Below are 72,089 nucleotides of genomic sequence, written 5' to 3'. Positions count from 1 at the left end.
ACATCTATATGCAATTTGCAATTAGGTTTTATTGAATTTTCCTAAAGGTCACAGACAATTTGATAGAAATAGCTCAGCTTTGCACAAATTGTAGTTCTCTATTTAAGATGATTGAGATATGTTTATGGATGAAGGTGACAGAACTCCAAGAACCTCTGAATAAATTTGACAGTGCCTGGGGACAGTTGTGAATGACATTTTGGATTTGAAAATAATTCATCCTGTGACATGATTATTACAACGTGCTTACTTAGCTGTGAAGTCAGCCTTTGCTCTGCAGTAGCGATCTCACTTCTGAGTCAGCAGAATGTTGCTACCAATTTGGGGCCATAATGTAGACTGACAGATCAGTGCATTACCAAGGGAGTGATGCACTTTCAGACATGGTGGGCCAAATTGAGTTGCTGATGGTTGGTGAATCCGTAGGGAAGGGCTGACTGTCAACGCTCTTGACATAGTATTGTTCCAGAATTCAGCACGTGCCTGGCTAAACAGAAGTCTAACTTGACCTGAAGGACTGATGCAGACTATCTTTTGCACTGCTGTTGGATCTACCATTGAGCATGGTGGTGGAGCAATTACCTGCTGAGAAAAGGCTGGGTGCACATTGCAGCAGGCCCTTTGATCTTGCACCAGGGCAGGCTGGTGTACTGATGACAACCCATTCACTTGAAGGAGGTCGCCAACTATGGAGAAAAGGGTGAGTGCGTGAAATCTTTGAATTAAAGTAATTTGATGGTATTACAATGATTTTATTCTTTCAGTATTTTGTTCTTAACTTTTAAAAAAAAATCATTTTTTTTGTAAATGAAACTATCCATGATTATCAATGGCATTTTAAAGAGTTGAAAAGCCTTTGATGAGCAATGGGCTTTCAAGGACCAACAGGATGCCCTGGGACCAGGGTCACAGTGAAGCGCCGCTTGAAGCCGACTTGCTGTTGGATCTTGATCCATATCATGGGATGTTCCTGGGTGCAAAGGATTGAGTCTTGAGCCTCCACGTCTGGCAGAGATGAGAGTGAGGAGGTGGGTATTTTGGATAGTGAGTTCAGGCAGTCTGCCAGATCTGGCACAGCTCAACATGCTGGGATTATGTTTAGTTTATTATAGTTTAGTTTTGATTAGAGATACAGCATGGAGACAGGCCCTTTGGCACGCGATTCCCACACATTAACACTATCCTATACACACTAGGGACAATTTACAGTTTAACCACGCCCATTACCCTACAAACCTATACCTCTTGGAGTGTGGGAGGAAACCGGAGCTCCCGGAGAAATCCCGCGCACGTAACGAAGAGTACATACAAACTTCATACAGACAGCACTCATAGTCAGGATCGAACCCGCGTCTCTGGCGCTGTAAGGCAGCAACTTTACCGTTGCACCACGGTGCCGCCTAGTGTCCCTATGTCAAAGCAAGTCCCCATTTCCCTCGCAGCTGATATAATAGTCAGGTAGCATGGCTGGAAAAGAAATTCTTGTATTCATATTTCATTGACATGGGTCACTCCACGCATTGTACAACAATGAAGTACTTTTAAAGTAGTTATGGTTTTAATCAAGAAAATATGGAAACCAATTTTCCCATAGCATGCTCTCACAAACAGAAATGTAATAAGGGTAATATAATCTTGTTTTCAGTGATGTTATTTGAAGGAAAGATATTGAGCCATCTCCCAAGTGCTGCACCACTTCACTTACAGTATATTCAACATAATGGTCAACATCAATCATTGACTAATAACTTCTGTTAGTCTCCAATTCTACCCAACATTCCAATATCATAATACATTCTCACACAGATCACATTCTCCAGTGCTCAAACACACAGCTATTTATTCCTGGCAAACATATCACACAGATACTGTGCATTGCATGGCACTCACTAATTCTTTTCCACTTCAGATTGCTGCCAGGCAAGCTCACTCACTGTTGTCATAGCTCTGAATTATAGTGTGGAAAGAAGGTTCAGATGAAGGGTTTTCGATCTAAAAAGTTAACTGTTTCTCTTTCCACAGATTGTTTGTTGGCCCGGATTTCAGCATCTGCAGGGTCTGTGTCTCTATTTTAACAGTGCCGGACCATGAGAATAACAGAAGGTTATAATGGGAACTATTTAATGGAGAGTTGAAAGGCAGATGGGACTAGACGGTGAAGGCGTTTGATGATGTGGATCTGGAAGGGTGGGTATGGGATAGGGAACACGAAAGGTGGAAGGGGATCAGAGGGGAGGGGGAGGGGGAGGGGGAGGGAGAGGGGGAGGGGGAGGGGGAGGGGGAGAGGATGAGAGAAGAGGAGGGGATGGAGGGGGAGAGGTGTGAGGGGAGAGAGATAGGACAAGGTACCTTCGCCTGCAACCGTAGATGATGCAACACCATATATCCTCCCTCGACTGTGCAGGGACCCCGACAGTCCTTTCAGGTTAGGTAGAGGCTCACATGCACCTCCTCCAACCTCATCTACTGTATCCGTTGTTTAAGATGTGGATACATCGGCGAGACCAAACGCAGACTGGGCGATCATTTCGCGGAACACCTTCGCTCAGCCCGCTTGAACCAACCCGAGCTCCCAGTTGCTGGACACTTTAATTCTCCTTTCCATTCCTGCACAGACCTTTCTGTCTGTCCTCCATCTCCTCCATTGTCAGAGTGAGGCTAAACGCAAATTGGAGGAACAGTATCTCATATTTCACTTGGGCAGCATACAGCCCAGTGGTATGGATATTGATTTCTCTCACTTCAGGTAGCTCCACCATTCCCTCTCTCTCTATCCCTCCCCCACCCAAGTCGCACTAGCTTCTCTTTTTCAACCTACAAACAGCTAAAAATGGCCTGTTTCCTTTATCATCATTACTTTTTTGCATATCTTTAATTCATTGTTCTTTATCTCTCCACATCACTGTCTATATCTCTTGTTTCCCTTACCCCTAAACAGTCTGAAGAAGGGTCTCAACCCGAAACGTCACCCATTATTTCTCTCCAGAGATGCTGCCTGTCCCACTGCGTTTTTGTGTCTCAACTTGTGTAACCTGTACACTCTTGACATGCAAAGCATGTAATGTGGTGCATTCTGCAATGTTTTGACTGAATGCACCACAAATTCACAGCACAAATTCACAGCAAATTCACAACACAAATTCCACCCAAAAAGAGATGATGAAAAGATGTGATGGAATCAGATTTCTGGGTATAGTATATATTTTTTGAATGGCAAGATTTCCTTGAACATTTGTAGATTTAGGATTTCAAGGTAATTGAGGCTCAGTAATTAAAAACTAATTGAAGTGGAGTAGCGTTTACTAAAATTAGTCCTAGCAACAGGATGTCCGCGATGTATACTGCAAACTGGCCTTGTACTAATTACACATTGTTGTTAGTAACTGAGACATTCTAACAGATAATTAAGAAGGGCTAGGTAATTGATGAGCCCTTGTCTTAATACGTTAAGCTGAAACCTACCTTTACCATTAAGAGGCCTTTCTGCAACATAGAATAAGCGTGCAAAACGGATGGAGAATTAAGTAAAGACAATCAAATTATTTGCTATCAAGCATGCTTCCAAGCACTTTAGCTGGGAAACTAAATGGAAAAAGATGCACTTGTTTTTAAGTAGAGCTTATTTCTCGTTCAGCAAATTAAATTTATGAATTAATATTAATGGTGATACCTGGTGAATTTAAATTAATGTCCTAAAATGGTTTTGTTTACAACTATTAGTAATTTCTTAGCAATTGAATTGGCCTTGTCCGAATTCCTCAGGTGATGATATATTTTACTTCACTTATAGTCATAGAAAACATATGTATAATATGTTTGTTAGTTTCTATTATTTCGATCTACCAGGTCATAGGACGTTCCTGTACAATCTGGTAAATTTTTGGTGTATCTTATGCAACCCTTTGTTTTGCAGTCATTTCATTTTCTTGTAAATAGGATGAAGAAGCTGTGAAACTCCAGATTGGTGTCGTCACAATGATTTATAACAAACCTGCTTCCAAAGGTCCCACACTGAATTAAACACTGTTTCTGTCTTACTGTGTTCCCACTATCCCGACTAAGCAGATGTTGCAAATATTATAATATTTATGAAAATCTGGAAATTATTGCTTCTTAGGGCAGATGGAAACAAGAGTTAATCAGGGCTTTCATAAAGAAATTGGATAGCAACATGAGGAAAAGTGATTTGCAGGGTTGTGGCTATGGGTCTGATGGGCTTGCTAACTAATGTTTAGACTAAATGGCCCAAATATGCCATGATGTTTCTATGAATTCATGTTAACCGGTGAATACTTCCATGCAATGGTAATAAACTTATGTACAAATGTGGAATATAATGGAAATAAATACTTGCCATAACATTAGCCTTTCCCTATTACTTTTACTTTTACTTTCCTATTACATTATTGCTTTCCTATTACTTTTAAGCATTGACGATCATTAACATAGCAAAATTGTAACACTCAGTTCTGTTGTTATTTAAAATTGGATTTTGATGTAGAGAACATAAATTTAAGATTATGAAATCCAAAACCGCCTCAACTTGACTGAAACGTGTAGCCTAGATATCTGATATCTGTGCCTATTGAGTGTCTATTGGCAGCATCATGGGACGGGAGTACATAAAACAATACATATCAACCAACATGCAAATGCAAAAAGCATATATTATAGGATTTAGAAAGTAGCACGTAACTAAAAGTGCAGCAGTTTCTTCAGAAAAATGCATCATGACAGGTCCAGTAAAATGCATGTAATGGAGAATGATTAGGAATTGCACGTGAATTATGACTAACAAAATCCAGTGATACACCATGCATGGTTTATGTGCCAAGTCAGTATTGGACACATACAGCGGAGTGATCTTCAAATGTAATTAGTGGAGGACTTGGCCTGTCATTTCTATCCTGGCTGGGAATATGAGTGAACTTTCTGTGCAATGAGCTTTGCATTTTCCATCCAACACTTTATTTTACATGTTTCCGTTTGGAAAAAGACGTGTGAAAATCTGAACTCCTTACACAAGAATTACAAGTAATGTGCATCTTTCTAATGCCAGCTGAAAATACATTTCAGTAACTGTCTTCTGTTTTGAATTGGTTGTGTAGATGTGGACACCTGGCTGCATACATCCTATGATAGTATCAGCCATTCACTTCTTGTGCAATCAGCTGATAGTTGCTTGATATAAATTGTCCATAATGATAACGTTTTTATTGTACAGAATTTGTGAAATTGCTTACTGTGCTCAGGTACTGTCCAGTTATTTATCGATTAACACTGAAAGTGGAAATCAATATTTACCTTAACTGGTGCATACTATACGGTCTATGGATTATGGAACAACTTCTGTTGTCTCATAACCTATATATATTGTGCAGCATTTAAGATAACATCTCTCACACTGCTACAATCTAAGGTTCTACAATCTATTGTAGTAACCCAGATATAAAATCATAACATTTACAGTTGACTCTTATTACAGATTTGGAAATGATCAATTTACATGTTCCACAGTTTATCTTGTGTTGTAGAATCTCATGTGTAAAGAATGTAGATGAGGTATCCTCACTCTTCTTACCACAGCAAAAATATGTCTTTGGTACAAGCAGCAACAAATATTCTTTAACATTTTGAAGATAGACACAAAGTGCTGGAGTAACTCCATGAGTCAGGCAGTATCTCTGGAGAAAAAGGATGGGTGGTGACATTTGAGGTCAGGACCCTTCTTCAGACTCTTTAACATTTTGATTTCCTCTTACTAGTAAACCTATCCCCAGCCCTAGCTCAGCCCTAGCCCCAGCCCCAGCCCCAGCCCTAGCTCAGCCCTATCCCCAGCCCTAGCTCCAGCCCCAGCCCCAGCCCCAGACCTAGCCCCACCCCCAGCCCCAGCCCCAGCTCCAACCCCAGCTCCAACCCCAGCTCCAACCCCAGCCCCAGCCCGATCCCTAGCCCTAAAGATAGTTTTAGTCATCTCCATCATGTGACGCTCCCAAACTTGATCATCTCCACCCTGCTGAGTCATATCCGTATTTTATGCTCATAATGTGTAAAATAATACAACAATGACCATAAATATCAATTGTGATTGATAAATGAACAGTATGCTTTTGCCTATTCATTTGAAGTTAATATTGTTTTGGAGGAAGTTGGTGAAAAGTTATGTGAAGGTTACCATTCTTGTTGAAAATCACCACTTTTTTCGGCAGTAGACTGTTACGAAGGTTTAAAATCAATGCGTTAGACTGATAACGTTTTTTTTTGTGGTTTAATTGAGGAAGATACTATAATTTGAAAGAGTGCGAACAAAAAATTAACATATTCTTAAATCAGTTATATTTTGCAGTGCTGTTCATCATAAAAATGTGATGGATATGACTGAATGCAATGGGCAACCTGGAAAAAGAAGAGGAAAGAATAAATTAAATTCTCCAAAAGATTGCGCCAAACATATTTTTCCCATTGTACAGCTAGAAATATAGAAACATAGAAAATAGCTGCAGCAGGAGACCATTCAGCCCTTCGAGCCAAGCACCGCCATTTATTGTGATCATGGCTGATCATCCCCAAGCAATAACCCGTGCCTGCCTTCTCCCCATATCCATTGATTCCACTAGCCCCTAGAGCTCTATCTAACTCTCTCTTAAATCCATCCAGTGATTTGGCCTCCACTGCCCTCTGTGGCAGGGAATTCCACAAATTCACAACTCTCTGGGTGAAAACGTTTTTTCTCACCTCAGTCTTAAATGGCCTCCCCTTTATTCTTATGCCCCTGTCCCACTTAGGAAAACTGAACGGAAACCTCTGGAGACTTCGCGCCCCGCCCAAGGTTTCCGTGCGGTTCCCGGAGGTTGCAGGTGGTTGCTGGAGGTTGCAGGTAGTGGAAGCAGGTAGGGAGACTGACAAAAACCTCCGGGAACCGCACGGAAACCTTGGGTGAGGCACAAAGTCTCCAGAGGTTTCTGATCAGGTTTCCTAAGTGGGACAGGGGCATAAGACTGTGGCCCCTGGTTCTGGACTCGCCCAACATTGGGAACATTTTTCCTGCAGATGTTTATCTGTGTGAAACAACATTCAAAGTTGCAAAAATTTAAGTTTTATTTTCGGGTTTCCAGAAACTTAAAAATAGACACTTACTGAAGAATCACCCATTTACATTCTTCTCTGCAGTGCATTTGTATACTGCTACGAAATAGATTACATGGTTGGGATAGCTAATACCTTACATTCTGCCTAGTTCATTGGTTATCAATCAATAGTTTACGCCAACCCAAAATGGAAATATTAAGGCACACAGCAAAAAGCATGGTTAATGAAATAGTTTGATTGTTTTATTGTAAAGGAGGAAATGCGGAGGCGTGTAAAGGTTGAGGGAGGGCCTTAGCAACTGAAGTTATGGTGGGAGTGATGAAGTGAAGAAGATCAAGAAATGTACAGATCTCAAGCAGTTGTAACTCTGTGGGAACTTACAGAAAATGGAGGGAGGGGTAATTAAATATTTGAAAACATAGCTTAATATTTACAAAATGGAAACATTGCTGGTCCCAGGAACCGATGTAGGACAACAAATATCGGGGTGAATGTTGGTTGGGATTTTATAGGAAGTACAATTCAGGCAGGAATGATTTGGATGAAGGTTCAATTTGGAGGGCAAGTCTTTTAGCAGCCAAGACTGATATATAAAAAATGTTGGATATAATGGTCATTTAATTGCTCTGCAGATCAATACCAAGCTTTTCTTTGAGTAAAATATTATAAAATACAGTGTTCTGTTCATCTTTTTGCTTTTCTCATCAACATGTTAGCTAGAACTGGTTTGCATTATTCTCATTGTAAAGTCTGAATCTGAACAGCTTTGTTTCCTAATATCCCTGAGAAGGATTACCGCTTTTTCACACGGAGAGTTGTGAGTCTGTAGAATCATCTGCCTCAGAGGGCGGTGGAGGCCAGTTCTCTGGATACTTTCAAGGGAGAGCTAGATAGGGTTCTTAAAGATAGCGGAGTCAGGGGATATGGGGAGAAGGCAGGAACTGATTGGGGATGATCAGCCATGATCACATTGAATGGTGATGCTGTCTCAAAGGGCGGAATGGCCTACTCCTGCACCAATTGTCTATTATCTATTGTCTATTGTCTTTTACTTCTAGCTTTTATGAAGGTGATCTCAGTCAAAAATAACTGTCACGACGCGAATGAAAAAAATACACGTTGTGTTCAAAAGTACACATCTCTTAAATGTTAGTGGTGACCAGTGAAAGTATAATATTGATATTGAGTCACCAGCTAGACTTTAAATTGTAGGAAGCTGTTGTCCTTTAAATGCAGCATGAGTAAATACGAGTATCAATACTTAATACTTGTTGAGTAGCGTTTAAATAAGAAGTCACACTTGTCAATAATGTTAGGATCAATTAATTTAAATAATGTAATACCCAGCAACATGTGGCTTTGATCCATGAGTTGCAGTTGGAAAGGGTAAATTTGTCTAGGAAGGGTGAAGTCTGCATTAAATAGCTCAGTGTAGTTGCCAAGATGAGCAAGTTTTGGAAGACGAACTACAAAGGACTGGCGGGGATAAGAAAAGCTATTAAAATTTCCGAGACTAGTGTAGAAATATTTAACAAAGGAAATGGATATTAAGAATATCAGGAAAGAAGCCTGATATTGTCCATGTGGAAAGAAGTAGATGTGATTGTGAGTGTGATCTCTACATCCTCAAAGGCCAGAAGGATGTTTCAATGAACTCACAAAGTCTGCAAGGCATGAGTATCTTGCTCATGAGTAGATGAATAACAACAATCATACAATGTGGATATTTCCCAGAATAATAGTCAATTATTACTCTTTGATGTCTCACACCGTTTCATGTTCATCATTTTAGAGCTGAAATCATTTGGCAACATCCATGTTAAGTGCATCATACTCCAGGATACATGACATTAGAGAGACGTTTCACAACCTAAATCCTTGCTCGCCGTCACCTGTTATTTTTGCAATTCATTCCAAATTCTGGTTATGGTGACAGAGACAAAGGAAATTAAGGCAGTTAATTAATGCAATGCTTCTGTAGAAGATTACTATGCAGGGAGCACTGAGCCATTAAAGGCTGACAAGTTGATACAAAGCATGTGAAGAGAAAGCATTGATGATAATTGACACCTGAGTATGGAGATGTGAGAGTTCTGAGCGCTCGATGGATTCTGATATATTTCATTTTGTTTTACACATTTCAGTTTTTTTTATATAAGCTTTCACTTTTCCTTCAAAACTATTTAACTATATTAAAATAGAATGCTAACCAAACAAACCAGAGTTAACAATGTTGCTTTTATTACAAAGCCCTAATCTAGGAAGCAGTGGAAAGGTTTTTAATTTCAAGACCCTAACAGATAAAATCAAACAATTAAATAGAAAGTAAAGAGAAAATTGCAATCAGCTGAATTCAACCACAAAGCCCTTGGAGACTAACTGAATTTGAAGATTATTTCTCCATTTTGTATTCAGGGAAGCCAAGCTGGTAAGTATTTTTAGCAAACTCTAGACTATGATAGATCCACAAATAAAGGAGCTACCAAGTTCAGGTACAAAGATGCACGGTCTGCCAAGTTTAATATGTTCCTTTGGATGAGTGCTGTTGGACGCACAATCTGTGCCTTTGGTTCAAACATTAAAGTAGTATCTGTGATGGTCACAGAATGCCAGCAGAAGCTTTAAATTCCATCTCAACCAAACGACAGGTGCTCCGTTTAATCTGTGAAACATTTAATGCGTTAGAAGTGCAGTTTTATCCATGGCACAGTTGAATAAACTTAGCGAGATTAATACTTGGCATCATTTAATGATATTATAGGCCCACATATTGCTTTGGCAGATTTAGCTTCCATCTTTGCATTTTGTACATATTGTTAATGGCCAAGCATTAATGGTTATTGGCAGAGTTATTGAGAATTTTTTTTTTTAAATCATGAAGCAACACAATAATTAAAAAAAACAAAAGATTTTCTACTTTCCATAACAAATTCTTGGAAGATCACAGATCGAACCGGTCAAATTCTACTTGAGTTTCTTTTTATCCCTGCTGTGTAGATCTCAGAAATGCCATCTTCATTTTGCTGCTTTGGAAGCTCCTTTATAATTCAGTTAAAATGAACTTGGAACAAAGGAAGATGGGACACAAAATGCTGGACTAACTCAGCGGGTCGGGCAGCATCTCTGGAGAAAAGGAATAGGTGATATTTTGGGTCGAGACCATTCATCAGCATCACCTATTCCTTTTCTCCAGAGATGCTCCCTGACCCGTTGAGTTACTCCAGCATTTTGTGCCTATCTTCGGTGTAAACCAGCATTTGCAGTTCCTTCCTACACAAAGGAATATGGGACACATTTGTGCTGCCAGCAGAATATATTGACTAGGAACTGATTAGCTGGCTACGTCTGATAAGATTTAAGGTCAGCAGAGAAATTATGATTGACATGCAGGATTGGAGAATAGCTTACAAATGATTATGTTATCCCATGAGTATCTAGTAACTGTGAAGATCACCATAATTAAGGATGAGTGAGGACCTCAGTGAATCCAGAGCCAGAGGCCATAGTTTAAGAATAAGTGGAAAGTCATTTAGAACGGAGATGAGGAAAAACTTCTTCACACAGAGAGTTATGAGTGTGTGGAATTCTCTGCCTCAGAGGGCGGTGGAGGCCGGTTCTCTGGATGCTTTCAAGAGAGAGTTAGATAGGGCTCTTAGGGATAGCGGAGTTAAGGGATATGAAGAGAAGGCAGGAACGGGGTATTGATTGTGGATGATCAGCCATGATCGCATTGAATTGTTGGCTCGAAGGGCCGAATGGCCTACTCCTGCACTTATTGTCTATTGTCTATTGAATCTTACCGAATTGTGAAAGGCTTGGAGAGAGTGAATGTGGAGAGGATGTCTCCACTAGTGGGAGAGTCTAGGATTAGAGGTCATGGCCTCAGAATTAACGGATGTTCCTTTAGGAAGGAGATGAGGAGAAATTTCTTTAGACAGAGGGTGGTGATCCTGTGAAATTCTTTGCCACAGAAGGCTGTGGAGGCCATTAATGGATATTTTTAAGGCAGAGATAGAAACATTCTTGATTAGTATGGGTATCAGGGGTTATGGTGAGAAGGCAGGATAATGGGGTTAGGAGGGAGAGATAGATCAGGCATAATGGAATGGTGGAGTAGACTTGATGGGCTGAATGGCCTAATTCTGCTACTATCATTTATGAAGACTATTCTCAATAGCTGTTAGAGATTATACAAGGATCAGTCAACTGCACACGTTGAATTTTACATTGAGGATGAGTGATCCATTCCTCATTACATGCAGATCATACTTTCAACATTGAAAAATTCAATAAATAAAAGGCCCCAACAGTGCATCAGACAAATTGCAAGCAACTAACAATTATTTTGCCTAAACAGCAAATGATTAACTTTCATCTTTAAAAAAAATCTAAAACTTATATGGCAATTCTATTTGATCACAATTTACTGGCTTCAGTATTGATCTGTATATGTATCTAGATTTTGACTTGTGGTGTCAATGGAGTGTCACTCTCCATTCCTCTTGCCTACAGCTGCCGGCAAAGACACTGTATAGCTGTTTTTTGAGTGGAGACTTCATATCATTGGGGATTGAATAAGTTTGACACCCTCAGTGTTATTGCCCAGAACTAGGGACTGCAACCAGTCAGATTGAAGAATTATCATTGTGATGCACAGAATCTAAACCAAGAAACAATGTAGGGTCAGATCTGGTTTAAATGATGCACAAATGTAAAATAACAACTGAAGAAAGAGAGGATGGCATAGTGGCGCAGTGGTAGAGTTACTGCCTTACAGCGCCAGAGACTTTGGTTCGACCCAGACTACGGGTGCTGTCTGTACAGAGTTTGTTAATTCTCCCTGTGACCCCATGGATTTTCTCCGGGGTCACCGGTTTCATCCCACACTCCAAAGACGTACAGGTTTGTAGATTAATTGGCTTGGTATAATTGTAAATTTTCCCTAGTGTGAAGGATAGTGTTAGTGTGCGGGGATCGCAGGTTGACACGGATGCAGTGGGCCATAGGTCTTGTTTTTGTGCTGTATCTATAAACTAAACTAAAAAGTAGAAAATATAAATCTGATTTAATTGATGCAAAAACTGTCAAATGACAAGTGAAGAAAAAAACAAAAGAGACAGGTAAGAGAGATTAATGAAAGCATGTAACAATATAATTTTCTTTTGAACGCATAAGGCTACACACTATTAATGTTTTTTTATAGTCAGATAAATTGTTCCTTGATAACTATCACATGGTTAATATTCACTCCTGAATATACCAGGCCTAATCTTGTTTTAATGCACAATTAATGAGCAAGTACAACAAGTGAATTGCTGATGATAAAATGATGCCATGAGCACTTGGTGTGTAAGAGTGTTGTGGAGTCCACAGTATAAGCATTTGTGCAGGGGAGATCAGGTTACCTTAAACATCCACTACATGTGTTTTATGCTTTTTGGATCCAATAATATTATAACTGATCATTGATAACTCATCACATTTTACACAACAATTTTTAGTGAGCATAGGTGACTAGGTTGCTATTCCACAACTTTTTATAATCCCCCGTATAAGATTGAGATGATGAGCACGTATTCTAAAATACAGTAATTCATAAATATTTAGTGGTCTCACCTGGCACCTGTTGTTTCCCTGTATCAGCCTCCTGACATATTTCACATTATTCTACAGTGCATTGATGGGGTGTACGATTGCAACCTTCATGTGGTCGACCCTGTTTCGACTAATGCAATCAACCCGACATGCACAAACAAGATCAAATAGAACAAGTTGACCTACAACTGTAGGCAGTGCATGCCATATGCAAACAGAAGAAGGTGCATTGATGTCCTTAATCTTATAGTCCTTATTCTGGTCTCAGCGGTGTTTTGTGGCTTGGAGCTCTGATGAGTATCTCAAGGAATTTGTTTGCAATCCGATGAACACGGCGCTCTGTTTTACCTGTGGCCTGTTAACTTCCCTGCATATCTGGCCAAAGGAAACAGTCCATATCATTGACCATGTCACACATGCCCTGCCCTATCATTGAACAAATGTATCCAAGTAAATGTACACATTTCTGAACTAATTATCAACCTTATTTATACAGGCAATTTTCAGTGCATGTTCCCTGCAGTGTAACATATCAGCTGCTTTTCTAACAAGAGAGTGGTCATGGTTTACATCAATGTACCTTGTGATTTCAAAATCAATCATTATGCTTAATAGTTTTAAGGCTACTTCTTGCTCATAACAATGGTTCCTGTACTAAAGTAACTATACATCCTTGGACTGTGACTCTTGACTCCCACACAGGCACCAGACTCTCAAAATCAGGTGAAAGTCTTGCTTTTGCTGTACAATGGCCTGCAGCTGAAACAGATATCACATGAAAATTGAGATGACTGCTGGGTTTACTACTAGTATTACAGCAAATCCAGGCCAATATTCAATGTTAAAATCCTTATGGGGTTTGACCAGCATTTGATTGTGTCTGCAGCCTCATATTATCTATGCCCACACAATATTATCTGTCATCTGAAAGGTAGGATGGTTTGAAAATGACTACTAGTGGTTAATGTTGGTGCTGATAAAGAGAGACATTGAGTCATTTCCTCTCCCTGTTAAATACCAGCTCAGTAGTAGACGCAGACCCACAGGCCATGTGTCATAATGATAAATCACTCATTTCTGGATTTGAAGTCTATTTTATGCCTAACAGCCACCTTGGTGTGAATGCTGCACATTTGTTGTCCATCGGGGAAGAGGAACACATCATATCAGAACACAATATATTTTGTTTAGAAGTGGCAGAGGCACAGACATTAAAATTACCACTAGAATTATCTTACACATTGCAGCTGTAGGAATACTAATCCAACTGGGGCAGTAAATACAAACCCATCTGGATACATAATAAACAACGGCAACTGCACAAATGATATGTCTTTTACACAACAGCAATCTCACTGACTTCTCCAGAGCATAGACAATTGTAAATATTTGAAATCAGTATGATTCCAAAGAGCTTTGATTTATTAACAGCTATATTTGCAAATAATCAGCACAGACAGGGTGAGGCGCATAACATTAGAAATGGAGATGAGAGCAGGCCATTTAGCCTTCATGGCCGCTCCACCATTTAATAAGATTGTAGGGTGATCTATTGCCTTCTTAATACTTTCCTACACTACTTCCATATCCCGTGATTCCCTTAGTATTAAAAAAATCTATCAACCTTGCTCCAGAACTCCTGCCAGAGGAAACATCAATCCAGTCAAGTGCTATAAGAATTGTTTATGCTTTAATGAAATGCTGTTAAACCCAGAGAAATATTGGTCCAGCCTGCTCAATCGACCCCATTAGACAAACCCACTAATCCAAGAATCAATCTGGTGAACTTTTTCCGCATCCCTTTAATTGTATGTGCATCCTACCTTTGGCAAATGTTCGGCATGCAAACTCATCTGCACTCTATGCACTCGGAACTGGACTCTGCACTTGTATTCATATCTTTGTGCATTGTGTCATAAAGACCAATGTTCCCTTGAAATTTATAATTTCTTACGGTATCTATATGTTTATTTTCAGAAATCCACACGCATAAACACCCAAGTTTAACTTTTCAGCTTCTCACTACTTAAGAAAATACCCACCGGCCTACTTTTTCCACTGAATGGGATGATCTGAAATTTGTCCATATTATATCTCATCTACACTATGTCCTTGACTATTCATCGAGTTGGCCCACATTCCCCTGAAGCCTCTCTCCATGCTTCTCAAATTGCCACCCAAACTCTGCATCATTGAAAATTGTGGAGGTATTACATGATCCTCTCCCCCAAATCATCGACCTAACTCATGGCTTGCTTACGAATATCTAAAATGTTTTGCAAGCCAGTATGCAGGGTTATGGAAGACCTGGCTTATGGAAATCTGACTTTACACAATTTGTCCAATAATTTTTCAAAATAGTGAAGTGAGTTAGAGAAATTCAAATATCTTCAGGTGGAATGGAATATGGATAGGAACTAGATAATTAAAAACATAACCAGTCTTATAAATAAGTTGTTTACATGTAACCTGCACACAGTGATCAAACAGACAGCAGAACGCAGGTGGCTAGTTCACAGTGGGAGGCCACTTAGGAGATTTGCTTTGGAAACTGACTAGGCAATTTCTTCTATTGACTCTTGTAAATTACTTTATCAAATAACGTAACAACCATTCCTACTTTAAGGACATAAAATCTAGTCATTGGATGTGGGACATTCTGATTTTCTATCATTATAACTACACAGAAAGGACAATAAATAAATGTTAACATTAATTGAACCTGACTGGGATTGTTCATTTCTGACTTACAGAAAAATCAGTTTACAGACATTTTACAGAATATAAATCTTGCGTAAACTGAGGATTGCCTCTACACCCAAAGTACCATGCAGTATGATTTTATTTAATTATCTTTTTGGTGGCATATTATAGAAGGCGTTTTGAAAGTTCAATACACCCAATGATCAGGTTTTCCGTTATCTATTATGCAGGTTACAAACTCACAACGTGTTATTAGATTTTTCAAAGTTGAATTCCTTCTCAGAAATCCATGGTTGCTCTGCGCAGTCCTATTGTTTTCTAAGCGCCCTCTCACCACTTCCTTAAAAATAGATTTTCATACATTTTCCGTATTACTGTTGTCAAGATAGCTGGTTGGTAATTTTCACTTCTTCTCAATGCTCCATTCTAATACAATGGGGTTCCATTTGCTATTGTCCAGTCTGTGGAACCATTTTGGAATCCATGGAAGTTTGGAAGTTGGCATATGGGCATCACACCGCAACTCTAGCAAATGACCAGGATTTATCCTGGAGATTTATCATCTTTCACAGCCATTAATGTCTCTGGAACCAATGTTTTACTCATACTAATTTTTGGAGGTTTACTTGGTCCTTTTCTATGAAGACTGGCATAAAGTATAGGTTTAATTTATCTGCCATTTCCTTCTCTCAAATATAATTCCTCCTTCTACAATGGACTCACATCAACTTAGAGTCATAGGGTGATACTGTGTGGAAACAGGTCCTTCGGCCCAACTTGCCCACATTGGTCAACATGTCCTATCCACACTAGTCCCACCTGCCTGAGCCTGGTCCATATCCCTCCAAACATGTCCTATCCATGTACCTGTCTAACAGTTTCTTAAGCGTTAGGATAGTCCCAGCTTCAACTAGCTCCTCTGGCAGCTTGTTCCATACACCCACCACTCTTTGTGTGAAAATTCTACCCATCAGATTCTTATTCAATCTTTTCCCCTTCACCTTGAACCTGGGTCCTCTGGTCCTAGATTCCCCTACTCTGGGAAAGAGATTCTGTGCATCTACTCGATCTATTCCTCTCATGATTTTATACAACTATACTCTTTTTTTCTTGTTTACACGTCGAGGAAAGCTGTCACAATCTGCTCTTATGTGTCTTAATAGCCTACTCTCCTTCAACTTTCACTTTACTTTTCAATGCCTGGTTCTTACATTGATGATTTTTGAAACGTTCTCAGTCCTCAGGCTGAGGTTTTCCATGGCAAGATGATAAGTTTTTCCCGTGATCTAACACTGCCTTTAAACTCTCTTGAGAGACATGGCTGGATTACCATTCGTGTTGGATTTTCCTGCCTTAAAGGTTATATATTACTTGTAATTTATGTATGCATTATTTAAATATTATCCAATGCTTGCTTACTGCCAGATTTTCTGACGTGGTTTTAAAGGTCAACTAATGCGTCATACCTTCATAGATTTAAGCCGATGGATGCATTTAGAACTAAATAATTTTCAGTTCTAATATAATTCTATCAATTATAATCACTTCTGCCATAAGGCTCCTTAACCATCGGGTTATTAATTACTGTAACTCTTTATCACTGTGTAATACTAGATCTTAAAAGCCTGTACCCATGACGGTTCATCAATGTGCTAATTCAGAAAAACAAAGCTTTGGCGATATAGATGAAACATTATGATGAATTTTTTGAGCTGCTGTGCATACGAGCTATTCTTGAAATGTAATAATCCAAGCAAAGCATTGAGAAATTCCTCTAATTTACAAAATTTGCAGAAATAAATTAGGCTTACTTGCAGGTTTGGGTGAATTCCGCATAAGAACTGCAGCAGAAGTTGCTATGCTCGAGTTTATCCCCTTGTATATATTTAAAATTGTGATTAAAATGCTGCTCAGCTACTGAAGACTGGTTTTATTATTTTTAAATCCTTTGCTTTAAATAACTAATAACTATTACATCCCTGCTCTTTTTGTATTTCTTCAACATTAATCTTCTCGATTCTTCATTTCTCCAGATTCATTATAATTGCTTTCATTTTATTTTTCATCTGTACTGTTCCTTCAAAGAATGTTGAATGCAATTTTCCACATCACTGATCACACCATTGATTTAGAGCTGGAACCCTTATCCATAATATTGGCCTCTGATTTGTAGAAAACTAGGCTGCAGAGCTAATTGTTATTAGCCCGGTCAATATGTGGAGATCTGAACATTATTAATAGATGTGCCAAGGACACAGAAAGTGCTCTGTCTGGGAGACTTCAATGCCCCTCATGGAGTATGGATTGGCTGCATCGCAATTGACTGATGTCAGAATGGGTCAATGACACGCAGTGAGTGAACCAACACTTGATCTCATACTCAGCACCCTACCCATGGATGTTGCATCCATTTGATACAATATTGATATGAAAAGCCACTGCTCAACGTTTGTAAAGAAAGAAACCCATCATAGAAACATAGAAAATAGGTGCAGGAGTAGGTCATTCGGCCCTTCGAGCCTGCACCGCCATTCAATATGATCATGGCTGATCATCCAACTCAGTATCCTGTACCTGCCTTCTCTCCATACCCCCTGATCCCTTTAGCCACTAGGGCCACATCTAACTCCCTCTTAAATATAGCCAACGAACTGGTCTCAACTACCTTCTGTGGCAGAGAATTCCAGAGATTCACCACTCTCTGTGTGGAAAATGTTTTCCTCATCTCGGTCCTAAAAGATTTACCCCTTATCCTTAAACTGTGACCCCTTGTTCTGGACTTCCCCAACATCAGGAACAATCTTCCTGCATCTAGCCTGTCCAACCCCTTAAGAATTTTGTAAGTTTCTATAAGATCCCCCCTCAATCTTCTACATCCTCGCACAGTGGTGCCTTCCACCATGTGCGGTCCTTCGATGGTGCTGAATGGAAGAGACTCAGAATAGAACAAGCAGTTCAAAACTGGTCATCCAAGAGGCACAGCACCAGATCAATATGTAAACCTTTGGGCTGACAACTTCCTCACTATACCCTTGCTTTCAACAGAGGGATCAACCCTTGTTCAATGAGAAGTGCAGCAGGAATTGCCTAGTAGTGAAAGAACACAAAGTGGAGGAGTATCGCAATGGTTCAGTCAGCTTCTCTGGAAAACATGGATCGGTGACATTTCAGGTCAGGACCTTTCTTCAGACTGATTCAAAGGTATTTTCAATCAAAGGGCCCTTCATCAACATCCTTGAGTTTGACTTTGCCAGAATCCCAAATGGAACACTCACAAATTGCCATCTCTCCATGAATTGGCCCAAAGGCATCGTATCCAACAGTAATAAGTTAATCTCTTGTTTTACGGCACCATAAACCCGGGTTCAATCCTGACCTCGGGTGCTGTATGTGTGGAGTTTGCACCTTCTACCTGTGAATATGTGCGTTTCCTCTAGGTACTCTGGTTTCTTCCCACATCGCAAAATCGTGCAGGTTTGGAGGTTAATTGTCTTTTGTAAATGTTCTTTAATGTGTAGAGAGTGAATAAGAAAGTGAGATAACCAGCGATAATAAAGGAATGCCCAAATATTTTTAAGTCAAGATATTAGGAGATTTTGAGAATAATTTGCAGGTGGTAGTTCTGCTGCCTTTGTCCTCCTTGGTGGTAAAGATCACGGCTTTGGGTGACACTGTTGGAGTAGCTTAAGCAAGTAACTGCAATGCACCAGATGAAAATGCATTGCAGTTACTTGCTTAAGCTACTCCAACAGTTCCACCCAAAGCCGTGATCTTTACCACCGCTCCAATAGTTGTGAAGGGAATGAATATTTCAGGTGGTGGATAAATTCCTAGTTGTTAAGCTGCCCTGCCCTGGATGCTGATGAATGCCTTGAGTGTTGTTGGAAGCAAGGTCATCCTATTAAGCGGGGAGTAGCCCACCTTGTTACTAACTGCCATATAAATGGCAGACAGCCTTGAGGGTCTCAGGAGTTTAGTTTTATTTTAGTTTAGTTTAGTTTTCTCCGTGGATTGTCACCATGTCGTGGTGGAGAAGCTTGTGTGGACCTGAGATCATGAGAGCGATGCCGTCTGGAGCTATGCTCGTGGTAGGGTCACCCATGGCGGTAAGGTCGAGGGGGGGGTCTCTGACAAAGGGCAATCCAACCAAGATCTCAACGGTGGAACAGGCGGAGGACGATGACTGACCTTAGTGGAGCGTCGCAACGGCTGGGAAGGCGGATGAAGGATGCAGCAGAAAAGGGTCTCCAGTCGTCTTGGACTCCATGCCACTGGATCCTGATCCAAATCTGTCAAGGACTGTGGGGTGGCTGTCTGTGCACCAATCTCCCCACATTAAACAAAGTCACGCACAGGCGTCCTCCATAGAGGGAATAGCAACCTGGAGACACCCATGGTCAAACATGACCAAAGGGGGCCTAAGAAGTTTAGTTTAGTTTAGAGATATTGAATGGAAACAGGACCTTTAGCCCACCAAGTGCACACTGACCATCAATCACACTACCTGAAATATTTACTCAATAATAGCTTCTTGCTCATTAATAATTTTATAAATCAATGATTTGCAAAGCCACCACATTTAGTAGGGATGGTTACATTTGAGAATGCTTGTGTTCTTTGTAATTTCACTATTAAAAATTATTTATCAAAAATTGTAATTTTATCATTAATTTATTCAAAATGACAAATGGATATTTCAAACGTGATTCCTCAACTAAGCTTGCAATTTTTTATTTGATATTTTTCCATCCAATCTAAAATATATTAGCAATATTATTTGTGTTTGAATAGGAAAATTTATCATTTTTTCCCATTGGGATTGAAATGTCCTCAGGGTTTATGGCACAAATTATGGACAGATGAGAATATTTGTTAATGCCGTTTTTATGTTTTTTGATAAATCTATCAAATAAAATCTAGTAAAAATGAAAGTTTAAAAAAAGTGTTGCTTTCATTTGGATATTGGAAACATAATTTATTTTACAAGGAACAGAAAGGTTATGTTGATTTTGCAAAAAGCAATCATATCAAGCATTTTATCTACTGCAATGTAAATCTTAACATCTGGTCATTAAATGGATTGTCAAACATGTGTATCGTCCTTTTTTATATTATCTATCAATTTACAATTTAGCAAGTTGTCTGAGCAGCAATGTTCTGTTTCCTAAACTTTGCTAGTTTCATCCTTTGTGAAATGAGAAACATATATATCAGTGTAATTCTTCCATGGTCCATTGAATGCAGGAACACGGTTGAAGGTCTGCAGTGAAATGCATTCATTTGAAACTTGCTGAGCAAATGCATACTTTGTATTTCAACTACAACATATGTTTGGTTCAATTATTTTCTTTACCTGGGTAAGCAATGTTTTCGGTAAGATTGGTGGAGCAACTGCATGAGTACAGTTTGTTTTTAAAATAGGCGTGGAAGTGCCATTTCTCTAGAATCCATAATGCATACACTTTAACTCAGAAACTTAGTCCAGCAATTCACTGAAGTAGCAATATTTACAACAAATGCAGTAAGTTAGATTATTTTAACATTTAGGCTGTGGGCCGAGCATCAAAAATGTGTCTAGAAATAGGATTTCATGACCCAAGTCACCAAACTACATGAAATGTTCACATATTGTGTAATTTTTTAAATATAAATCACCCCTGAAACTCGATATGAAGAAGACTTGCACATTTTTATCAAATTAGAGAAAAACCGGAAAAATGTCGGGAATTTTTTAGTCCAATCAAAGCAAGTTTAACATTGAGTTGTCTGCCAGTTGGCCAATCACGCGCAATGTTTCAGGCTAGCACACAAAATGGCTGAGGGGGCTTCACAGATGCCTGTTTTACTGGAGATTCCGATTTGTTGTTCTGTGGAATAAATGTCGTGGAAACTTGCAGCAGGTTAATTGTATTTAGTGGGAAAAGCATTAAAAAGGCTGAAGAAAGTGCTGCGAAGTGGATTAAAGTGCAAGAAAGCCTTCAAAGTCCCTGCTGATGTGCTGGAACACAAGAAAGGCCACCATGAATCAACTCTAACTGAAAGGTAAGACTAAAGTCTGAATTTATGAAAATCTATCTGTATGGACTTTAATTAATTTAATTGCACCCTTTTATAATGTGAATAAATTCATTCATTCATTCATTCATTCATTCATTCATTCATTCATTCCTTATTCATTCATTCCTTATTCATTCATTCATTCATTCATTCATTCATTCATTCATTCATTCATTCATTCACTCACTCACTCACTTATTCATTCATTCATTCATTCATGAAATTGAGGGCCTAAACTATAACATAGTCAATTAAACATTGTCACTAATGCCAGCCTGTTGTAGAGTAATAAGTCTTTAACAGCTAATCTCGGAGCTGCCAGCGAAAATTTATCGGGAAAAAGTGCTCCGATCGCGGGGCCTGGGTACTCGCGGTAAAGTGAAGCCGCGGTCTCAATTAATAAGCGGCCGATTCGCGATCGCGGAGCCGCGGATCATCTCAGCCGGCGGGCAGGGGGGGGGGTGGCGGGGAGGCTGTACATAGAGCCGTCTGTAGCGGTCGTTTTCAGACCCCGATAACGGGAGAAAAACGGAGGGATATCGATCGCTATTTACCGCGAGTACCTAGGTCCCGCGATCGGAGCACTTTTTCCCGGTAAGTTTTCGCAGGCAGCTCTGAGATTAGCTGTTAAAGACTTATTACTCTACTACAAGCTGGCATTAGTGACAATGTTTAATTGACTGTGTTATAGTTTAGGCCCTCAATTTCATGAATGAATGAATGAATGAATGAATGAATGAATAAGTGAGTGAGTGAATGAATGAATAAGGAATGAATGAATGAATGAATGAATGAATTTATTCACATTATAAAAGGGTGCAATTAAATTAATTAAAGTCCATACAGATAGATTTTCATAAATTCAGACTTTAGTCTTACCTTTCTGTTAGAGTTGATTCATGGGGGCCTTCTTTGTGTTCCAGCACATCAGCAGGGACTTTGAAGGCTTTCTTGCACTTTAATCCACTTCGCAGCACTTTCTTCAGCCTTTTTAATGCTTTTCCCACTAAATACAATTAACCTGCTGCAAGTTTCACACGACATTTATTCCACAGAACAACAAATCGGAATCTCCAGTAAAACAGGCATCTGTGAAGCCCCCTCAGCCATTTTGTGTGCTAGCCTGAAACATTGCGCGTGATTGGCCAACTGGCAGACAACTCAATGTTAAACGTGCTTGATTGGACAAAAAAATTCCCGACATTTTTCCGGTTTTTCTCTAATTTAATAAAAATGTGCAAGTCTTCTTCATATCGAGTTTCAGGGGTGATTTATATAAATATTTTTACACAATATGTGAAAATTTCATGTAGTTTGGTGACTTGGGTCACGAAACTGCAGAATAAAGCTCCTCGGCCCACATCCTAATTGGTAATTATATGTCTCAATCAATGACGAGTTGCACCCTGGTCACTCAATCTTCTCCCCTCTCCCAATGGGCAAAAGTTTGAAAACACACACCTTCAGGTTCGGGGACAGTTTCTTCCCAGATGTTATCAGGCTACTGAATCATCCTACCAACAACCAGAGTGCAGTCCTTAACTACTATCTACCTCATTGGATACCTTTGAAAAATCTTTGATTGGACTTTACTGGCTTTATATTGCACAAAAGGTTATTCAAATCATTCTCTTTATCGTGCATATGTACATGGTGGGCGGCTCGATTGTAATCATGTATTGTCTTTCCATTGACTGGTTAGCCCACAACAAAAGCTTTTCATTGTTTCTCAGTACACGTGACAATAAACTATAATCAGTATATCGGAAAACTGAGACTAGATGGTTATGAACCAGAGACAGAGTCACTGAACTCTGATATAGACCCACAGCATCAGGGTCTGCATTTCATCCCCCTTGTAAAGCGACAATAAGGAACGCTTACATAAACAAATATACAAAAGGTTTTGCCATGCAGATGTGCACACATAACATATTCTTTTTAAAAGATGGATGTATTCTCAACTATTACTGTCTTATGTGATAACAAGATACTTTCAAACAGTAAATTGTACTATGTGTAATTCATTGAACATTTCTGATGACTATTGTGCTCTGATGTTATTGATAATTGCTTGTTTCTAAGCTTCCCCCCAGTCTAGTTTCAGTAAAAACACCGAATCAAGCACTTGAAACAACTAAATTTTATTTTACCAAAAGCGCGTTACTGATCACACACTGTACCTATCCCACTACGGGTTCGATCCTCACGTCTGCCTGTTCAAGCCCTCTAGGCCTCGCTCAGACAGAGGCACTCTAAAGTTCACGCAGTCCCGAGCGCTCATCCAGAAGATCGACGCTGAGTCTCGTGGTGATGGACTAACATATGTCCCAGGACCTCGAGGTGCCAAACCACATGGGGGTAACCCAATAACAGATATCGATTAACCTCATACATAACAGGCATTTCCCTAACCCAATGATACAACAGTTCATACATTGTATAAGAAAGAAAGCTCTCGAAGGAAGCTAACAAGACCAAACATTGAAACGTGTGCTCTGGAAATCAAACAACTTCTCCAAGGCTCAACAGTTCGACCAATCATCAATTAACATGATGACCATCTTGCAACATTATGTATACTGTTTTTACAATGCTTTTGCAGCGGCCCAATAGAAATTATGCATTTAAGGACAGTTTGCAAAATCACAATATATGTTATCAATTTAAGAGAAACATGTAGAACATCTGGACCCCTCACTATCCTGCATATCAGTCTGAGCCTAGACTGGCTGACACCAATCAAAACCTGTAAAGTTCAGCTCACAAGGGTTAAGCAGTTCTGACAAGTGCAGGGATCCTCCATTTTATGGTGTCTTTAATTTAGCCAATAGTAAAATCATTAGACCATGGTTTTGAAATAAATAACCTCTTGCTTTTGAACAGCATATTCAATAAAACAAAATACCTGAAAATATATTTTTTTAAATGCAGATGCAGGAAATCTGACATAAAAACTAAAAAAAGGAACATTCAGCAGGTCAGGCAACATCCATGACAAGATATACACAGTTATTGTTTCAGGTTGAAGATCCCTCGCCAGAATAGAATCACAGAGTGTTTCCAGCACTTTCTGTTTCAATACCAAAGTATATTACTGCAGAGCTATAATGCAAATTTTCAGAGAGCCACATAAAAAGTATCAGGGGACGTGGCCATTACCTAGTGTGGAGAGTTGTTTTATTCCATGCTTCATTGGATAATGAAGAGTTATAGAGGCAGTGATGGTTAGCGTTGGAAATCCAGAGCTTTGGTGCTTGGTAAATGTTCACTGTGCAAAACTTGAGGAGCCTACAAATCTCAGAACATTATAAGGCTAGATGCTCTTATAGATATAGGAGTGGGAGGTCAGGTAATAAGGTTATGGATTTCAAAGCAGGGGTGCGAATATTAAAAATGACACAATAGTTGACCATAAGACAACATAGGTCAGCAAACAAAAGATTGATAAGTGACTAGGATGTCAGCAGGTTAGGATAAAGAAGCTGGAGCTGTCGATCTCACATAGTCATAGTCCACTGAAGGTGGAACTGGAAGGCCAGGCATGAGTACATTGGAATTGAACAGTTCTGAGGTAAAAAAAAGGCAAGTTTTCAAAAGTAGATGAGTTAGAGCAGGGACTGAGTGGGAGATGTTATGCAGAAAGTAATCAGTGGTCTAATTCTTAGGACAGATATACATTTGGAAACATTCCTTCCCATTTTGTTCATTCTCAATGTTGCAAACAATTTAGTTTAGCTTTAAAACTTGCCAGGGATGAAGATGCAGTCTGACTTTGATATTGCCAATATTTAGTCAGAGGAGGTTATTATTTTATTTACTATTTGATCTAGAGAATTTTCTTTCAATAGACAGTATAACAAATATTTCTAATACAGAACCTATAGTTCTGATATTCTTACAAATAGTGAAAGTTCATATATGATATGATATATTGTTAATGTTTAGTCACATTTCTGAAAGTGCCAGAAATATTCCAAACTGAACAAACCTAAAAAGTGAAAACAAATACCTATAGTTTGTAATGGTGATTGAGGTGCTTTGTTTTCAAAGACATGTTCTCTAGTTGTATGATGTAATTGGAGAACGGTACTGACCTACCTTCTACCTCACTGGAGACCTTCAGCCTATCTTTAATTGGACTTTAGTGGACTTCATCTTCTACTCAAAAAAATCATTTTATCCTACATCTGTACACTGTGGACGGCTTGATTGTTATCATGTATTATCTTTTTGCTGACTGGTGAGCGTGCAACAAAAAAAGCTTTTCACTGTACCTCAGTGCACATGAAAAATAACAAACCAAACCAAAGTGTCAACTGTTAAATATAATTAGATTCTTATGGTGATTTTCAGGAATAGGTAACAATGCTTTGAATCTCCGTCATAATGAGAATGATTGAATTTCTTCATTCCGTTGATATGGATAATCATTCAGCATGGGAAATTATAGTTTGCATCTGAGTGGAAGCAGGACTACAATTTGCAGTAAACTCCTGAATTAGATTCCAAGTTTTAGGTGGGAGGAAATCAATTATCAATAATCAATTTTTTTTAGTTTTGTCCTCAAATTTATGAGGTCAAGTTTGTATTAACTTACTAGGAATGATCGCAATGTGTTATTCCATTTTACACATAGTAAATTACAGTGTCTATAAATTTAAAAAAGGAAGTGGAATTATTAATCCCATCCATATGATGCCCGAAATATTGATTAAAATGAATAATCCAACCCATATGTTGCACAAAATATTGACGAAGGCAGCAGTTGAGCAAAAAAATAGAAATTTCAGGAAGTAGAATTCTGAAACGTGTAAAATTCTATTAAATCTAAATATACTAAACTTGATAATTTATTACATTTGATTATTACCTCGGCAACCTGGAAAACAATGAAAATTAGGCTGCATGTCAAGATTATTGTACCTGTATATTTAATATTCAGATGCCACAGAGTGATGTTATAATGCTGACTTAATCTGCTGGATAAAAGGTACTCTTGCATTGTTGATGTCATTGATAGTATTATGGTTAGAAACAGATTATTTTAAACTTCAGGTAAATGCAGATTTTGATTAAAAGATGAATAGGTTTACTGTAGATGAAAGTGGCACAATAAACTGTGTCTTCACAACATGGTAATGTTAGAAGAGATAATTATATATATTGAATGGCTGCAATAATAAAGATATACAAATAGAGACTGCATTAACAGAGCCTCTACAGTAAGTGCAGAGAAATTATAATCCAAAATAATAGGTCTCAGCTGATGATTTGGGCTGGAGCATGCTGATGATCATCCAACAGATTTATGGAGAATTAGACTAAGTGGGACCCGTTGGGTCCCAGCATCACACAGGAGGGCTGGTCCCCAACGCAATATTCCACCTCTCCACCAATTCCAATATTGGTGGCCAGTGGGGGGTGGGGGGATGGGGGGGGGGGATTTCTGGAGTGCTAGTATGGGTGTTGTGGGCTGAAGGGACTGGTTTCCAGAGGGCTAGTATGTACATTGTGGGCAGAATGGATTCTTGGGTGAGTCGTGACCTCTCCCTCCTCCATGTTGCACAGACTGAGCCACGCCCACACTGCTGCATTTTATAGTCCCTCCCCTCCTCCCACCAGAAGGGGTGTGGCCTTCATGGCATGATTGACAGGAGAGCGAATCTCAACATTTAAAAAGATACTAATAACTCTTTTATTTTTCATCAATGGGAAAATTCCTTGGCACCTGATGAGCGGAGGGGGACTCTGAGTAAGATGGCCAAAAATCACAGCCGTACGTGGTGGCCTTATTTCTAAAATCAATATATAAAGCACCAGCTGAAAATGGTCAAGATTAGACTTTTAATTATATAGAAGGTAAGGCAACATTAATTAGGCAAGGCAAATTTATTTAGGCAAGGCAACTTTAATTAGGCAACACAGCTTTAGACTCCTCCACATTCCTCACTGTGATGGAAGTTCAATCTCTTCCCTTCTTTGGTCTCCCATTGTCGGGGGCCCCGAGCCTTCCATTGACGGGACGATCTTGGCTCCAGTAGCCGGCGGTATTGGATACACTTCACATTTGCCCTCTCAAATGGACAACAGAGATAGCTGCTTTATGTAACATGAAGTCATTTGTTTTAATGGGGCGACTGACCTCAATTGATTTGTTGATTTTAAAGTTTTTAAGATTTCAAACAATTCTTCAAGTGGCTTTGATTGGAGCAGTAGGAGTGGTGGGAGTGTGGGTATGCTGGCAGTGGTCAGGACCTAGGTCTGCCTGAGGTTGATCCAGTGCTCGGCCTTAGCGTTAAATCTTGCACCGCTTCAAAGACTCTGGATCCACAGCAACAGATGAAGTAAGTGTGGTTATGAGAAAAAACATGTGGCCAAGTGTGCACAGTGGGCCAGGTCAAACACCACCCATAAAATTGTGTTCATATCTAGGTACTACACTTTATAAGGTTGTCAATGTCATTGAGAGGTTACAGAAAAGATTTATTTGAATGGGAGCAGAGTTAAGAAACCTATAGTGGAGGGATTGGATAAACTAAGTTATTCTCCTTCAAAAATAAAAAAAACCCACAGGAGGTTTAATGAAGGTGGTGAAAATCATGAATGCTTTTTGCCAGCGCAAATTACTTCCAATAGCATGTGGGTTTGTAAATAGAAATGAGAAGCAAAAGAACCAGGGGTGACAAGATAAAAGTATACAATGAATTGCTATGTGCTGGAATGCAATGCAAGAAAAGTTTTAGGAGAATACTTAATATTAAACTTCGAAAGAGAAGTGTTAAATATCTAAGGGGAAAATAAAAAGGTATGGGGATAGTAGGGAAAAGTAGGACTAATTGACATTGAACCAGTACAGATAAAATGGGATGAATGATCTTGTGCTATATCTTAAGAGCCTAACCCACTGCGGGGCCCTAACTTAAGAGTTTAGAAGAGTTTGCACTCGACTCAAACTCGCAGCATGGTCGACACGAGGTCCTAAGTAAAGTGGTGAAGAAGACTTTTGGCCTTCATCAGTCAGGGAACTGAGCATAGAAGTTGGGACATCATCTGTTATGTTTTGATTACCCTGCTTTAGGAAATATGTCATTTAGGTTGGAAATAGTGGAGATAATATTTACAAGGATGTTGCCAGGACTTGAGGATCTGAGCTATGACGAGAGGTTGGGGTAGGCTAGGACTTTATTAGTTGGGGCACAGGGGGCTCCTATAGAGATGTATAAAATCGTGGGGGAACTGACAGGTGAATGGACATAGTCCCCAGAGTAGGGGGAATCAAGAACTAGATGAGACGGAATATGAGCTTGAGGGGCAACTTTTTCACACTTTCAGGTATTTGGCATGAGCTATTTGCCAGAGGAAATAGTTGTGACAAGTACAACAACAACATTTAAAAGACACTTGGACGGGTATATATATAGTGAAGGTTTAGGGACAAGGTGGGTAAATATGACGAGCATAGATAGAGCATCTTGGTTGGCATGGGAAAGTTGCATCGAAGAGCATGTTTCAATCTCTCTGACTATATCGGACCTGGTAGAGACTTTCATAATTTTGGAGGAGATTGATGGGGCAGATGTTTTTCTTATGGGGATGTCCAAAACAGGGGGGCATTAATATTAGATTATCATCAAGGATTCATGATGCATTAGAATGCATGAGAAATGTCTAAGAGAGTGGTTTGAATATGAAAATTAGCGTGTCCTGAGCAGATGAGACAAACGCATTAAAAGTGAAGTTGAAAAAGTAGATGAGAGGCGAAAGAATGGAAATATAGATTTATAAGATAAGGAGGTACAATAGAAGGAGGCATGTGTAGAGGACAATTCCTAGAAAAAATCTGTTTGAGCAAAGGGCTGGTTTAAATTCAGTAAAAATTAAGATAAGTTACACTTGCTTCACTTATTTGACCAACCTGTTTTCCACCTTGGCCTTCTTCTCCATGTCAAGGTTATCTTTCAACTGTCTTTTCTCCATCCCTAAGAATGCTTAAGTTCAATTTACATAACATCAGCTTTCTACAATCTTGCTTCATCTCATCAGCTGTCAATGTCATATTTGTACCTTTGATTCATCTCAATTAAATCATACAAGGCCAGAATATTGAAAGCATTAACAAAAATGCAAAAGACGGACAGAAAATACTGGAGTAACTCAGCAGTTTCTCTGGAGAAAATGGGTTGGTAAAATGTTGTGTCGGGACCATTCTTCAGACTGATTGTAGGGGGTGAGGGGGATCTGGAAGCAAGAAAACATGAGGCAAAAGAATGCTTACTTTGTTCTCCTTGCCAGCTTTCCAAATTACATGGTCTGCAAATTTCAACTCATCCAAATTAATATCTAAGATCATTTCAAATCCCAGTCACTCAACACACTGTGTTTTACATCCCGAATGGAACTCTACCAGGCAATGTATCAGTTTTTAAATTCTCATCCTTATTTTTAATTCCATGTATAACCTCTCCTCTCTTTCTCATGGATTGTAATTTTACTCCAGTTCCCCAGCACCTATACTGGAGAATCTGCCAATACTGAAACTTTAGGTTACGCTTGGTGTACATAAATGATTTCCACGATATCGAGAGAAATGGCTGCAAGGGACATGATCATTTCGATTCAGTGACAATTTCTTCCCAACTGTTATCAGGCAATTGAATCATCCTACCAACAGCTCGAGAGCAGTCCTGAGCTACTATTTACCTCATTGGAGACCCTTGGACAATTTTTCATCAGACCTTATTGGACTTTATCTGGCACTAAATATTATTTATTTTATTTCCTTTATCATGCATCTATTGCGGATGGCTCGATTGGAAAAGGACATCTGCTATGATCTGCCCTTTTCACACCTTACATTCTCTCTGTACCCCTCCATATCGCTAGTTCCCCTCTCCCCTGAGTCTCAGTCTGAAGAAGGGTCTCGACCATAAATGTCACCCATTCCTTCTCTCCAGTGATGCAGTCTGTCCCACTGAGTTACTCCTGCATTTTATGCCTATCATCAGTGTATATCAGCATCTGCAGTTCCTTTCCGCTGACTGGTTAACACACAAGAAAAGCATTTCACTGTACCTCAGTACATGTGACAATAAATTACACTCAAACTCATTGATAAGGTGTTTATTATTATTATATGGAATTATTAAAGACACTTAACTTAATAACTTAAACCTGCTTTCGCAAAATTAAAGACATTTTGTGGTTCTCCATTTAATTTATCGATTTTTAAAAGTTTCATTAATTTGTAACTATTTTTGAATCTGGATATGTGAGAGATATTCAAAGATCTTACAGTCACAGCTTGGCTTAGCAGGCCATAGAGTCATAGAGCCATAGAGTAATACAGTGTGGAAACAGGCCCTTCGGCCCAACTTGCCCACACCGGCCAACATGTCCCAGCTACACTAGTTCCACCTGTCCGCGTTTGGCCCATATAACTCCAACCCTGCTGACAAAGAGTTCTGCAAGCCTCATCCTAATGTCATCAGTTGCCACTTTCCATGCAGTGCCCCTCCAATAAGGCTGCAACCACTTCACCAAGGAAATGACTGCAAAGGATAAGTTTATTCCATAGTGGGTCATTGGTGGGTGACTTGTGTGGCCCACCACTGCTGGGGAATCTTTATTGAAATCTTTATCTTCTGTGAATTCTTTCTTGGAACTGTACACTTAATAAAGATCTATGGCTATGGATAAAAGATTTAAAATACTTGGATTTGCAGTTTTGAGTTATGAGCCCTGATGTTAACTCAGTTGGGAAGAAAGCTTGTGGTAAATTATGGTGAGTGCCAAGTGCCCTCTGATATTACTGGCAAGAAATCTGAGTGATATTGTCTCTTGGGTATCAGTTTAATATGCTTGGCAAGCTACTGTAGCTGTTTGAATCTGGAAAGAAGCAGCCTTCCACTTTAGGGTTTCACAAGATATATTTCAGGCAGAATTAGTCACCGATTGCATTGTAGCAATCTTTTCTTCTCACTTAGTTTAGTTCAGTGATACAGTGTGGAAACAGGCCCTTCGGCTCACCGACTAACGATCACCCGTACATTACACACTAGGGGCAATGTTGCAGAGGCGAATTAACCTGGAAACATGCACTTCTTTGGAATGTGGGAGGAAACCTGAGCACCTGGAGAAAACCCACGTGTTCACAGGGAGAACGTGCAAACTCCGTACACACCACACCCGTAGTCAGGTTCAAACCAGGTCTCTGGTACTGTAAGGCAGCAACTCTACCACTGCACCACTGTTGCGCCCCAACATTTTCTCCTTGTGTCGGTGCTGTAGGAAGGGTAAAGAGTCAGATGTGTTACTCTGGCATGCCAAGGTCGTCAGATGCATTTCTGGATCTTTGAATGAAGAAGATGAAGTAAAGAAAGAGGGAATAATTTGCCAATACGCATAGACAGATGTCCACCTTGGTAGGATTAATAAATTGATGTGAGGGTTTTAAGGAATCACTCATCTTCTGCTGCCTAGTCTCCTGCAGGTCAAGTAGTTCTTGTGCCACAGGAGGGTTAGTGATGCTATGGGGACACAAACAATGTGAGCATCTACTCGTTTGTTAACCTCTCAACAAATAATTGCCAAGGTGCACTCATCTGCAACCCAGGCCTCAAAATATGCATGAACCCAGTAAGCCACCAGATAGGAACTTTTGATGATTCAACAGCATTAGCAGATTTTCTCCAGCTGAGGTTACGAAGCAGGCAAAGTACAATCGGTAAATTTTCAATGAAGCAAGCGGTGCATTATTGATACGTGGGTGAGATTAAAAATTCAAGTGAATTATTTTGTCTACTGGTACATTCACCACTTATATGAGACTTGAGACTTTCATCTTTCATCACCCTCATTAACAGGACACTATAGCCACGTCTTACATTATTACAAACTTACATATTTTACCAACCATGTTTTGTGTTATGTCTAGTTTTTTTCGGTTCCAGTCATGTAGAATTTAAGTGCAATTTATGTTTTTGTATACGGTTTGAATCCATGTGGCTGTGAAGCTGTTTAAAGTGATTTTCATTGTACCTGAACCTCAGTGTACTTTGTGCATGTGTTGTAGGAATGGAAACACAGTAAGCAACCACAAACATCAATATGACGACTATCATACAATTGATATTAGTAATTTTGGTTTAAGGACAAATAAATAACAGGATACCAGGAATAACTCTTGATTTAAATAGTACCCATGGCTTATTTTGTGTTTATGCGACAAGAACGATGCAGATGCTGTTTACACCGAAGACGGAAAGAAAATGCTGGAGTAACTCAGCGGGACCGGCAGCATCTCTGGATAGAAGGAATGGGTGATGTTTCAGGTTGAGACCCATCTTCAGAATGAAGAAGGGTCTCCATTTAACAGTGTTCTATTTAACAGTGGGTTGATAAATGTCAAGTAACATTTATATTATACAAAAATCTTTGCCTTTAAGTCCAATCTGTTCATTTTGGCATTATAATTGTCCTTTGTAATAACATCACCATGCTAGTTGTCAGCATTGACCAGAAACATAACAGGATCAGGCATATAATTACTTTTATAACAACAGGCCCGATGCTAGGTATTCTATGGTAAGGAAGTGTCTTACCTCCTGGTTTCCCCAAATCTTCACCTACTCATATACTCGTATATCTCTAGTAAAGACGTCTTACCTGATTTCCCCAAACCTTCCACCTCCAGTTCAGGGTTGTGATAAAATGCTCTCTATTTCATTGGATGATTACAGCTTCAATAACAATAAAGAAGCTTGATACTCTGTCAGGCAGGACAAAAAGAGTTCAGATCAGAATTTATCAGAAATCCAACCATAACACCTATTTCCCCACCGTAAGATACAATGCTACAACTTACCAACATTCTCCCAATGGTATATCCCAAACCTGAGAACTCCGCACAGTGAAGGACACAGGCAGCAGGCATATTGGAACACGAAAACCTTTACGTTCCTCCCTAAGTCACACACTACTCTGGCTTGCAAACATATTTCTTCACTGCTGCTGAATCAAAATGCTGGCACGAGCGCATTAGGTAAAGTATCTTCACAATGACTGAAGTGGTGTATCACCATCTACTAATGAATACTCTAAAGGCTGGCCTTGCTAATGATGCCTTCCAAGCTATTCCTAGATTGTTTTTAAAATATGTAATGTGTTGCGCATTAAGGATCATTTTGCTGCATGAAGAAATCACTCTCAAAATGAAAGTGGAAGTATGGTTATGCTTAGTCTGCTGGTGCCTACATATACATTGCCTCCACCATGTACACAGATTCACCTCCAAAAGAAAGTGACGAGATGATAACAGATACAACGTGAAAACGATTTATATTCCTTACTTAAGCTCTAATAAAGATGTCTTAATTAGGAATGCAACATCTTGTTAAAATACAGCTCCATTTATGTTCGTAGGAAGAAGAATATTGACGCCATTTAACACCAGTGAATCTATTAAAGCATTGAACAAGGCAGGATGCCAAGACATAATATTGTTTCTACTCTTTTAAATGAATTGCATCTAAAAATATTAATATCATTGATCAATTAATGTATGTATGTTCCAGTAATTCAACTAATTAAAATGCATCAGGTTAGCAAAATCATGAAGCTCTTACAGCTAAATGACTCACAGAAAAAGCTTTGCAATTAGCAGAAATTTGATGGGTTACAGTCAAAGGACTGAGATTGGGGAGGTCAATAAGTCCAGCTCAAATATAGCTTGGAAAATACATGCTTAACACTTAAGCAAATACCAGTAATCCACGGCTGCATTTTATAGTTGAATTCACTTTCTAAAAATTAACTTAATTGCTGTACAGTCAAAATATGATATTTCATTGAAACAATGGTTGATTGAATAGAACATATTAATAATGGTGAATGCAGTCTGCTGTCAACATCCCTAATAAATTAAGTTCCACGTATATTATTTTGGAAATGTACTATCAAAAGTAATGATCAAAATTCCAAACGTACCGCGGAATAAAACAATGTCCCGTGGCTAATGGTGAATTATAACCTGGCAAGAATCTCATCCACCAATGTTTTGACAACAATACGGAGCTGAATATGATAGATTAACAATTGTTATCAACACAACATTGGAGGATGTGATTTGTTAAGAGTACTGACAGAGTTACAGTCATATATGAAATATTTGAATTGAGAACCCCCCAAAAAATGTAAAGATTGTAAATCTGAAAAAAAGATCAGGATGTGTTTGATATATCCAGCAGGTCAGGTGGAATTTGTGGAGAGAGCAATAGAGTTAATATTTCAGGTTAATGGTCATTCATCTAGTGATGGGCGATTGACCTGAAATATTAACTCTCCACAGATGCCGCTTAACCGAATGCACTACCTCTCCTGACCTTCCTGGGATGGTGAAATAAGTTAATAAGTTTTAGGAGAAGAATTAGGCCATTCAGCCCCTCAAATCTACTCCATCATTCAATCATGTCTGATCTATCTTTCCCTCTCCACCCCATTCTCCTGCCTCCTCCCCATAACCCCTGACTCCCTTACTAATCAACAATTATTAAACATAGAGAGCAAACTCTGCAGAACATGCAGGTGTGGTTCAGTATTTTGGTATTTGCTGCTAGCTGGTAATTGAAGTACTTGTTTTCATGCACCTCTTCTTCCTCCGCTGACATAGAGTCATAGAGATATACAGCCCAGGAAAAGGCTCTTCAGACCATTCCATCCAGGCCCAAACTCATTCAGACCAAAGTGCAGAGATCAGCACAGGGTATTCTTGTGTCTGTAACCTGGCTTATGAGAGCTTATGACTATACTAGTTTTGCTGTTGTCCCGTTGAGTTCCTCTGTCTGTATACAGTTGTACATAACTGTCACCTATCCCACAGCCAACAGTGGCCTATTATGTGCCCCACATTTCCTTGATTACCATTGCCTTTTGCATATCGTTCATTCATTTTTCCTAAGTACCATCTAGATGTCTCATTCCCCTTTCCCTAGACTCTCAGTCTGAAGAAGGGTCTCGAGCCGAAACGTCACCTATTCCTTTTCTCCCAAGGACCTGACCTGCTCAGTTACTTCAGCCTTTTGTGTCTGTCTAAAGAAAACAAACACTGTTGAGGACAGCCTAAACGTTTGCAATAAAGCTTGACTTTTTACACAAGGCATTCTGCTGCAGCAAGTAATGTCTGTGAAGGAAATCCAAGTACAAGAAATGACTACTCACAGGAAAATAGCAGCAGCATCAGAAATGTTCAATGTGTGGATATAAAATTCTGTATAAAAGCCTTAGGATGTTTAAACTTCAATGAAATCGTTTTTGAACGTAGTCACAGTTGGAGGGACATAAACACCTTTACCTTTACCTAAAGCTTGATTTACCAGTGTAGAATTCTGGCAGGAACCGTGTTGCTGTTCTTTGTACTGTCCAAATGCATCTGCTGTCTGATTCTGATGCTTTGTTCTGATTGTGAATTCCAGCACCTTTAGTAAAATGGGAACCACTTGCTACAGTGCAAATTCTTATCCAAAAATGAGGTATCAGTGTGAATGGCAGAAGAATTACAATGGCCTAAAGTATTCTCAAGATGATTTGCATCAATGCTCTTCTTTCAAAATGAATTGTTGCTGCTGGTATCCTCTAGAGGGAGCAATAGACCTGCTATCTGGTTCAGCTTAACTTGTATCTTGTTTAGTTCAACCTTGCACCTTAGACTTTTAGTCTTTAGAGTAACTGTGCGGAAACAGGCCCTTTGGCCCTCCAAGTCCACGCTGACCAGCGATCACTAGCACTATCAGACACGCCAGGGACAATTTACAATTTTACTGAAGCCAATTAACCTACGAACCTGTATGTCTTTGGAATGTGGGAGAAAACTGGAGCACCCGGAGAAAACCCATGTGGCCACAGTTTTTCTCTTTGGAGTTGACCGAAGGGATTTCTCAATTAAAAAATGTAAGCAGTAAGCAGGAAGCATCTGTGTAGTCTTTGTGAGCAGGTCTAGTCTGCATTCTTCAGGACATGCTTCCCAGAGGCACAGCTTGGAGACAAAGAAGCAATAACAAAAAAGAAACCCGAAGAATAACATGCAACTTGATACATCAAGACCTCCAAGGTTTCATGGAGCGCTTTTCAAGTTGAAAGGACATTCTTGGGCTAATTTATAATAAACCCTAGTTTTCACTAATATACTTTCCAACGCCATACTTATAATAACAATATGAAAGGCACAAGTACAATTAGTTGGAATACTAATACTTTATCCATTTACCAATCTTAAGTTAAAAATGAACTGTTAATTTCAGCAGGAGAGCTTCCAACACCTTTGTCAAATACAGATGTTCATTAAATGTTTAGAGATTAGTTGTGCGGGTCTTGCGTGGTTTTGTGGGTACTTTGTGATGAAGATGGGAGGATTTTAAGCACTGAATAGGTGGATTCGGAACAGCTGGTGGATTTAGAACAGCTGGAGTTCTTTTTAATTTTTCGGATTAAATAACAAACAACATGCCTGTTTCTGTTATCAGAGATGTGCCTTGCATTAATTACTGTAGACCGATGTCTAAATATTTATTCAATCGCCTTCCTTAGCAGAAGTTTATGAAATCTGTCAGTGTTTATTAACTTAGTTTAATTTTTACAGCATAGATATTCAGGGGGTGAGAAAAGTGCAAATGGGGTTGTTGGTTTGAGCAACATTTCAGATCGGTATTTAAATATTTCGTTTTCACATCTGATGTAAAGCTCAGTCATTGTGGTTGAGGTACCGGATGTGGCGTCGAAGGACGAGAAGCCGAAGCAAAGCAGTGGAAGCCAAATAACAGAACGGAAATGAAGCTGAAACGCCAAATAACCGAAAGCGTACGAAGCCGAAACGCCAACTAACCGAAAGGGTGGGACGCCTAAAAGCAAACTAACCAAAAGGGCGGGATGCCTAAAAACCATCTAACTGAAAGGGTGGGACGCCTAAAAGCAAACTCACTGAAAGGCTGCTCTGCCAAAACGCCAACTCACCGAAAGGCCGCTCTGCCGAAAAGTCAAATAAAGGACATGACGTCGCCAGGAAGGTGGGACTTGTCAGCGATTGGTCCAGACCCCGTGTCCATCACATCACTGGTCGATGGAGGTGGGAGGGCGGGGGTAATTTTCCCACACAAGCCACACTGGGCACTCTGAACCCGAGCACCATGTTCTAAGTGGCCAAAGAAGCGCATCCCTCGGGACAGCCCCCACTCTCCCATGGCCACGGCCGCCCTCCGCCTCGTCTCCCCCATGCAGCCACACAGTGACGGGCCGTGTGTGTAGTTGGCTTGTAGGCGACGCAGCCTTTCGGTGAGTTGGCCTTTCAGCAGAGCGGCCTTTTGGTGAATTTGCTTTTAGGCGTCCCACCCTTTCAGTTAGTTGGCTTTTAGGCGTCCTGCCCTTTCGGTTAGTTTGCTTTTAGGCGTCCCACCCTTTCGGTTAGTTGGCGTTTCGGCTTTGTTTCCATTCAGTTATTTGGCTTCCACTTCTTTGCTTTGGGTTCCCGTCCTTCAATGCCACATCCGCACATGGTGGACCACTAACCACAACTAACCACTACCATTCTACTAGTCATGTACAGTCCCTAGAAAATAAAGGTCAGGACTTAAGGGCAAGGCTCCTTTATAAAAGAGAGATGAGAAAATGCTGTATGCTCTGTTTCACAGAGACATGGCTCACCCTCCATCTCCCCAGACTCAACCCTTCACCCCAAAGATTTTTTCATCCATTACATGGACAGAATGAAGGCATCGGGGAAAGGGAGAGGCAGAGGTGTCTGCCTCATGGTAAATCCTTTGTGGAGCTCAGACATGGCAGTCCTGTCCAACTCCAGCTCCCCACCCCTGGAACATTTGGCATCTCATCTACCTCCCAAGGGAATTCACCTCCATCATCATGACCGCAGTCCACATCCCATCCCCGGCAGACGTTCTAGCATTGGAGGAGTTGCAGGCCATTGACAACAAACACCAGAAGGTGAACCCTGACACTTTCCTTATCATAGCCAAGGACCTCAACAAGACTAGCTTGAAGAAATCACTTCCAAACTAACACCAACATTTGTCTTGCAGCAACAAAGGATCAAGCACTCTCGACCTCTGGTAGTACATACAATAGATCCCTATGACTCCATCCTTTACCATCCCTTTGGGAAATCCGACCACTTGGCTGTGCTCCATCTTCATGCGTCTAGGCAACAACTGAAGAGCACAACCCCAGTGGTGAGGGCTGCATAGAGCTGGTCAACGGAGCAAGAGGAATATCTCCGGGATTGCTTGAAGTCAGTACACTGGGTGATGTTCAAGGATTTGGCACTGGACCTGAATGAATAGGCCACAGTCATTTCCGACTTCATAAGGAAATGTGCAGAGGAGTGCATTCCCACGCGAACCATCTGAGTGTTCTCAAACCAGAAGCCTTCGGTAAACCGGGAGGTCTGCAATCTTCTGAGGACAGGATCTCAGAAGATGGTGATGTAGATTCATACAAGAAATCCAGGTATGACCCTGATAAGACCAGCAAAAAGGCTAAAAGGGACTTTTGCTCTAAACTGGAGAATGGGACTGGCGTCAGCGGCTGTGACAGGGCTTGCACACCATCACATCCTACAAAGTGAAACCAAGTGGCAGCTCAAGCGACAGCGAGGCATCACTCCTGGATGAGCTCAATGTGTTCTTTGGATCTCAGTTACCGAGGCCGATGCCAGCAGATCCTTCATGAGAGTGAACCCTTGGAAAGCGTTCTGATCTGATGGTGTATCTGGTTGCATTCTCAAACCAGCACGGACCAATTGGCTGGCCTTTTTGCAGACATCTTCAACTTCTCATTACTGAGGTCTGTGTGATCCCACTTGCTTAAAAATAGCATCAATAATACCAGTGTCCAAGAACAATAAGGTGACATGCCTCAATGAACATTAATGCGTGGCACTAATGTCCGCCGTGATGAAGTGCTTTGAGAGGTTTGATAATGGTGCATATCAACTCCTACCTCAGCAAGAACCTGGACCCACTACAATTTGCCTACAATCACAATAAATGAATGGGGGATGCGATCTGCCGGCACACCACTCTACATTGGACCACTTGGACAATAAAAACACAGCCATCAGACTGTTGTTCATTAAATACAGCTCGCCATTCAACACCATTGTCCCCTTCAAACCTGTTACCCAATTCAAGGAACTGGGTCTCTGTGCATCCCTATGCAACTGGATCCTCAACTTCCTTATCACCAGGACACAATCAGTACAAATTGACAACACATTTTCTCAATCACCATCACCACAGGGACACCACAAGGCTGTGTGCTCATTTCCTTTCTCTACTGACCCTATACCCATGACTGTGTAGCCAGACAAAGTTTCAACTCCATCTTTAAATATTGCTGATGACACCACCGTTGTTGGACAAATTATGGTCAGAGTATCGGAGGGAGTTGATTGTCTGATTGAATGGTGCCAGAACAACAAACTTGCTCCTAATGTGAGTAAAACGAAGGAACTGATTGTTGACTTTAGAAGAAGGAGTTCGAGGATCCGCAAACTTGTCTTCATCTGCGGGACGGTGGTGGAAAGAGTCAAAAACTTCAAATTCCTGGGCCTATATATCTTGGAAGATCTGACCTGGACCCAGCACATGCAATCTTCCTTAGAAGACTGAAGAGATTCAGTATGTCGACAAATACTCTCTTGAACTTCTACGGATGTATGGTAGAGAGCATATTGACTGGTTGCATCACGGCCTGGTTAATTATTTATTGAGCATTTTTTTAAATCTGTTTATTATGTTATCTGTTGAGTACTGTGTTTACAAACCTGTTGTGCTGCTGCAAGTAAGCATTTTATTATTCCATTTCAGTACATGTGTCAATGGGAAACACTCCTGATTCTTGAACTGGATGCAGGGAAGAGATGCTGCAAGATATGGTGTAAATGTCCGCAGGCAGAATTTAACTTCATTGTGCTCTAAGTCAAGGAGACATTTTAACCTCTGGCAGTGCATCATACTAAATGAAAGACTGTCATAGGTGGCATAGTGGAGCAGCAATAGAGTTGCTGCCTTTCAGCGCCAGAAATCTGGTTTCGATCGTGACTACGGGTGCTGTCTGTATGGAGTTTGTACATTCTCCATGTGAGCGTGTGGGTTTTCTCTGGGTGTTCCGGTTTCCTCCCACACTATAAAGACATACAGGTTTGGTAATAATTGTAAATTGTCCCTAGTGTGTAGGACAGTGCTAATGTATGGGGATCGCTGGTTGGTGCTGACTTAGTGGGCTGAAGGGACTGTTTCTGCGCTGTATCTCTAAACTAAACTAAACTAAACCTGCTGGATCTAGTGGGCATACTATGAGAGTCACCTCAAATTCATATTTCCATTCATGAATGGTCTCATTATGTCCAGCGGGGATTATATCATGCAAGTATGAATCACACCTGCTGTTCAGCCTGAAGATGTGATACTTGCTGATTGATATTAAATGTCACAATGATTCTAGCTGCAATTGAATTGTTGATTCCAAACCAGTTTAATGAACCTACGTCTCTTTCAACCCCCTGGTTGGAAACCACCTTCACTGTACTTTAGAGAGCCATGTCACTGTTCTCTCTATGAAATTTCTGAATCATTTGTAAGTGAATGATTGCCTGGAGTTACGACTTCTAAAAGGGATCCGGAGGAGGCGCTGTCCTGCAGCTGTCCGTTTTTTTCCGTTCTTTTTTTATTATTTTTAGTACGTTAAGTGTGCAGTCAGGGGGTCAAATCTTTTATGTGTGTGGGGGGGGGGTGGTGGGGGGGGAAGGGGGAAACTGCTTTTCAAGTCCCTACCTGGTCGGAGGGGTTGCCTTCCTCCGAGCAGCGTCTTCGACCTGTCCTCGCGGCCTACCAGTGGGTCCTGGAGCGACGTTTCCCTGAGGGGACCTGGCCAGAACATCGGCTTTGGCGACGACGCAGTGCTGGAGCGCTGTCACGGAGCGGGCGATGCCTTTCCTGGGTCGCCGCGCTGGAACTCCAGTATGCTGGGACCGCCGATGAGAACATCGGAGCGGCCAGCTGCGGCGCTGAACTTTACATCCCGGAGCCTGGGATCTCTTGCCGAAATCGCCAGTGTGTGGAGCTCCGTCCGGCGCGGTCTGTTGGCTTGGAAGCTGCGGTCTCCGGTGGGAAGGCGGCCGTTCCTGGCACCCCAATTATTCTGTAAGTTTCAATTAGGTCCCCCTAGACTCCAGAGAGGGCCTGGTGCTGTCAAACGCTCATCATATGCTAACCCACTCATTCCTCGAATCATTCTTGTAAACCTCCTCTGGACCCTCGCCAGAGCCAACACATCCTTCCTCAGATACAGTATGGGGCCCATTTTGTTGAATGCGGAAGAAATGTTGAGAAGATTTCAGCAGTGTATTTCATGAGGTGTTGCCACTTATAGTTTTGTCTGATGTTGGCACTTGTCTAAACAAACATGCTCGCATTTCATTCTCTTACCGTTCAGTCAGTGTAAGTCTATGCAATGTCAGGCCTCATAATGACAATACACAATTCATAATTTGTCTACATAGGCTTGTATCGCTGCACATCTTTCCATTGAGTCTTTGAGTTTGAATTGTTACACTAACAATTCATTTTTGAATAGTTCTATTTTTTCCCACATGACATGTTCACTTTACTAATAGTGAAAAATATAAGGATTCTTTTATCCTGGATTATTTTATGTCACCATGGAAACATCCTTAGGCAGTTCCTGAAAGGCATTCACCCTTTCAAACCTGATGTGAATTCATATTAGTCACTCAGGAGATAGCATTGTGCAGATCCCATGTTTACACCACCTCCCCCCCCACCCCACCTCCCCAAGCCCACTAACAATTACCAATGCTACCCAACTTCCAGTCTTGCTACTGATTCTTTTCCCCTCCATTTACCCAAAGGATTAGGCTGCCACCCCCGATGTTTGAGCTCTGCTTCTCTCATTCCCTCCAATTTCCTGAATTATGAAGCTGCCAAAGGAGCAGAACATAAGCTTCCAAAGACTACTTGAGGGATCATAGGATCTCAAATACAAAGACATTCTGACCAAACCCTCAAAGAGGTAAATTAACACTACAGTTTTCATGGAGTGTAGGGAGTCCTGTTTATTTGTGTTTATTGCCACCTGACCATAGGTATATTATATACCTATGTGCAAAATATTATAGTTCATCTGAGTTTCAATGACCAGCAGGGATGGGGCAATTGAGAACATATCAGTCCATGAACAATCACCTTGGAATTTTATCTGCTGAATTTGAGAATTATTGGTTTTGTGTGTGTGTGTGTGTGTGTGTGTGTGTGTGTGTGTGTGTGTGTGTGTGTGTGTGTGTGTGTGTGTGTGTGTGTGTGTGTGTGTGTGTGTGTGTGTGTGTGTGTGTGTGTGTGTGTGTGTGTGTGTGTGTGTGTGTGTGTGTGTGTGTGTGTGTGTGTCTGTGTGTGTGGGGGGTGGGTGGGTTGGGTGGGTGGGGGGGGGGGGGAGGGGTGGGTGGGTTGGTGGGTTGGTTGGTTGGTTGGTTGGTTGGTTGGTTGGTTGGTTAATTTGGGTGATGAGTGGACAAAACACAAAAGATCTGTTAATTGTGAAGCATTCATTCCATAGTTAGAAACGATTGACTTCTTTGCCAGTCAATTTGAAAGGAAGTGTGGTATCCTGTTACCAAGGTAACACTTTCACAAATCCATCCATTATATTTGTGAAGGAGTATAAGGAATTAGACAGGCATCGGAATGAACCATTTAGTTTAATAATGCCCTATGAAGCAAATGTTAATAATCTTGAAAATACAAACATTAAGAAAGGAAGTAATAAAGAATATACTACAGTGGTATAAACAAGCCATCAAACAAATATATTACCATAAATCAAGTTACATTTTAACAAGTTGATTGTGTTGCTGGGAACAATCTCCAATTTAATTATACTGACTCTATAAACTCTCTAAGTAACTATAGAGTCACTGCTTAATATTGTAAGTGAACCTAAGCAAATATTAAATACTTTTGTTTCTGGGTTTATCAATTAAATAGAATGGAATATGATTGGTTATCAAAATGTCCTTTAAGTGTGGTGTATTTTCAGATACATAAATTGAGGCTGATTTTCATTGAGTTTGAAATTAGTAGGGCAAAACCACACATAAAATGCAGTTAATAGCCTATGTCCCATTGCAATTAACCCCTTCTTGAGAGAGGTTCTCAGCTGAGACCATTCTCAGAAATTGTAGATTTGACAATTATTGTTTTTTGAACATTATTCCGAGTCAGGGGCACTGTTAACTGGCAAGTCAAACCTCAGGGCAACTGCATGTACACCTAACGCTGTGGCCATGCATGCACCTCAATCAAGATCATGGCATGCTTTAGTTTTTAGTTTTCATTTAGTTTAAGAGATACAGCGCAGAATCAGGCCCTTCACCGACCAATGATACTCGCACATTAACACTACCCTACACCCACTGGGGACAATTTTTACATTTACACCAAGCCAATTAACCTACAAACCTGTACGTCTTTGCAGTGTGGGAGGAAAGCAAAGATCTTGGAGAAAACCCACACTGGTCACTGGGAAAACGCACAAACTCCATACAGACAAGCACCCATTTTCAGGATCGAACCCAGGTCTCTGGCGCTGTAAAGTAGTAACTGTACCGCTATGCAACCATGCGTATAGCCGAAAATATCTCATGATTAACTGACTCCAAATATTCCATGGAATCTAAACACATGCTTTCTTTATTAAAAGTGGATAGTCAGAAATACAACATCAGGAGGCCACTGATTAAGATTAGCTCAGTTGCAAATGGTGCAAGAGACAAGCAAATAGAGGCAGTAGAAGTGTTTCAGAATTTCCCGAAATGTTCGCTTGCAAGTGAAGTAACATTTGCATTGGAAGAAAGTATTAGCAAAATGTGTGCAGTTCCTCATCAATACTTCAAGGTCTAGTCATTCAAGAAAGAAAAAGGAAAGGCAAAAATAGGAAATGATCTTCTGAAGTTCTGTTGGTTCAATCTTTTACAGCCTCCTCTTACTAATTAGTTTGAAGAAGAATGTGAGTGTTTGGCATTGAGTGGCCCTTTACAGTTGTGAGCAATGATTAAAAAGTTAATCACTTTCCTACGGAACTCAAACTTGATCTTGTGAAGTTACACAAGCTACTTTCCTCCGAAAGTTATTAGAGAATATTCTAAGGGATAAGATATACATATCTTATGTTTTTTGTTTAAGGACTAATTAGTCCTTTTTTTTAAGGACTAAAAAGTCAGCATTGTTTATGTACGTGGGAGATCATGTCTCATGAATCTGATTGATGATGTGACCAAAAAGGTTAATGAGGGCAGAGCATATATGTTGTATATATGTATTTCGGCAAAGAATTTGACAAGATTCTGCATGGTAGGCTGCTCTCGAAGGTGAGATCCCATGGGATCCAAGGTGAGATAGCTGAATGGGTAGAAAATTGGCTTTATGGAAGGAAGCAGAGGGTGATGGTGGAAGGTTGTTTTCGGACTGAAGACCTGTGACTATTGGTGTTCCTCAGGGCTTGGTGCTGTGCCTATTGCTGTTATTGTCATCTATATCAATTAATTGGATGAGAACGTACAAGGCATGATTTGCAAGTTTGCAAATGACACCTAAATGGGTGGGATTCTAGATAGTGAAGATGGTAGTCAAAAATGGCAGCTTGACCAGTTGGGCTAGTGGGCTGAGGAAATGTTGATGGAATTTAATACGGAGAAATGTGATGTGTTTCATTTTGGGAATGGTAGGGCTCTGGGGAGTGCTGCAGAGCGGAGGGATCTATGAGTGCAGGTACATAGTTCTTTGAAAATGAAAATCACAGGTGGATAACGTGGTCAAAAAGGCTTTTGGCACATTGGCCTTCATCAGTCAGAGTATTTAGTATAGAAGTTGGGAGGTCATATTGCAGTTATATAAGACGACAATGAGGCTACATTTAGAGTATTGTGTTTAGTTTTGGTCACCAGCTAAAATCAGGCAACTAAGTTGTCCTCTCACCAACTAGAGCGGAGTCCTAACTTCTCAGCTACCTCATTGGAGATCTTTGAACTATCTTTAATCAGACGTTACTGAAGTTTATCTTGTGCTAAACGTTATACGCTTTATCCTTTATCTGTACGGATGGCATGCAACAAAAAAGCTTTTCACTGTACCTCCGTACCTGTGACATTAATAAACTAAATTAAACTAAACTGAACTGGAAGGGGGCGCCATTGAGTATGGCAGCCTTGCCTGCAGCTGTTCGTCCTTTCATTCTATTTTTATTTTTTAGTCTGTCAAAAAGTATTGTTTTGGAGGTCTTTTAGTCTTTTTATGTGGGGATGGGGGAAACTGTTTTTCTCAGTCATTACCTGGTTGAGGATGCGTCTGTTCTCCGAGCCGCATCGTCGCCCCCTCCTCGCGGCCTACCATCTGGATTGGCGCGGCCTATCCTGCCGGAGACCGGCGAGAGCTTCAGCTTCAGCTTCAGCTCTGAAGTACCATCGCGGAGCGGGCGATGCCATACCATGGTCGGCCCCAGCCCGCGAACACAGCCCACACTCCCCCTTCCTTCAGCTTTATTCTCGCTGTCTTGATTGACAGGGGGTGCCAGAAGGGGCGTCGCCATCCCGACAAATAACAGACCATTAACATTTGTAATATTTCACCGATCGTAACAAAACTTGGTGCGCTTGCAGCAGAGGAGAACGGTGAGTAAGATGGCGGAAAAACCCCTCGTGATATAGGGTGCCATCTTTGCGCAAAATTAAAAACAACGCAAACCGGAAGTGGACAAGATGAGAGTTTTAGTTTTAGAGAGATAGATAGACAGATACAGAAGGTGATGATATTAAGTGACCATATGCTGCCTAATGGCAGGCTCCAGTGTATGCGTAACAATTTGGGTACTGTGAGCCTACTTTAGATTACTTTAGAGATACAGCGTGGAAACAGGCCCTTCAACCCACCGTGTCCGCACCGACCAATCTCTCACCTGCCGCTCTTGTCAGCCGCTTCCCGCAAATCCCTAAATTACAACAGCCGAGTAACCACAATTGGTCCCTTGATTGGAATTTAAAGATTGGCGGGAAGCGGCTGACATGAGTGAGGCCGGCGGGCGGCAGGAGAGAGGTTTTCAGACGGAGAGCACTGCCAGAGGTGAGCGGGGGCCAGCAAAAGGAGCTGAGGTGGCAGCCGGTTCCGCTATCCAGTCCCGGCGGCCGCTTGCAGCCACCCGAGCTACTTCTCCCCCCGGCCACAATGTGGTGGCTCCGCGCCCAGAGCGTCGCAGCAAGTAAGTTGCTGACATGATCCCCGACCCCCTCCTTCTCAATGTTCCTGCCCTCCCCGCAACTTTACCCCGGCCCAGACTCCCCACACGCTGTGAAAGGAACTCTCCCCTCCTCAGCGGCACTGTCCTTTTACCGCCGCTTCCCATCAGCTGCCATCAATGAGGGATAGACTTGGCAATCAACAACATCGTTCTTGATGTTGCTGTACTGAGGGATAGTCAAGTCTATCTTTCTTGGCTAACAACCTTCCAACTTCGGCTTCCAAGACACATGTAAATTTTCGTGCTTTATTTTTGGGTACAAAATGGCATCTTCATTGCCGGGAAATACGGTATTTAAAAACATATAGCATCAAGAAATTTACTTACCACATAATTTGTACACGAACACCATTCTTCTCTCTTTGTTTCTTAAGATACTCTTAAGGTAATGGCAATCCATGTTTGAAAAACCCGCCAAGAAACTTGCGCTGCGCATGTGCAGTATGCTGCTGAGCATGCGCAGTACTGCAAAGGCAGAATTTCAGCTGGCCTTCAGTACCCTGGAAATTGACAGCTTGAAGCAGCGTCGACGGCACGTCAGCTGCACAGACCTTCGCGTGTTACATGTACTGCGGATGAAAGGCACAGAGAATTATGCCTACCTAAGAGATCGATTTTTACTATTGCCTTTACTATTTATATTTACTGCATTTTCTATTTATATTTAATAATTACCATTTAATTATTTTTGCCAGGGTAGCAGTGCCTACCTTGCCTACCGTGACGGCACGTGCCTGACCCATACACTAGTTCTATTCCATACGCAAGGGGCCATTTACAGAAGCCAGTTAACCTGCACGACTTTGGTATGTGGGAGGACACCGGAGCACCGGAGAAAACCCACGCGGTCACAGGGAGAACATACAAACTCTATACAGAAAGTACCCATAGTCAGGGTCAAACCTGGGTCTCTGGCACTGTAAAGCAGCAACTCTACTGCTGTGCCACTATGCCGCTCTCTGCATTGTAAAGCCTATCACTTTTGAGATGCCACAGTAGTTTTGCTCGAGACTGTTAGCATCATTCTGAAGCTGCCAGGCAACTGTCATTTGGTTTGCTTCACCCTGTTTGCAGGAATTAGTTTTCCATTCCTAACTCCAGTTCACAGCCATTGATTGGGATGGCATTGTCGATTGCTTATGGGTGTAGTTGCAACAACAGTCTGGGACTTTGCCTTCACATAACCCCTGTGCACAATCCTCATATGCACAGTGAGGTGGTGGCCATGACTGAGTAACCCTAACATCATGCTAACAAGTTGTGGCGTGGAGCCGAACCAGTACTGGGCTTGGCCACTGGCAGAGTGAGGAGAGATGTCGGCGAGAGAAAGGGCCATTGGTGAGTGAGCAGTGTTGTCGGCAAGCGAGAGGGCTGTCGGCAATCAAGAGAGATGTCGACAAGCGAGAGAGACGTCGGTGAGAGTGGAAGGCAGTCGGAGAGTTGTCACCCACTTGAGTTCCGGTGCCAAGACCAAGGAGGACCCGGTGTGGGGGAAGGGGATGTTTTTGGAATGTGGGAGGAAACTGGAGCACCTGGAGAAAACCCACACGGTCACAAGGGGAATGCACAAACTCCATACAGAGAGTGCCCATAGTTAGGATTGAACCCGGGTCTCTGGTACCGTAAGGCAGCAACTCTACTGATGCACCACTGTGCCGCACCAAAGATACAGCATAGAAACAGGCCCTTAGGTCCACCGAGTCCACGCCAACCATTGATCACTCATTCATACCACAAACCTCCATATCTTTAGTTTTTATTGTAGATTTGGGCATATCTTATCATCTTATCCTTGTACTCAGCACCCGGACTTCCACAAGGGAGTTTAAATGCTTTCCTTTTCATCGAGGTAAGGAAGTTTCTTCTTTTCTCTGTCTTTATCTTGATCATGCCCGTAGATGCAGACCATCCAGCCAATGGCCAGTCTTCTTCCCACACTGAGAATTCCATTCATAGGTGATTTATTTGATATAACTAAACAGTAAACTGGGCAACATCTGAGATAGACTGGCATCATATATGTCAAATTGGATAAGGACTTCAGACTTCTTTCTTAAACAGCCGTTGGATTTTTATAAAATTCAAATGCCATTGCACAGTTTAGGGATCTGACATTGTTAACAAAACCATAATCGATATTAAGTTTGATTTTGTGCCATTTACTCAAACTATGAATCTTTAAAAGGTAATCATATGTAACTCTTCAAAGTAAATCACTTTTTGAAAATAAAGATATTTCATTAGCTTTAAAAACATCCAACAAATTCACAAATGGCAAATAAACAAAATTAAAGTTAGGACCCACTTGAAATACTTGTGGCTTTGACCGATGTTCTCTCTAATTCGTTTAATGGGATCTGGTGAGAAGCTTATTAGAGTCATGGAGGTCATAGAGTTATACAGCATGGAAGCAGGCTCTTTGGCCCAACTTGCCCACACCAACCAACATGTCCCATCTACACTAGTCTCTTCTGCCTGTGTTGACCCATATCCCTCCAAACCTGATCTATTCCTCTCATGATTTTATACACCTCTATAAAATCGCCCCTCGTCCTCCTGTGCTCCAAGTAATAGAGTTCCAGCCTGCTCAACCTCTCCCTATAGCTCATCTCCGCAAGTCTGGGCAACATCCTTGTAAATCTTCTCTGCACCTATTCCAGCTTGACAACATCTTTCCAACAACATGGTGACCAAAACTGAACACAATACTCTAAACGCATCATATATAAACTGTGATATATAACTACAACATGAACTCACAACTTCTATATTCAATAATCTGACTGATGAAGGCCAATGTTACAAAATCCTTTTTGACCACCCGATCTACCTGTGATGCCACGGATAGATATGGTGGTCAAAAGGGTTTAGTTGAGTTTAAGTTGAGGACTGTACGCTGAATTGTAACATCTTCCTCATGCACAATTACGGTGATGACAGAAAGCTTCCTTTTCTATAAAAGAACATAAAAAAATGGATGTATAAATTTACAACATTAAAGGAAGGGCTTCAATTTTCACAACGCCAAGCATAATTTGAAAGGTTACAAGCAAACTCAAGTTTTAGGAGGACGATGATAGAAAATTATCTTTTATTGGGACAAAATGAGAATATAATACAATAAGTAAAATATAATGAGAATAACAAAAAAGATGAGGAATCCTCAGCAAATCGTGCTGGGAATGTATTTCAGACATAATTCTCCAGGATTTTATTGGCAGGTTCTCAGTGCCTTACATATGCAGAGGAGGATGTCATATGAAGGAGATCGCTGCTGTTGTGAGAATCGGCTGCTTGCTTCATCTTAAAGGGGCAGGCAGCCACGAAGAGGAAAACTCACATTTTGCTGAGGATCAGACACTGTCGGCCTGGCAATCCACCTTCCGTTGATTGCATTCAGATTCTCCGCAATTATCACTTTATTTAAATGCAGCTGCGCCCGATGCAGGCGATGCCAGAAAACCAAAAGGAGAGCAAAATTTAACTGGGATCCTGTGTGAAGAAATCCCCATCCAATATACTAACTCCACATGTCACTAGACCAGGGATGTCAGCTAATCTATTTTTGCAATGCATAAATTGCAATCACAGGAGCACAAAGATGCAACCTTTAAAATGGTCATTCATCCAATTTTGGGTCTTCCTTTCGGGAAGAACTTTCAATTTCCTTGTTAGATTTTTGGGTGTGTTTACCCTTGTTTTTTTGTTAGTATTTTTCAGTTCGCTCTCAGGAGTGTCCTCTATTAAGACTTTAAAATCCAGGCTTTGGTAAACCCATGTCACAATTTTCGTGACACTTACGATCCTTTTGCATTCCCTCTCAACCCACTGGCCTTCCTCACCTTCATAATTTCCATTCATACCAATGGCCCCAAATCCCAACCTTTTCAGCCAGCCCAGCAATTCTCCATGTTAGAGGCCTCAATCGCTGATATACCCTCTGCTGCCTCCACAACTCAAAGAGGGGGGCCATCGGAGAGTGAGGGAAGTTGTCGGAGAGTGAGGACGGCCATCGGAGAGCAAGGAGAGCCGTGAGAGGACTGTGGGAGACTCAAGGAAGAACTGTAGATGAGCCATCGGAAGGCAGATCAGTGAGCCATCAGAGGGTTTTGAGAAAGCGAGGATGGCCACCAAGAATGATGGGGGACCTGGTGGGGAGGAGGGGGCTGCTGCCACGTGTGATGGCAGGCAGTAGATGGTAGGAATATTCAGTGAACTTTTGTTACTATGTACTTGTGACTATAAAGCATCATTGAATCATAAAACCCTGATAACTGCTTCCTCCTCTCTCAGCAGTTTACCTAATTGCTGACTCCCCCCCTTCACCTCTCCTACCCCTAAGCGGGCTAATTTCTTGGCAGGGACAGACAAAATTGAGGTTAAATCACCACTTTACATTTTTCATCATGTTTTCATGCGGACATGTTGAGTCGGGTTAAACAACTCTTCACAAGGAGAAAGAAGAACAGAAAGCCAAGGACAATTGGACAATGACACAGGCAGACTCCTCAGAACCTGGGCTTCGTCAGATGCGGGAAATATTTGGGGACAGAGAAAAGACATGAAAAAGCACTAATAGAAGTAAAGGAACACACAAGACTTTAAAGGTTGTGCCCAGGAATGTGTCCAGTAGAGGCCACTGCGGTACTTCGATTTAGAAAGCACACCTGTTACGATTTTAAAATGCTTGAAAAAAATGTTTTAGAGGCTAATGCAAAATCTTCAGAAAAATTAAGCAACAAAAAAAGGCTCTAAATTTGGGTTTATAACCTGATATAAATATACTGAAAAATATTTTTATATTTTCATTTTAAGTTCAAAATCAAGTCTGCTGATTTCTAACATGTTCATCGAAGGATGATAGTGATGTTCATGCCATCTATTAATGTCATTTGTATTTTATGTGTGGATGATAAGCTTGAATACACACAGACAATTATTATTTATAATATATAGGTACCTAGAAATTCATTTACACAGAGAGATGTGCTAAAAATTGGAGAGCACAAAAATCCAATGCTGGTGACAATAGTGTGTGTTTTCATGCACACATCCTTTTCAAAGACTTGACCTCTTAGCAGGTGCCAATTATGATATTTTCACTGTCATCTCACCTTAAGTGCAGCCGATGACTTATGTCCTGTGCAGCGGTCAAAACTAACTGACTAATTGAGCAGTGACTCCTGTCAGTGAACTGGGAATATCACTGGCAGCAAAAGGTACGAGGGAAAGTACAGAGTTTCACTGCTAGTGACCTTGCATTTTTAGAGGAAGAGGTGGACTTTGGAGAGTGCATCTGATCGCTACTTGACCCAGGATGACATCAGGGGCCAAAATGAAGTGGAAAAAGATGGACTGGGAGCCAAATGACTAGGCATTGCCTTGAAGACGTAATCACAGTGTTGGGACTTATTTGTGACTTCTGATTCACATTTTGTAAAATGTTCATTGGTGCTATGCCCTCTCTTACAGGAGAAGCTTGCATGAATATGAGCTCTGTCATCTGGCATAGAGGGCACATGTCATTATAGACTCTGGATAAGAAAGGTTTAGAGGGATATGGGCCAAATGTGGGCAGGTGGGACTAGTGTTGGGGCATCTTGGTCAGCATGGGAAGTTGGGCCTGTTTCCGTGCTGCATGTCTCTATGGCCAACAGAGGATCGAAAATCACTGAGGATGATGGTGTTTTCGTATCGCTCATCTTAGAGGGTGGCACAGTGGCGCAGCTATAGAGTTTCTGCCTTACAGCGCCAGACCTGGGTTCGATCCTGACCACGGGTGCTGTCTGTATGGAGTTTGTACGTTCTCCCCGTGGGTTTTCTCCGGGTGCTCCAGTTTCCTCCCACACTTAAAAGATGTACAGGTTTGTAGGTTAATTGGATTAGGTAAAATTGTAAATTGCCCTAGTGCGTGTAGGATAGTGTTGGTGTGTGGGGATCGCTGGTCGGCATGGACTCAGTGGGCTGAAGGGCCTGTATCCACACTGTGTAAACTAAACTAACCTACAGGCCGATCCTTCCAGACTTCTGCCTTATACTGTTCAGATGCACCCCTCACTTGTTTCTGTCCTCATAGTTTTTCCATTTCAGATACTAGTTCAGATTTTAGTTACGTTTTAGTGCAAGGCTAGGCCCTGAAGACCTTCTATTCTGAAGAGGAAGAAGGTGGTATTTCACTAATAACATGACAGGCGCATGCTGCTAATAGGCGGGCAGGAGGGAGTAGTTAGGCACAAGCTGATGCCATGCCAGGGTGAAGGCAGTGGATCTGCGGAGGATTAATCTGTTGTCCTCACCATACTCCAGAGTATGGTGTGCAGCTCTGGTCACCACACTACAGGAAGGGTCGCACTGGAGTGAATGCAGAAGAGATTCATGAGGATGTATTCCTGGATTGGAGAACTTCAGTTATGGAAAGAGTTAGGACAGGCTGGGCTAGATGTCCCGCGTGTGAAAGAGGCTAAAGTGTGACTTGATAGAAGTAAAAAAGATTATGAGAAACACAGTGAAAATATTTTTCCCATGGAATGAGTATTAAAAATCAGGGGGCACAGGTTTAATATAAGATAAAGAGGACGTGAGGGATATGTTTTAACTCAGCGTGATTAATATCTAGAACTTGCTAGTAGTGGAGCTGGTGGAATCAGATACAAACACTACAGTTAAGAGGTAATTAGACTGGCACTTAAAGAGGCGAATTCTGGAAAGATGCAATATCAGTGCGGACAAATGGGATTATGTAGATAGGTCGGCATGGATGTGGGGGGCCAAGGATTCTGTGCTAGATGATTCTATGAAAACATGTTTGAGTGTTCTTACCTCTTCCATTTAGTAGTGAGCTTGCATCTGCCCAGTGACCAGCTGCTGCTTGATGGAGATTTGATGCAGTTCAGTGCTGGCTGGCTGTCAGAGAGCAAGGCTAACATGGCTATCAGCAATCACTGGCATAGAATTTCCAACATAGAAATGTTGTCAGCATAGATATCCTTGTCTGTCTTCATTTATCATTGCATGCGACTGGCAAGAATTGACGTCAGCTATTTTGTTTATCGCCATTTACAGTTTTAGGATAATTATGGTCGTCAAGTTAAACTTATATGCACAATACCCAAGTACATTGAGGTACAGATCCCTTGAAAATCTTGCTCGCAACAGCATCAAGGGCATGCATACTCTGACGACACACAAAATCATTAATTATACATAACTAATACATAAAATTAGACTCAAATTGTGCAAGATATTAAGATCGAAAATATGACTACAATAAATGGAGAAAAAAAATTGGAAAAAGCACATTCATGTAAGAGGTGACCCATGGGGTTCCGTTGTTGAGATAGGATTAGGATTGTGTGAGTCGGTTCAAGAACCTGATAATTGTAGTTTCCTGACTTGCTGAACCGTTGGATGCATAGCTTCAAGCAAGTGAATGAGCAAGGAACGGGACAATATCCTTTCCGAATGAGAATATTATGTGAATTGGAGAACACCTTGGTGCTCTTGAAGCTCCCATCTGACAGTTGAACTTCCGTTCCTGCTGGGAGCAGGTCAGGGCTGCTTGGTGTGAAAGGGAGTAAGCTTTCTTGATCAGGGCAAAACTGCAGGCATTGCATGAGTGGCGGAGCGGCATGGAAGCTCAGTGTGGTTATTGGGCACTGCAGTATCATGGACAGCTTTGTCCTGAATGAAATGGAGCAGGAGTCAATGTCCTGGCAGCTGTACCTGATCTCTTCAGCCTTGTAAATTGTGTGAGAATGAAGTGAGGGGTTGGGACCCTCTCCGTACCAGGTACAGCCACCTACGTGTTCTGTCAACAGAAACAGATATCTGGACCAGGCAGTTTTACAGCCTGTAATGATTTCTCAGTATTTTGTTGTTTGAGGCCACGGGCAATAATAATGCCATTCAACATTCAGCAGCGACACTGTGACTTTGATGTTGATGGCCATTGATGGAAATGACTGCGAGACAATTTACACATTTCAAATCCAAATGGTGATGTGAAATTGCTGAATGTGGAATCAGATTGCCTTTCCGCGTAAACGTTGACCCAAATGGATTTATTTGAAAATTAAGAACATTGGCATACACTGACAGAACATCCAGATCTTTTAAAGCAATTTTTAAAACAACGTTTAACATATGAAATTCTATTGAAAAGTTTTTTTTTGGATAATTGGATTTTGAGTAACTTCTGATAATTAGACCATTATTTATCAAACTTCAGCGTAGCGCTCCTTATTCATTGCAACACAATTCTTGACAAATATCACCCCTCAGCCAAAAGAAGAACCCAAGGAAATAAATTGAGCCCCAAGCACTTCACAGAACATGATCTGAAAAATAATGGATAACCTGGACGATTTCAAGGCTATAATCTAATCTTGAAGTTGAGAAGAAGGTTATAAACCACTTCTGTTTTGATCCTAAGATTAATGACATCAACAGAACTCCAGAATGAGATTACCATTTTGTAATCATTACCAGCTAGCCATTATTCAAAAGCTCTCAAAATGAATCACGGATACATAGGTTTTGTTCAAATAAATGGTTCTACACAGTGAGGAATTATTTAATAGTGTTGCAGGATTTTATCGTTTGTGACTGAGATATTGCTCTCTGTGCATCCACCTGCATCATCAACATACTGTCCCCGTTAAGATGTGGGTGACTGGTTTATCACAAGAAATCTTATGAGTCAAGGTCCATTCTTGTGCCTTGGCTGGTTTAAAACCTTGCATTATTCCTTATTACAGAAAGGGGGCAAGAAGATCCGAGCGAGCCACAGCTATATCCCGACTCACTCGCCGTGGAACTGGAAACCAATCTGGAATGGGAGCCTCGTCCGAGGCTCGTCTCCTGCTCGATGCTGAGGACTGGGAACTGGTGAAGAAGGTGGAGGGAGTCGGCGATGGCAGCAGACGCTGGATTTCAAGATGGTGGCGGATGGAGGAGAGGATCACTGAGCGGGCTGTGGGTTCACCTCCCGGCCTCTTGGAGGCACTCTGGGGGTTCTGGGAGCCAGCCGGGGCACAGAGGCTGAGTGGTGGCCGCGGGAGGTGAGGAGACTGTACGTCCATAGGTCGAGGTACCGGCAAAGTGGGGCCACTAGAGGCCTTGCAGCAGCCAAGGATCGTATGGATCAGGTGCCATTGGAGGCTCTACTGAGGCTGAGCGAATGGATCAGACACAGCCTGTAGCAGCACTGAGGGGCAGAGCAGCAGTTGTGGAAACTGAGAGCATCGCCAGGACAGGTCAACCCTGCCACGCTGACAGGATAACAGGCCTTAGGGGCCAAGATATGACTGTACTGAGAACAACTTTGAAATATGAAGGGTGCCTTTTGTATACAGATTCGGTGAAGCTACTAGTCTTATATTTTTTGTATCTTTTATTCTATGTTGTTTATCTCTCAACATCAACGTCTATGTCTCTTGTTTCCCTTATCCCTAACCAGTCTGAAGAAGGGTCTCAACCCGAAACGTCACCCATTCCTACACTCCAGGGATACTGCCCGTGCCGCTGAGTTACTCCAGCTTTTTGTGTCTATCTACGGTTTAAACCAGCATCTGCAGTTCCTTCCTACACTGTTGCATCTTTGCATGTTGCACCTTTGTACTTATCTATGTTTGTGCATATCTGATTTTACATGATTATATGCAAAACAATGAATGTCACTGTATCTTGTTACATGTGACGATAAAGTATAATTGAATCATTGAAAAGGTGAATAAAGAGAAACTGTTTTGTTAGTAGAACAGATTTGAGATGACTAACAAAAGAAATACAGAGCACAGGAAGAAAATCATTTTAATAATTAAAAATAAAAATAAAAGACAAGGAAACGATACATAATGCACTCCTTGGAAAGACAATGGGAGCAGATTTATTGCTGACTTTCAAAAGGTCTCAAAATTGGATAAATATTACCACACATGTATCTGCATTGATCTTCATTTGCTAATTATTTAAACATCCTCCAAGTTTAGTATTGTTCTTCGTGGCTTATTATCTACAAATTTAGAAACTTCTTTAAATTCCAAATTTGAAATGTTCATATAAATTGCTCGCAGCAATGGTCCCAGCATTGAATCTTGTGAAGTACACCTTCTTGTCTTCTTAAATATGAATGGTGACTTTTTTATTCCCTCTTTATTGCTATTCTTCCTTTAAACATTAAACTGACTGATCTATAATTCCCTAGATGTGTCCTATCCCCTAAAATATAGTCATTACACAGCTTTCCAAAAGTCACTACATCTTTTTCCATCTAATTATTAAATATGTACAGTGATGTATTTTTTGCCTTTCCGCTAGATTATTTTAAAATCATAGGTGCAATCTATCTGGATCTGGAGTTTTATACCCTTTGAATTTATTTAATCAATTTAACAAATACTCTTTTTCTTTTTTACATAATGTTATCACTCATCTCACCTTTTTTAATACACTGGTAAATAAATACTGTGACAAAACAATAATTTAATATTTCTACTAATTTCCCACTGTCATTGGATTAGTTTTACTGAAAGGAAGTATGGACTAAATGACCTGAATGGTCTCCCTCAATCCCACAGCATTCTTTGAATTTTTTCTGAAGATGAGGACCGTAAGTGAGAAAAAGAGGAAAGTATGAGTCAGCTCTCCCTAAAGTGAACATCATATTCAACCGACATAGTCAATTCCCTTGGGGACTGCGGAAATGTAGTGTAGCAGGCTGCTCCGGGCAACCCCATGCGAATCAACTGGCTGCAAGGTTTCCAAATTGATGATCTAACACCACATGTTGCAGACCACTACCATCTCACCAGACTCACCAGAAAAATAGCAGCCTGTCTCTGCACTTGCTTATCACACCAAAGCAACACTTGAACTTGTGTCACTTGCATCATCTATCCATGTTCTCCAGAGATGCTGCCTGGCCTACTGAGTTACTCCAGCACGGTTTCCATTTTTTTGTGAATCAGCATCCTTGTTTCTCCATATCACTGTTTACCTCTTGTAATCTATCATACATCAAATTTTACTCCCTCCTCCACATCAGTCATTGAGATCCCATATTTTATTGATCACCATGGACGGCGTGGTGGCACAGCGGTAGTTGCTGCCTTACAGCGCTTGCAGCTCCGGAGACCCGTGTTCAATCCCGACTAACTGTCTGTACAGAGTTTGTACGTTCTCTCCGTGACCGTGGGTTGTCTCCGAGATCTTCAGTTTCCTCCCACACTCCAAAGACGTACAGGTTTGTAGGTAAAATTGGCTTGGTAAATGTAAATATTGTGCCTAGTGTGTGTAGGATAGTGTTAATATACGGCGATCGCTGGTCTGCGCAGACCCGATGGGCCGAAGGGCCTGTTTCAGCGCTGTACCTCTAGAACTAAAACTATAACTAGAACTATAACCGGTACTGTAAGCCAATATTAGATGAGGCAACAGACAGGCTGATCCTCAAGACAGGATAAAAATCAGGTTTATGCTCTTAACAGGTGCTTTTCATGATACGTTAGAAATGCTCTTTATTGATGTCAGTGATATTAGTGTGATCTTTGATGTGATCCAATGTTAGCACCGTTATATATTGTATATATTGTTCACATTGTTTTCTTGTGTACAAAATATGTTATCACCCAAAAAACTGTCAAATCGTTATTTTTGTAAACATGAGGCGGATAATTTCTACATCGTGTCATTTATTTTTCATTTATCGTGTAACGATGCATCTATTCTGAATGCTGCTCTGATCCCCGTGACTGGCGGACAGGCCAGGAGGGGCTGGAGACCAGCACTTCGGACAGTGCCTGCCTGCTGGGAAACACTGGCACCCTGGACATCGCTCGGGACTCAGCTGAGGCCGCAGCCACAGGAGCAACAGCTACATCCAATTATATGGGATTTGATTAACTCACCTGCACCTCATCTACCTTGCACTTTAAAATGCAAGTCAGTTCCTGCCAGCTGAATGAAGAGAAAGTTGGTGGGGGTGGGTCTCCCTACTAGCTGTGTTTCCCTTTGCAGACTTGAGGCAAGACTGAGCTACCAGGACAAGCCTGAGACTGCCAGTACCTCCTAACTGGCCCACACATGATGAGAGACTGTGCCCCCACGCAGAGAACAAGAGTGAACTGCTGGAACAACCCTGTGACTGCTATCATCTCCTCTTTGAGGCCAAAGACTGAGTTGCCAGGTCAAGCCTGAGACTGCCAGTACCTCCTCACCTATCCAATGATGATGAGGGGCTTTGCCCCCACATGGACCTGGACTTTCTCTTCACTGTCTTCCACTGTATATAAACCCTTTCACATAAGTCCACCCTACCATGTGTGTGACGGTGTAGTCCTAACGTATTAACAGCGCGACACTGGTGGAGAATGCGGTCTTGACCACACAGGCTACTCACCACAAAGGAGTAAGCAACTGGACGATAAGTTAGCTTTAAAAAGGATGATTCCAAAATGTCTTCCCATGTCAACCTCTTTGAAGAAAGTTGTCAAATCTGTCAAAAATAATTTGGAGTGATCCTTCTTGAAAGCTGTGGAAGAAGAACAAAAGAGCCTGGTTGATCAGGTAGACCAGTGATTCCCAACCTGGGGCCATGGCAAATTTCAGGGGGGCCACAGAAAAAATTTGGGATTTAGGGGGCCACAGGTTCAATGAAGGGGGCCACAGAGCTACCACCCTGATGCCTCCTAAATTTCAGTTCTAATAAATTTAAAACTATGTAGTTGAAATATTTTTGGTGTTTGTGGAATAGAATAAAAGAGAATATATGTGCAATTAATAGACGCTGATACTTTTATGGAAGGTATTATAATATTGAAGTACTTTTTTTCCCGCTAATAATGTCAGGGGGGGCCACAGAAAAATTAAAAGATCCCAAGGGGGCAATGAGCTAAAAAATGTTGGGAACCACTGAGGTAGACCACGTGTTGGACAGTTTCTATGCTTCCGCAAGTCACGACTGCTTTACTCCCAATGGAGCCAAGACAGAAAAGGAAAATATTGCTGAGGAGCTTCTCAATAAAAGACAACTTTAGGAAACCTGGAAATTCAATATATAATGATTTTAATCATAAATCAAGCAATCAAGATAAAGCAAAATAACCGTACAATAGGTACAGCACAAACTGTGCTGCAGTTTACCAGTACAGCTTTAATTAATCAAGTTTACAGGACAGGTTAATAATGCTCAAGTTGGTAGATTGAAGGTGGTTGCTTCAGAAAATTGACTGCCTGAAGTTGCTAGAGTGCAGTTCCACTCCTGCACAAGTGTCTGAAAAATGCAGATTGTTCCAGGGGGGTGAAAGGTTTGCCAAGTCCTGGATTTGCCAAGCACATCTGCTGGAATTCACTGTTGTTCTGTTTTAACCGGCTGTTCACAGCGGTGCAGAGCCTGGTGCTGTCTATACTTGGGGAAGCTATCACGAGGAACGCATCTGAGCCGCCGGAACAAGCCCAAGACCGCCATATCCTCTCACTTGCCTGCAGATGATGATGAGGGACTGCGCCTCCACATAGAGGGCAAGACAGAGCCGGCAGGACAAGCCCGTGACTGCCAGTACCTTCTCCCCTCCTCACAGATGATTAGGGACTGTGCCCCTGCATGGACCTGGACCTTCTCCTCATCATCCGCCTTCACTGTAATTAAACCTTTCACATGAGTTCACCCTAACATGGGATGCGTCAGTGAGTCATTGCCCGCATTGTGTGTCATTCCTGCAGCACAATTGCCATTCACTGCCAAGCACTCTTATTGAGGAACATTGTTTGACTATTTTCCAAAACTAAGATGATAAATTAACATGGTTTCATCGACAGAAGCCCTGAATTTCCAGTAGAAGTAAATTATCAGGTTAGAATATGTCCATGCCTAAACTTCCTAATCAATAGTGGATAGTGTGAAATATCTTCCATCTAATGATAGCCCTTGACTTCATAAATTAAACAACCAGAAATTAGTTTGTTGAAATCTAACACAAAATCAAAATAATGATCTGATGGTGAACAAGTAAAGAAATGCAAATATACTTTTATCTCTGCTAATATCTGTTATTATTAAAACATGTAATATCGCAAGTAATCTTTATCTCCTGAACATACTTGAAAAAAAATCAAAGCCATTCTTTATCTCCCTGTGTCTTTTTTCATTTTAAGATAACCACAAATTCATAAGGCGTTAATTACCATTGCCAAGGCGTATGGCCAGTGAACATTACAGACAGCAGATGTTGTTAGACGTTAGTAGATCAAGTTATATAGATACTGCTGCTCAGGATTTGAATATCACCCTCTTTTGGTGTTTCACACGTGCGCCAGATATAGCACGTAGGGTGGCATGGTGGCACAGCAGTAGAGCTGCTGCTGCACAGTGCCGGGGAGCCGGGTTCGATCCTGTCCACGGGTGCTATCTGTACAGAGTTTGTACGTTCTACGCATGATCTGCTTGGGTTTTCTCCAGGTGAACCGATTTTGTCGCACACTCCAAAGACGTACAAGTTTGTAGGCTAATTGGCTTCTATAAAATTGTGAATTGTACTTAGTGTGTGTGGGATAGTGTCAGTGAGTGGGGATCGCTGCTTGGCACAGACTCAGTGGGCCGAAGAGAGCCTGTTTCTGTGCTGTATCTCTAAATTAAACTAAACTAAAAATATAGCACACATAACCAGTCATATCCCTCACACAAATTCATGAAATTGGGCTTCGGTACATTGGAGACAGTGCATTGCTGGTTAGCACAAATTTGTGTACCTTTGAGATTCATGTGGTTCCTTCTGAGAGTTTCTTGAAAATCTCTCACCTGCCACAATGTAGACACACATCATTGTGAAGAGTATGAGATCTTACTGGTTTTCTCTCCATGACAGCCACACACAGCTGCATAAAAGGCTACCATGGCGATGAGAGAAAACACAGCTGAAGGGGTTGTAGTGTTTTTCTTTCATGGGCATCTCACTGTGATGGTCTGCTGCAGATGAGGCCTCTGCCACTGGGAAGATGTAGGTTGATCAAGGGGGGAAGAGATCATAGTGTGCAGCTGTATTATGAGTTGTTCAAAAGGCTGTGATTAGTGAAAGGGCGATGGGCACTGCAGCATTCCCATGATCATGATATAGAGAATGGCAAATACTGCGTGCAAAGTATCAATGTCGCGGTACAAACCTTTTAATTGACATCATAATATATAGCTCATAACTTTCTTGAAGGTTCACGAGTGGCACAGTGGTGTATCTGGTAGAGCAGTCCACTCACAGATCCAGAGACTAGGATTTCATCTCGAGCTTGTGTTCTGCCTGTTTGCAGTTTGCATGTGACTACCTGGGTTTCCTTCAGGTGCACCAGTTTTCTCCCACAGAACAAAGGCATGTAGGTTGGTAGGTTATTTTAGTTTAGTTTAGTTTAATTTAGTTTAGAGATACAGCACGGAACCAGGCTCTTTGGCCCACCCAGTCCGTGCTGACCAGCGATCTCTGCATATAATCACTATCCGACATACACTAGGGACAATTTTTTTATACATTTACCAAACCAATTAACCCAAAAAAACCCGTATATCTTTGGAGTGGGGGACGAAACTGAAGATCTCGGAGAAAGCCCACGCAGGTCACGGGGAGAACGTACAAATTCTGTACAGACAGCACCTGTCGTCAGGATCGAACCTGGGTCTCTGGCGCTGCATTCGCTGTAAGGCAGCAACTTTATTGCTGTGCCACTGTGCCGCCCTTGTACTGGCCACTATAAATTGCCTTGTGTAAAGGTGAGTGAAATACTCGGAGAAAAAATAAATGGAGTTAATGTAACTAGCTTGCTCATGGCTGGCACAGACTTGGTGGGCCAAGCAGCCCGTTTCCATGCTATCTCTCAATGAAGATTTACGAGAATGCTGCCAAGATGAGGCCCTGACCTACCAGGTGATATTGGACAGACAGAGGTGTATAAATTCATGAAGGGAATAGATAATGTGAATGCACAATCTTTTTCAGATAGGGTATGGGGATCAAGAAATGGAGGACATAGGGTTATGGTGAGAGGGCAAAGATTTAGTGGGAACCTAAGGGGAAACTTTATCATACAGAGGGTGGTGAGTACATGGAATGAGATGGCATAAGAAGTAGTTGAGGCAGGTACAATAACAACATTTAAAAGACATTAGTACACGCACAAAAGGTTTTGAGGGATTTGTGCCAAATATAGACAAATGGGACAAACTTGGATGGGCTATCTTGGATCAGTTGGGCCGATGGGCCTGTTTGCATAGTGCATGACTGCGAACATTCTAACCCAGATAATCTATGTGTGATTAGTGCAGAATTTAGGCTCACCAACTTCTAAATTCATCCTATTTACAAATATATCTTCTAAATTTGTAGGTGAGCCAATGATTTTATGGTCACAGCCACAAAATCATTCCTAGCAGTGGGAGCATATAATAACCTGTCTTGAAACCTCACTCAATGTCTGACTGTAGCTAGTAGCTACTCAAGTACACTTTTGTTCAATGTATTTGCAATAAAACCAAAACCAGAAATGTTGAGAAATAGAGAGAAATCTGAGCTCCGTCACTATTCTTATTTGTGTAGCTATGTTGCTGTATGAAACTGGAGATCTTTTCACATGATCAATTTAGGCATCTGTGATTGTTACGACTCCCGAATGCAAGTACTTCAGAGCCGCGTAACACGTCAAAAACCAGGTTCAGGTTCAAAAACAGTTTTAATTATTCATTGGAACACAAAACCCAAACCTGATTTAAACAACCCAGTCAGGGATATGGATAAACCGACAAACAATTTAACAATGCTCCAGCCAGCCACGCAATGGGCCGTCGAACCGGAGATTCCAAAACCTGCCCAAAGAGATACAACCCTGAAACCAAAATACACGAAAACTCTAAGGTCAGCCCTTATCCGTCCCAATTCAATATCTGTTAACAAGGAATGGTGAAAATACACAAAGTTCTATGCCATGTGGTCAGGCTTCCTCGGCCCACACCAGCAGTCTGCTCATCAGTCAGGGTCGACGAAGAAGAGAGAGAATCCTGGGAAGCTCTGGTATTTATACTTCAGATGAGTCACCCGTCACCTGACGCAGCTTGGCCAATCGGGTACAGGAGCCTTTAACCCCTCGATTCCAGACTCACAGCCACGAGGCCTGCACTTGGGATAGAAACAGAGAAAGGTAAGTACATAGCATTCACCAGGAGGGGGAAGCGCCTAACACCCCCACCCAAAGATACTGAATAAGTTTCTGAAAATGAACTAAAAAACACCACCAAATTTCAGCAACTATTCAGTAGCACAGACATCACTGGCGCGACAATGCATCAGCCAATACATTATCTTTGCCACGGATATGCCAGTCAAATGAGACAACCGCAGGGGAAGCGTCCCCAAAGCCTCAGAGTTACTCAGCTTTCCCTGCGTTACTGCCACAGACAACCGTGCCTCCCCCACATCACCACCCGTGTCAGGGGGCAGCACCACTGCAGCCAAAACAGGCTTAGCAGGACATAGCTCCGACCCATCAACCTCCACAGGCTCCTGCTCATGGTACTGTTTCATCATGTTAACATGACAGAGCTGAGTCTTACGCCTCCGATCAGGGGTACCAATAACGTAATCCCTCTCACCAACCTTCTTAACCACCTGATAGGGACCGCTATACCGAGCCTGCAGACTGGAACCAGGAATAGGCAACAACACCAGGACCTTGTCACCTGGAGAAAAATTCCTACTAGAAGCCTTCCTGTCGAACCAGTCCTTCATCCTAGACTGAGCAGAGGCAAGATTACCCATTGCCAGTTCGCATGCCCTCCTCAGTCTAGAGCGAAAAGTACAGACGTGGTCTAAAATACTACGTTTTGTATCCTCCTGCAACCATTTCTCCTTCAGGACCCTCAACGGACCACGTACAGTATGCGCGAACACCAGGTCAGCAGGACTGAACCCTAAAGACTCCTGCACGACCTCATGCACCGCAAACATAACTAGATGAACTCCCTCATCCCAGTCTTTTTCAAACTCCAGGCAGTAAGTCCTCAACATAGATTTCAAAGTCTGGTGAAACCTCTCGAGAGCTCCCTGGCTCTCAGGATGATACGCACTGGAGTAACAATGCTTAATATCTAACAATTTCATTACCTGACCAAAAACCTTCGACATGAAGTTGGTACCTTGGTCACTCTGCACAACCTTGGGCAAACCGAACAACGAAAAAAACTTAGTGAGAGACTTAACAATTTCAGGGGCAGTAATTCTACGCAAAGGGACCACCTCCGGAAAGCGGGTAGTCGCACACATAATTGTTAATAAAAACTTGTTACCCACCCTTGTCCGAGGTAGAGGGCCCACACAATCAACTAGAATCCGCTCAAACGGCTCACCGACCACAGGGATTGGATATAAAGGCGCAGGAACAATCGATTGGTTCGGCTTTCCTGCCACCTGGCAAATGTGACAACACCTGCAGTGCTGTTTCACGTCCTTTTTCAACCCTGGCCAAAAAAAATTCCGTAAGATGCGGTCATACGTCTTATTGACCCCCAAATGTCCACCCAGAGGACCATCATGAGCCAAACAGAGTATCTCGTCCCTATACCGACGAGGCATCACAATCTGATCAACCACGCTCCAATCATCATGCCCAGATATATCCAAGGGAGACCACTTTCGCATCAGTAAGCCATCCCTTAGAAAATACCCCTTTGCTGTGGAATCCATATCCCCCTCAGGCACTGCGCAGTCGAACAGATCAGATAAACCTGGATCACTCTTTTGCTCCTCAACCAGCCGGTCACGTGACAGTGACACCGGCACATTTCCAGACACTATCCCATCTTGAGATGGAGAAACACCCTTCACAACACAGGATCTATCATCCTGATCCCCAAAAATGCTCTCACTCAGGTCCACCACATCCTCAAACTTCGCCTGGCTCTTAGCCATAGCCCTCGTGACAGCACAAGCTGCGAAGACCTTTGGATGCTGCATAGCCAATCTATCAGGACTCTGCACCATCGGAACAGCCGTCACCTCAGGAGTGACTAAAACTCTACCTCCTGCCAATTCATTCCCCAAAATCACAGAAACTCCCCCAACGGGAAAACACGGCCGTAACCCAACAGTTACCCGGCCTGAAACCAACTCGGACTCGAGACGCACGGTATGCAAAGGCACTACCATGTCATCCATCCCGAATCCTACCACTGGGACACTTGACCCAACCGATGATTCCCCAGAAAACGGCAGTACACCATCCAATATAAAGGACTGAGTAGCACCAGTATCACGCAAGATGGATACTGGAACTCTATCACCCCCATCCTCTAGAGAAACAAAACCATTCATGATGAACGCAGAATAATTCCTACACTCATCAGACTCAGGCACCTCAGGTACGACAGGTGCCTTCTGTGCACCCACCAAAGCCACAGGCTTTGCATTTTTCTGCTTCAGAACGGGACACGACTTTAACATGTGCCCTCTCCTTCTACAATAGTAGCACACAGGACCTTCATTAGTCCTCACATTTCCGTCAACCTTATCAGCTCGGACCTCCCCCTGTATCAACGTGCTGCCACTTGCAGGCACAGAAACAGCTTTGACACTGCCACCGGCGACACCACCACGATCAACCGGCCGTGCACCAAAACTATAGGATCGCCCAACAAAATCAGATTTATGAGTCAATACATACTCATCTGCCAACACCGCAGCCTTAGACACCTCATTCACCTTCTGCTCATTAAGGTAAGTAGTAACCCTCTCAGGGAGACAGTTCTTAAAGTCTTCCATAATCATCAAGGCCCGCAGTAGCTCAAAATCCTTCACTCCTTGAGAAGCGCACCACCTGTCAAAAAGTGCCTCCTTCTCCCTAGCAAACTCCACATAAGTCTGACTATCAAACTTCCTAAAGCGCCGGAACTTCTGCCGGTACGCCTCTGGAACTAATTCATAAGCCCTTAATACTGTGGACTTCACACACTCATAGTCCAGACTGCTTTCAACAGATAAAGACGAGTACACCTCCCGTGCTTTACCCACAAGGACACACTGCAATAGCAAGGTCCACACGTCCCTAGGCCACTTCAAGGACAAAGCCACCCGTTCAAACACTGTGAAATACTTGTCCACATCCTCCTCACGAAACGGGGGAACCAGGCGGATGTTCTTGCTCATATCAAACTCCCGCTCCCTAGAAGAAACCCGGGAATTATCTATTTCTTTTTCCCGCAGCTGAAATTCAGCCCTTTTGGTTTCCTCCGCAAGCTCAAGCCGTTTCATTTCAAGAACATGCATGAGCTCTTTCTCTTTTAACAAAGAGGCAATTCTCTGTGACTCAAGCTCCATCTCCTTCAGTTTAATGATGGCCTCCATGTTCTGAACTGGCTGAACAGAAGGTGGGGGACTGTCTGCACCACCAGGCAAAACCCCACCCTCCACCAATGCAGCCCACAACTCCGATTTAATGGAGTGTTTCTTTGAATGCTTGTCAATAGTCACGGCATAGTTCTCAGCCAGCAAAAACAAATGCTCCTTCGTACATCTATCAAACAACTCCCGACTAGGAGCCTCAACAAATTCTTTCACCTTAAATTCCATTTCTAATGTAACCCCAAACCACCAGCTAAAACTTGGGCACTAATGCTACCACAAACAGGGAAGAAAAAATTCCCTCACAACACACAGACTTCCTCAGTCCAGAAGCCTACCAAAAAACCCCCACTAAAACGTCTAGGGTCCTCAAAACTTAGGACGAGCCCCCATTTTGTTACGACTCCCGAATGCAAGTACTTCAGAGCCGCGTAACACAAGTCAAAAACCAGGTTCAGGTTCAAAAACAGTTTTAATTATTCATTGGAACACAAAACCCAAACCTGATTTAAACAACCCAGTCAGGGATATGGATAAACCGACAAACAATTTAACAATGCTCCAGCCAGCCACGCAATGGGCCGTCTAACCGGAGATTCCAAAACCTGCCCAAAGAGATACAACCCTGAAACCAAAATACACGAAAACTCTAAGGTCAGCCCTTATCCGTCCCAATTCAATATCTGTTAACAAGGAATGGTGAAAATACACAAAGTTCTATGCCATGTGGTCAGGCTTCCTCGGCCCACACCAGCAGTCTGCTCATCAGTCAGGGTCGACGAAGAAGAGAGAGAATCCTGGGAAGCTCTAGTATTTATACTTCAGATGAGTCACCCGTCACCTGACGCAGCTTGGCCAATCGGGTACAGGAGCCTTTAACCCCTCGATTCCAGACTCACAGCCACGAGGCCTGCACTTGGGATAGAAACAGAGAAAGGTAAGTACATAGCATTCACCAGGAGGGGGAAGCGCCTAACAGTGATAAATGCTGAGTAGTAGCAAAATACACCCCTTCATGAAGTGAAAATTAAAAAAAAAAAATGCAGTGCTGGAAATCTAAAATATAAACTGAAAATGTTGGAAATACCCAGCAGGTCAGGCAGCATGTGGGGAAGAGAAACAGAGTCATCTCACTCTGAGAAGTAGTAGGTAGTGGGTCAGGTAGAAGACCCTCTCAATTTGTTTATCTTCCCACAGGTATGGAATCATCCACTGAGTATTTCTTTTAGATATCATAGTTTCATAGATACATAGAAAATAGGCGCAGGAGTAGGCCATTCGGCCCTTCGAGCCTGCACCGCCATTCAATATGATCATGGCTGATCATCCAACTCAGTATCCTGTACCTGCCTTCTCTCCATACCCCCTGATCCCTTTAGCCACAAGGGCCACATCTAACCCCCTCTTAAATATAGCCAATTAACTGGCCTCAACTACCTTCTGTGGCAGAGAGTTCCAGAGTTTCACCACTCTCTGTGTGAAAAATGTTTTTCTCATCTAGGTCTTGAAGGATTTCCCCTCCATCCTTAAGCTGTGACCCCTTGTCCTGGACTTCCCCAACATCGGGAACAATCTTCCTGCATCTAACCTGTCCAACCCCTTAAGAATTTTGTAAGTTTCTATAAGATCCCCCCTCAATCTCCTAAATTCTAGCGAGTACAAGCCGAGTCTATCCAGTCTTTCTTCATATGAAAGTCCTGACATCCCAGGAATCAGTCTGGTGAACCTTCTCTGCATTCCCTCTATGGCAATAATGTCCCTCCTCTGATTTGGAGACCAAAACTGTATGCAATACTCCAGGTGTGGTCTCACCAAGACCCTGTACAACTGCAGTAGAACCTCCCTGCTCCTATACTCAAATCCTTTTGCTATGAATGCTAACATACCATTCGCTTTCTTCACTGCCTGCTGCACCTGCATGCCTACTTTCAATGACTGGTGTACCATGACACCCAGGTCTCGTTGCATCTCCCCTTTTCCTAATCGGCCCCTTATCCCTTCACAAAAGTTTCTTTCTGACCTCAATTAATTGAATGAAACCAAAGGAAATTTGGATAAGATTATAATCTCAGTTTTTTAGCTCTGGGTAGTGCTGCAAGGCATTACTGCTGCAAATATTACTGGAAATGATACATCACCATGGAGAGAAAGGCAGGATAATTAGTTTAAGATTATTACAAGACTCTACTGAAGAAGTGGGGTTGTTAATATAAGATTGATATAGATTGAACAGGATCTCTTTGGATTAATATGTGATCAGCGAGAATGCGGGAAGTGAAATAGTTTGGGATTGGTTCCGGGCTGTATGGAGTACCTCAGATGGATTGATGTAGCAAATTGAAAAAAAAGCAATTTCAGATTGCTGATGGCAAAGGTTAAGTAGCGACCTGTTCACATCTTCAAATACTGAAAAATATTAATAGAAAAATATTCTGTCTTGAGAGTTGATCACTGATCAGAGGGACAGTTAAGGCCTGAAGAAGGGTCTCGACCCCGTAACATCACCCATTCCTTCTCTCCAGAGATGCTGAGTTACTCCGGCATTTTGTGTCAATCTACAGTTAAGGCCAAATGATCCAGAGGGCAGATGAGATGTGCTTTCACCAAAGAAGTTGCCTGAAGTGACCTGGTTCTGCAATATGTTTAATAGCTATAGAAGCTTTAGTTTAGTTTAGAGATACAGCATGGAATCTATGCGTCTATCAATTACCCAAACACACTTGTTCTATGATATCCCATTTTCACATTGTGACCCGGGATGGCCAATCAAGACAATGCTGAAGATGTTGATGGAAGACGCATGTGTAGAGACAAAAGAGGAGCTTGCCAGCTGCATGGAGGACAGAGATGTGTGGTGCGCCCGTCACCGTGCCTGCCACCGTGCCCGTCGGAAACCAGCACCACTGCGTCACTAATGTTTTCAATGATTTAATAAATAATAATAAATCACCCACAAACATGCATGCCTTTGAATTGTGGGAAGAAACCAGAGCACCCAGAGGAAACCCACATGGTCACAGGGAAAATGTGAAAAGCTCTACGCAAAAAACATCCTATTGCAGTGTAACAAAGACTGCGGCAGTTTCACAATGTAAAGGCCAATAGTAATGAGTTCACCTTTGTCAGTAGTAACGGCCCAGAGGTTATCTTGCTGTATTATGGATTTTGCTGTGCACAAATTGGTTAAATTAATTATTGCTCTATGATGCAACCAGACCTAAAAGGAATTTCATTGAGTTGAATGTTCCTTTGGTCATCTTAAAGGAAAAGTCTTAAAGGAAAACTCAATACAACAGTATAATTCCATTGCTCATGGCCGCAGTAACCCTCAAAGATTGTTTTTAAAAGGGACCAATTGACATTCAGTTGGAATAATAATCAAAATCTTTTCCACATAAATTGTTTTTTTATGAAGAGTTGGTACATGAAAGTTATTTGGCAAATGATAACGCTATTTTCAACACACTCACACTTACAATAACCTTGATTTCTACTTCTTCTCCCCTCTCATTCTTTTATTTTCTAATGACGGTTTGATGGCCATATAAGCTTTTTGTTCTAAACCATTCGATCCAATTTGTGATCCCAGCTACAAAGCTAGATGTATACAGCAATTCGTTATTCCCCCGCACAATTAAAGCATGGAATAATCTCCACCCAACTATAGTTACCCAACCAGATGCAACTAAATTTAAAGTAGCTCTTTCTTCCCAATAACCCTTTCTGGTTTAAGCCCTCCCTTCACCACCTCCAGTTTAAATTCCATTTGGAATATTTTGGAGGACCAAGAAACCAAGAACCAAGAACCATAATCCCTCGAGCTACTGCATCTTGTTCAAGTTAGGTGAGCAAAATTCCACAGACTGTGAGAAGTAAAATTGTGATTTCAATTTTTTTGTACCTAATATCCTCAAACAAGTTAATTGCTGGCTGTATGGTAACTCAAATCTCACTGTACCAATTGGTGCATGTGACAATAAATGTAACTTGAACTTGTTGCCTTTTGGAGCCTTTTTCTGTTGATGTCTTACCGTCTTCTATGACATGTGACAGTTTTAGATCGGATATGAACTTTCTTCAAGAGATTTGAAATATATTGCACTACTAATGTGATCATACAGTTCATCAATAACTGCAGTACAAATAATTACCTACAAGCTCACCAGATCTGGCATAAATATGTCTAGTGCTTATCGCATCATTCTTGCATTTACGAAAGGAATTTTTAACATTGTTGTTTAATGAGATGAAGGTGGTGTATTTAATTTCCACTTGCGACAAGTTTCCTTTTGCAGGCAGTGGCTATAAACGGGTTGTTGCTGAGTGTTTAACTCAGCGAGGTGAATAGTTCAAGGCAAATCTTTCCAGAAGGTTGAGTCAGTGAGCTGTGAGTTAGGCTGTCAAGCATCAGCAGGCAGATGCTGCATTTGAATGATCGGCCAGCTAATGTCTTATTGGAGTCTGATGGCTACCTTCTGCTTATGATCTAGGAATTCAAGGACTTGAATAGCAGCATTGCCCAGAGAAAAAAAATGTTTATCATGAAATGGATGAAATAGAAGACTGAATTTAGAATTGATGTAATAAACACACAACATGCAATTTGGATTCTTGTTACTCCAGTAGCAGCCTGAATCTACACACTATTTTGAGATTATTGCAGTTAAATTATTTAATTTTGACTTATTCATTGCCAAGCCAAATTTCTACAAATTTAGAAGGATGAGAGGGTTCTTATTTAAAAGTATAAAAGTATAAAAGGACTGGACAAGCTAGATGCAGGTAAAATGTTCCCAATATTGGGGGAAGTCCAGAACCAAGGGCCACAGTCTAAGAATAAAGGGGAGGCCATTTAAAACTAAGATGAGAAAACACTTTTTCACCCAGAGTTGTTAATTTGTGGAATTCTCT

This window comes from Amblyraja radiata, chromosome 20 (assembly GCF_010909765.2).
Source record: "Amblyraja radiata isolate CabotCenter1 chromosome 20, sAmbRad1.1.pri, whole genome shotgun sequence".
NCBI classification, from domain to species: domain Eukaryota; kingdom Metazoa; phylum Chordata; class Chondrichthyes; order Rajiformes; family Rajidae; genus Amblyraja; species Amblyraja radiata.
Note: the sequence above shows the minus strand (reverse complement) of the source record.